Consider the following 72,089-nt stretch of genomic DNA (forward strand, 5'->3'; position numbering starts at 1 on the left):
TACTCTGATGGTGCTGTAGTGTATACTCATTCAGAAACAAACTGTAGCAGGGCACTGAGGTGCCTGCTACTTGTAGAGCAGTAAGTAAGGAGTCCAGCTGCTGGTTACCAGGGGAGCCACAGGGCTGTGGGTTGCCAGGGATCTGGTGAGTCAGCTGACCAGAAGAGGCAGGGCCTGGCTCCCATTTAAACCCAGGCTGAGGCCAGGCAGAGTTCCCTGCCAGCAGCCATAGAGGAAGGAACTCTGCCGGAGCAAGGAAAGGGAAGAGGCCAAGATGCACTGGCACTTGTTACGGGTGAGAGAGGGAGGAACCCTGTTATCAACTTGAATATGGTTATATAAATCAGATGGCTTGAATTTAATGTTGCAGCCAAGGGGCTTGAGTTTGTGTTGATGGTTTACTGTTTACAACCGGAAGACCAGGTGAGGCTATTAGGGGTTGGAGGAGGCCTCATAGGGGCTCCATGGTAGCATGGGGACCCCAGCACCAGAGAGGGCGCAGCATTCGGGGATGCACTGGCCCCAGCCCCGAGAAGTGAAGTGGAGATTTGGAGGCCAGATAAGGCTAAGGCTGCCTGAGCCCTGCGGCGGGGGGGGCTGGGACCCCTAGGAGGACATTTGGGGCCAGGCACGGCTACAGCCACCTGAGCCTCAGAGTGACTGACAAGCGCCCCAGAGCAAAAAGGGGGCGGCGACTGACGAGTGCCCCAGAGCAAAAAGGGGGCGGCGACTGACGAGCGCCTGTGAGGCACACAGTTGTGAGACAAGGGCTGCGGAAAGCCCAAGTGCCAGAGAGGGTTCAGACAGCTAGTCAGACCGAACAATATCTGGGATATCTGCGAGGCTTGGGGTGTGATACAGGGGCGGTTAGAACCACACATAGCCCACAAGGCTGGGGTGCACCGAGTCACACAATACAGAACAGGGGCCAGGATACAACAGAGCACTGTGTCCAAGGAGACAAAAGGCAGCCTCCCTTATAAAAGATCAAGACGTGGCAGGAGAGAACAAGGGTGCTTTAATGCAAACTTGTCACAGTAGGGGGTGCTAGGGGATATCATGGCCACCCTTAAGACCCCACACCGTGACAGAGACCTACAGGCAATCATTGATGCCTTTATCAAAGCATACAAGAAAATGGAACCGACACTTACCATTCAGAAGACAGGTCCTCCACCAAAAAGCTCCTAATGAACAGTCCCCAGCTCTGGTAATCCAGATCCATGGTGAGACTCTGGAGAATGCTGAGCATTTCCCATACCTCAGAAGCCATTTCTTGCAGAAGGGTGCCATTAAGGAAAATATCCAACATCATCTCAAATGTACAAGTGCAGCCTTTGGACACCTGAAGAAACAAGTGTTCAAAGATTGCAACATCAGCTCAAAACCAAACTCATGGTTTATCAACATACAGGAGACATCTAGAAGTTGTTGGAGAAGCACCATCAATGCTGCCTGTGGAAGATCCTCAAAATCCAGTGGGAAAAACAAACGTGCCAAATGTTAGTATCCCCCTGCAGGCAAACACAGCATCAACTTTGTTGGGCTGGCCATGTTATCCAGATGTCCAACTCCAGACTGTCAAAGCATGTTTTATTTTCCCAGCTCAGTTAAGACATATGCTCAAAAGGAGGGCAGAGAAAGCCCTTCACCGATTCCTCCAGGTCAAACTTAAAAAATGCAACATTGATGTCAACTCGTGGGAGACTATCACCTAGGACTGCCCCAAATGGAGGAAGAGTTTGCTGCAGGGATCTCAATACTTTGACATTTCACGACAACAACAGGAGACAAAAGTGGAAGCAGCAGAAACAATGTTGCAGACAAAAAAAAACAAAAACAGAAAACCAGCGCCATTCATCCCACACAGAAACGTATGTCCAAGCTGCAGTAGAGTCTGTCAATTCTAGATAGGCCTCATCAGCCATCTTTGGACACGCAAATAAGGAAATCATGGAAGACAACCATCCTCGACTGCAAGGCATTGCTGAAGAGGAGAAGGGACACAGCAATCATACTGTGGTGCATCACGTTGTATCCATTAGCCCCGAGATAATCCTGGTCAGCAAAGAAAACAACCACAGGCAGAAGCCCATTTTTTCCCCTTTTTTACCTCAAGGACAAATGAATGATTTAAGGAAATGCTCTAACTAAAGTATTCTGGCAAAACCCATTTGTGGCTAACAATCTTGAGCAGTTGTATCAACTAGTTGGCCAGTTCTGCTTACCAATGACAACGCAGTTTCATAAAAAAGCTTATTACTGTACTGTGAGGGAGCTGCGACTAGGGGTGGCCGTGAGCCCCCTAGCGCCCCCTACGGTCACGTTAGGGTGACGTAGCACCCTCAGAATCTCGCCCGGCACGACTTTGATGGTTAATATATATATTGTGGAGGCTGCCGGTTCCCTAGTGGAAGGTATTGGTGTCCTGTCCCTAGTCCAGAATGGGGATTCGATATGCGTCCCGCCTTAAGGGCAATGCGTGTCTCCAAACCTCCCCTTCAGCACGCCCCAAGCCTCGCAGCTGTTCTGGGGGACGTTTGTATGGTCCCTCGCCCCTCGGGTGCCCTTGTTCTCTCTCTCGGGCCCCGGGGCTCCTCGCCCACCTGGCGCCTCCTTGGGTCGGGCCCCAATCTCTAGCCCGTTCTCTGCGCCCTGGGCCTGTCACGCTGGCGCCCAGCTACTCGCTGGCGCCTCCTGGGTCCGACTCGCTAGCGCCGCTTGATACCGGCGCCCCTGGGCTGGGTTCTAGCCGGCGCCTGGCTAATCACTGGCTCCGCCTTGGGTCTGGAGCGCTTTCGCCGCCCTAGTCTCGGCGCCCTTGGGCCGGCACGCTCTCACCGCCCTAGTCTCAGCGCCCTTGGGCCGGCACGCTCCCTCCGCCCTGATCTCGGCTCTCTCGCCGCCCTAGTCTCGGCGCCCTTGGGCCGGCTCGCTCTCGCCGCCCTAGTCTCGGCGCCCTTGGGCCGGCTCGCTCTCGCCGCCCTAGTCTCGGCGCCCTTGGGCCGGCTCGCTCTCGCCGCCCTAGTCTCGGCGCCCTTGGGCCGGCTCGCTCTCGCCGCCCTAGTCTGCCCCGCTCTGGGGCCTTGCCCTCTCAAGGGCCGGGGTCCAGCGCCTCGCGTTCTGTCCCTGCCCCACTCTGGGCCTTGCCCTTTCGAGGGCTGACACCGCACGCCTCGCGCCCTGTCTCTGCCCCGCTCTGGGGCCTTGCCCTCTCTAGGGCTGACAACGCGCCTCTCGCGCCCTGTCTCGGCCCCGCCTTGGGCCTTGCCCTCTCTAGGGCTGACAACGCGCCTCTCGCGCCCTGTCTCGGCCCCGCCTTGGGCCTTGCCCTCTCCCTAGGGCTGACACCGCGCGCCTCACGCTAGGGGCACAGGCGCACGCCGCCGTGCCTGTCCCCTTGACCCTTCGCTGGGTCTGTTTGCCGACTGGGCAAACACCACCCTTATGGGCCGGGGTCTATAACCCCGCACACCGCGCCTCCCTGGCACAATATGGTGCCCTGCAGCACCGACAATAGTGCCCCTGGCACTGTGCCCCAACTGGGCACTGGGAACCCCCAAGCTGTTGGGGAGCTCCCCTTGAGGCCTCCTCGCTCCCCTACAGCCTCACCCAGTCCTCCTGTGTAAACTGTAACATAACTCAAGCCCTCTGGGTCCAACATAAACAGAGGCTCCACACACCCAACAATAACTCCAAGCCCTGCCAGGGCTCTCAGTCCTACCTCCAGTCAGGGTGATCGTGTTCCCTGCATCATCGCAGCCGGTTAGTGGGATAAGGCTGCGACCACCAACTCAGGCCACTCAGCTCGAGCCGCAGAGCTCCTGCTCCTGCGGCAGCCAGAAGGGAACTGTGTGTCAGGCTCCGGCCTATGCTACTTATAAAGGCCTGGCCCTGCCCCCTTCCGGCCATGTGACCCACCTGGTTGCTCCGGCAACCAGGCACCTGAGCTGCCTGAGTGATTGGCAACTCTGCCAATCACCCTCACAATCACGGGGCACCTCTGTGACTCTGTGACATGTACCCAATGGTAAATTCTCGCATATCTAATATTAGCAAAGAAAATGACATTTTTACAGTTATGTAAAATGTAAACATTATATTTTATTTAAAAACTTTACTACTTTGGTTAAGTTTATACTCCTCATCTCTAATATTTACAATAGGTAAAACTGCAATAACTTTGCTATTGATATATCATTATCCTGTAAACTATGTGCATTTCCTCTAGTCTCTTTCCTCTGCTGGAAACTCAGGTTTACTCTAAAGTAGGCCCTTCTAACTTTGGAAGAAAAGAAAGCAAGTTCTGTGATTTTTTTATTTTGTCTTTTGTTTTGAATATCTGAAAATAGGGGTTTACTGAAATTCAGTTCACAAAATGTTTCCTTATGTGCTTACTAGAATCTGAGTCTTTTCTGTCAACTTCATTCTAAACTTTTCATGAGATTTTTAATGCATAATTCCTGCTTGTGGTCAGGTTGGAAGTACTAGAAGACCTTTCTCCCCAGTATTTCAATTATAAGTAGTTTGCTTCCTAATAGGAAACAGTCATTACTGGAGAAACACAAACATTAAAAAAAAAAAGCATAAGGGCAATAAAGTCAATTAGTTCTTTCAAAAATCCACACTCATGGACTTCGTATTGAATGCAAACTCCTTTGCTCATTTCCTCCACAAAGTTAGAAAGGACAACTGTCCATCAGTTACAATGTGGATTCAAACAACAAATTTTCTGAATGAAAACAAGACACTTAAAATATATTTTATTAACAGGAAAGGTAAACATCAGTAACTGATTAAAAAAAAAAAAGGCGGGGGGTGAATGCTTTTATTAGGATGACTGTACTCTCAGCTAGACTTCAGCAAGTCTCTGGGTCAAACTGAAATTTAGTGCCTATCCATGTGGTTTCGTTTTTTTTATTTAGCATCCTTTTATACAATTCTAAAAGGACGGTTCTGCTTTTCTATCCTTTTCCAAACAAGCTTCTCCATGTGTGCTGGCACCCGGTGATCTACATTCAGACTATGATGTACAAGTTTGGTTAGCTAATTTTGGAGATGGCGATCTCCCTACTTGGGATGTTCTCTCTGGAAACCTACACTTAGCACCTGTCTCATCTCCCAATTCCATCTCCAGTCTGGTCTGGCCCTTTTGAGTTTAAATTCAATTTTTTAAGAAGTCAAAAATAATACAGTTGTTTTGTGAGCATATCTGATAATACAGTTCTCACTTTTCTTCAAGTAGTGATGCTTATGTGTCTGTCTTATACATTGCCAAATCCTGCAGTTATCTTGAAAATCTTCATATAGCTCGTATTTTTCTTAAGGACCCAAGTTCTGGTATTATGCGATTCTAGGAGAATACCAGCATTGAGTAAAAGAAGTTTCTAGGCCTCCTGGTTGTGGAAAAGCTTGAAAACATAACCTAAACATACCCTAAAAGTTCAACAGCCAAAAAGCAAAGGCCCAGCCAATTTTGTTTGTTATTGTCTTTGGAACCTAAACTCATGAGTTTTCAATGCATTGATTCAGCAATACTGATGTAAACATTCACTGAATAAATGAAGGGCTCCTCTGCCTTAGAATCCATCATTATTAATGAATTTTACTACCCATAAGCCAGTCAAACCATCCAACTTTACATATTAGAATTCTAAGATATACATGATGTTGCTGGAGAAGATGGTGATTGTCTCTGGAGCTCTAGATTTAAGCTGGCACAATTGAAAGGCATCCCATCACCGCAACCCCAAACATTTTCCTATAAATGTTACAGAGCAGCCACATATAGGGAGACCAATATAAGAAGCCATCTCCTACAGAGGAACTCACAAGAAGAAACTGAAAAGTAGCAGGTAGACCCTGTGGTATAAGAGATGGCAGCTGGAAATTAAGTAGGCAAGACAGCAAAGCAGAAGACCAAAGTAGCTGTTATTACCACAGACAACTTACTTTTGGGGACTTCATATCAGAACAGTGGCAATGTATAGGGGATGCACATGCAGCCCTTGAGAAAACTGGTGCACTCTCTGACAGAATACGTTCCCCAAATCAGGAGATGGGCAGGCAGAAGCATTGGTGCCCTCCCCCCGCCCCCCGCGAGTGCTGGCTGGGGAGTGGGAGTGCCAGATGAAGTGCTGTGGGCTACTTCTAGGAGTGCTGCAGCTGCTTCCCAGTTGGCACAAATCAGCCGGGGAGGGCCCACCCCTCTCTCCAGTTGCTGACTGGTTCCTGGGGGGGCACATGCCTCCCCACTAAGGTGGCACCAGTTGCCCATGTATCAGAACTCGTGTCTCAAATCATTTATAGAAGTAAAAAGTTTGATAAAATTACAGCAGAGATGGCAGAAATTAAAAACAAAGTTTCAGATATTGAGAACTTTCAGTCCAACATAAAACTCCAAAATATAGATAGATAGATAGATAGATAGATAGATAGATAGATAGATAGATAGATAGGGGGGAAAGAATGCACAGAAAGAATAGTTTTGTACATAGAAAAAAAATATAAGTATCAGAAGTCTACCTGAATGGGTGGAGAAAAGGGATTATACTAAATTCTTAAAAGAAGCATTGCAAATGTTTTAAAAGGACTGGGGGGGCGGGGGAACAAAAACAAACACAAACACAAACCCCCCCCCCACACTAACATCCATGGATAGAGTGCATAAAAATCTCTCTATGCTCTCCCTCAGAGAGCATAGATTTAGAGATATAATTCTGAGAATGCAGGGCCCATTATATACATAGGACAAAAAGAACATACACCAGCATTAAGTGCTGATAATGTTATATTATTCATTAAAAATAAATTAACACTGTCTGAACTATAAGAGGAAATCAAATATGGCAAAGTTTCAGGATTTATAATTAACTATGAGAAGTCAGAACTCCTAGAAATCATTATAGAACCAGATAAAGAAAAAAAAGATATGAAAAGACAGCTATAAATAAGAGGATAGCTACTTCATATGTAGGGGTGAATATTACTTTAACAAATGCCTGGACATGTACCGTTCCAATTATAGTCCTTCGACTGAAAGTGTTAAATAGATTTAGAAAATTGGTTGGTCAAAATATGAAATTCCATGGTTAGGCAGAATTGCAGCAGTTGAATATTTTACCTCATATTAATTTTCTGTTCCAAACTACCTATTCTAGTGCCAACAAATCTCTTAGAATAAGTGACAGACTATGATAAATAAACCCATTTGCAGAAAATAAGAAACCTCAATTCAAGAATTCCATTCTAAAAAGACCTCAGCAAGAAGGGGGGCGGGGGGAACTGATTCTTTCTAACATTAAATATTACTATCAAGAGAGTCAACTTAAAAAACACTGGATGTATTGAATAACATCAATTCACAGCAAGCACTGCATAAAGAAAGAGCAAGCTTACTGCTCAGCAGTCAAACCTAATATGTGCCATGATAAATTTAAAGTGTGATCACGCCTTTATAAGAACATTGAAAACCTTGGAGGGCATTTTTTTTTTTTTTTAAAACACATGCTCTGGGAGACGCAGGGGGGCACTTTTAATTAGAAGAGCTTGTGTGTCATGTGCATCAGCATCCCCCACACTGAAAAATGTCAGCAGGGTGCTTTGAATTAAAGCTCAGTCCATTTACCAATACAATCAGTCTGTATCATATCAGCACTGATAAAGGGAAACTTTTGTCTGTGTGCAATGATAAAAGCACTTGTCTGCATTGAATTCCATGAAAATAGAATGGAATCGAAATGCAGACAAGTGCAAGGTGCTGCATCTAGGGAGAAGGAACCTGCAACACACCTATAGGCTGGGGAACTCCCTTCTCAACAACACAGTGGCTGAAAGGGATCTTAGAGTCATTGTTGACTCCAGGATGGACACGAGCCACCAATGCGAGGAAGTGGTCAGTAAGGCTAACCGCACCTTGTCATGCATCTACAGATGCATCACATGCAGGTCCAGGGAGGTGATCCTTCCCCCCTATGTGTTCAATGTAGGTGCTTGAAGGTGCCTGAACCACCTCCGCTGGCAGACTGTTCCAGACCTTGGGGGCTCGGACAGTAAAGAAATTCTTCCTTATGTCCAGCCTGAAACGGTCTTGCAGGAGTTTGTGACCGTTCGACCTCATCATCCCTTGGGGCGCTCTGGTGAACAAACATGCTGGTCAGGCTGCAGTTGGAGTACTGCGTCCAGTTCTGGGTGCCGCACTTCAAGAGGGATGTGGCTAACCTTGCGAGGGTCCAGAGGAGGGCCACTTGCATGGTCAGGGGGCAGCAGGCCAGACCCTACAAAGATAGAGTAAAGGGCCTGAATCTAGTCAGCCTCCACAAGAGAAGACTGGGAAGGGATCTGGTGGCCATCTATAAACTCACCAGGGGGGACCAGTGGAAAATAGGTGAGGCTCTGTTCCCCTGGGCACCACCTGAGATAAGGAATAATGGCCACAAATTGATTGGAAGTAGGCTCAGGCTTGATATCAGGAAGCATTACATTATGGTTAGGGCTGCCAGGCTCTGGAATGGGTTCCCAAGGGAGGTGGTGCTCTCCCCAACCTCCTTCAAGAGGAGGTTGGATAGATATCTGGCTAGGGTATTATGATCCCAGCACTCATTCCTGACCAGGACAGGGGGTCAGACTTGATGATCCGTTCAGGTCCCTTCTGACCCTAGAATCTATGAAGATTGATATTATCAGCAATTGGCTTTTTTTGGCCGATGTGGCCAATAATGTCCCCGATAAATGCCATCCGCGTGCACAGCCACAGCATGCACAAAGCCAGGAGTGCAGCATCCAGCCAATATGTCTGTTGGGGGAAAGAGCCATTGCGGGGTGAGGCAGGGCTTGGGGTGGAGCCTCAAGCAGCTCACCCAGGGGGTGCAGGGAGGCGCAGTGGTGGAAGCCACCACCACACCCCAGGGGGGAGGCATGAGGGTCACGCATTCCCAGATCTTCGCATGGGGCAAGGGTGGGCCACCACTGTGGACTGAAGCTGATGTCTTCCCAGTGGTGGGCTGGGCTGGGGCTGTGCTCAGGGCAGACAGTGGTGTTGCTGGGAGGGGGTTACAGCTACAGCAGAATTTGCTGTAGACCCCTCATAGCCACCCTCCCAGCACTGCCGCTGCCCACCCAGAGTGCACCCTCTGTCCAGCTCCCTCTGCTGGGAGGAGCCCAGTGCCACTCCTGGCCCCAGCCTGCAGTGGCAGCCTGTCTTTGTCGCATGCACAGATCCAGGGAGCGCACGGTCTCCATGCCTCTCCCAAGGTGCGTGCAGTGGCAGGAGCTCCCCTTCCCCCAAGCACCCTGTGAGCAAGCCACTGACAGCTCGGTCCAGCCACCCAACCCCAGCTGGACAACACCTGCCCTTACCCCTGCCCCAGCCCCAGCTCCACTCCCTCCCTCACCACACGGACCTTGATCTGACCCCACCCGCATGCCCCCTGCCTCCCCCCTGCCCCTTCCGCACAACAGGTCTGCCAGCTGGACACCACTCTCCAAGCTGCTAGGCTGCATATTGACAATTAGATTGGTATTGGCCAACATGGTTCATTAGTAAATCAAGCATCAGTATTGGCACCAAATAACCCTTAAATTGGTACACTCCTAATTGCATTTAATCCTAATCATTTGCAATATCTGGGATAATATTGGTATCATAAATTTTAGATAATTATTCAAAGAAAATATTACTAGACTTTGAAGAAATACATTCTGCAGGTGACTTTAATATATTTTTTCAATGCCTGTAATTCAGACACTTTAACACATTCCTAAAGGAAGGTAAGCTCCACTAGAAATTTAAGATTTGGAGAAAATATTGGTCAGGCCTATGAAATCCAGAGGCCTCCTGTCTGTGTTATACGAAACAATTTTAAATAACCATAAAGAAGAAGGAATAAAATATATTGTTTATGACAAGGAGCACTATCAAAATTGGATCGGAAGTTAATCCTGAAGAATAGAAGACCATCTGGAACAGCAGTTCTCACACATCCATCTGCACGATAAAAGAAAAATATTCTAAAATTCTATATCAATGGTCTCTTACCCTACTTAATTAGAAGTATGATACAGGAACATGCAAATATTGGAGGGAGTACGATAAGTTAGGAGGATTCTACCACACATAGTGAACTTGTCCCAGAATCAGTCTGGGACAGAAGAATAGTGAAGACATGGTAAGAGAAATAACAGGATGCCAGCTATCAGATAACCCCTTAAGGCACATTCCCATAAGCAGGAATGTGCATTTCCCTGGGGACTAGCAGCAGCACATGTGTGTCACTGCTAGTTGTCCGCAGGCATGCCTCCGCATAGTTGCCCCAGGTGAGGTAGGGGAGGCTGGAGCCACCACCAAGGAGGCCCCAGTAGCCTTACCTGGAGTCATGGGCCATCCTGGGGTAGAAGCAGTGTCAATCCAGGTGTATAGAGCCTGGCTGTAGCTAGCCAGAGTCCAGTTTTGGGTGGCACGCTGAAGCCACATGCGCTGTACTGCCTTTTTTTTTTTTTTTTACACTGGGATCTTTCAGTGAGAAAAAAAAATCACCATGTGAAGCACATGTACCTTGTGGCACCACAGGCCACAAACCTCATGTCTGCACCTGCAGGGACATACCCCTAGTGTTCTTACTGAACCTTCCTGAGAACTCTGCAACATATACAAGTCATAAGGAATGGATCACTCATCGTCTAGTCCAGGGAGTCCCAAAGGGTGTGTCATAGCACACTATTATGCTGTGAGAGTGACGCAAATGTGCCACAAGACCCTACTGAACAAGGAGATAATGCTCTTCTTCCCCATCAGCACCCTGAACCTGCCACAATTACTCCAGCGCTGCCTACAACTGCTCCTCCAGGGACAGCTGCCAGTGTTGCTGCCGTCCCTGTGCCCGGACATGTGCCAGCCCCCCACTATGCACACTTTGCTGTGAGCAGACAGGCAGGTAGGTGGATACACAGGAGCCACACTTCACAGCACAGGTTATCTCCCCACTCCTCACGTGCTTTTGTAGCCTCAAGGCCCCCCTCCATATCTTTTTTTTGGAATGTAGATCTCAGTGGGCATGTCTACACAAGAGGCTTACTGCACAGTAGCATTGCTGGGCACAAAACGTGATGCAACACTACAGCACAGTAGTAATGAGCTACTGTGCAGTAAGCATTGCTAAACAACTGTGCCAGGACACTATTGCTCAGCAACACTGGTTATTGCATAGTCAATTAGTACTTGGTTATGCAACTACTAAATGATGGTGCAGTAAGAACTGCACAGTGGCTGGCTTATGTAGAAGCTTCCAGTGATTTTCAACTGGGGTATTGCAAAATCCAGTTAAGGAGGGAAGCCTTAATGCTAAAAAGGTTGAGAATCATTGGTGTATAGGAGACTAATCCTTTGTTTAAAGAAAGATGTGCTCGGTGTCATTAACAGGACATTTCAGGACTGTTATATATTCCAGTCCCCTGCCAGAGGAAGTCATGTCTGTATTTTTAAAGTATCTAGATATACAATATATCTATACAATACAGATATTTTATAGATTTCTATACAGCACATTTTGGGGTATACAAGTGAAATGTGCTACCAATTTCAATCCAGAAAAAAAGTGCATCTCAGCTATCAAAAATTTGGGGAACACTGTTCTAGTGACTGCAAGCATTACAGTTTCAAAAGCTTGGAGGAGAAGTGACACCACTAAAAAAAATCACTGACTTATTTCTAAAAATTTGGTAAGTTTTAGTAAAGAAAGGATCACCCTATCAAGTCAGTGTTCTATAGAGGAGAAAGAAAAAGAAACTCATTTAGAAATTTGGTGGAAATTCTTGGAATTTGCTAAAAACAAAGCTTTATCCCCTGCCTCCAAGCAGGAAGTTTGAGAAACTTCTGAATATTGAAGGAAAGAGCAAAGTCTGAGATAACATGAGAACAGATTTGGAATAAATTTTAAGTTTAAAAACAGAGGTCAGTATAAGATAGAGATGTGTATTATGCAGCTTTGAGGAAAAGAGGGGTGAATTTTTATATATGTAACAGGGGGGGCCTTCACAGGGCTAGTTTGCCATTGGCCCACCCACCTATTTCTGGCCCAACTGCCTACCTCCTCACCTGCCGCACTTTGATGATACATAATTATGTTGTTAACTAGGCAGGACGCTGCCCATTCTTGCCCCAATGCCAAGGGGCGCTATGTGCAGCACTGTTCCTCCCCTACACCAGAACCCAAGCCTCACAGATGGCATCCACAGTTCTTAACATCACCAGCCCCACACTGGGCCCCAGAATCCCCCAGTCCAGACCCCAACCAGATCCCTCCAGTCAGGCAGCCTACTGCACCCCCACTCTGGGCTGCCTAGCCCTCTGAACTCTTCCCTCTCAAGCATGGCACCCCCAGGACCTTTGGTCATACAGGCCTGGCCTGACCTCCAAGGCCAGTCAGAGCCACAGGCCCTCAGCTCTGGGTGTCCCTTGTGTTGGGCCCCTGGCCCTTCTGACCCTGGCCCCAGCATTCACCAGTCAAGGGTGTGCCAAGTCAGGCTTCTGAGCCTCTAGCCCACTATCTAACCTGAGCCCACTTTCTTGGCCCTACTATGGGGTAACCCACCCAGTTGTGGGAGCTGGGGTTATGAAGGTACCCCAGCCTGCCTTTCACCAGGGTAGTAACTGGCCTGGTAATTCCTGGGGACTCCCACACCACTGGAAGCCCCACCAGTCTACCCATCCCCAGCAGGGTACTGTTTTAGGTCATGCCCAGGACCCTCCAAACCATTCCCCCGATACCCTTACCTCTAAGATGTTGTACACAACCTTTCAGCCAGGTAGTGCACTGCTCTGTTTATATAGGCAGCCAAAGTTCTAAAATGGCAACTGTAATCAAGCACCTGCTGGCTGTTTGGCTCAGCCCTTAAAGTGGCAGGCACCAACAGTGCCCTGCCACAAAATAGAAATGAAGAACACAAAGCTTGACATCAGCAGAAACAAAGAAACTATTATGCACTGGGTGTCAGGTGATCCTGTGTGCCACCAGGGATCTCTGCCAGCAGTGGGCCATGAGCACCCCAACAGCCCGGTGCTGGCAGAGCCAGGCTACCCAGAGCTGCACTGAGGCAAAATTACAATGGCTGCAGCCCTGGGAGGTCCTCAGGACCCCAGGTAAGGCTTCTAGGGCCAGCTCAGTGCTGGCTTCAGCTCCCCTACCACCCCTGGGGTAACTTGCCACTTGCCAAAGTGCATGTGGCATGGGTGTTCCCCGGAGACAAGTAGTTGCAGCACAAGTTTCACCACAGCTACTTGTCCCCAGGGAACCAAATGTCCCCACACGTCTGGACGCACTTCTTGTGTTACAGATTTGAACCAGTTTCTGATCACTTATACTGGTTTATATGTAATTTCTGTCCATAGCCATAATGTATGTTAAAGTCGTCCTAGTAACTACTCACACATGTGAGTATATGTTGGCAGAATAAGGGCTGTGAGTTTTAACTTTTAAGTCTACACATATATTCTTATAGTGGTTCAAGCTATGTTTTTAATTTTCCAGGTATATGTGGAGTTACAATTTATTTTCTTCTTCAGTTAAAATAAATAATTAAAAAAAAAGTTTTCTTTCTATCTACTCATTACAATTATTAAACTAATTGAGCATAAACTACCTTTTTTCCTTCAACTTTTGAAGTTCCATCCCAATTTTATGTCTCAGGCTATTAAAACAATGATGGTATTTTGCTCCTCACCCATTTTTAATGCTAAGCTTTACGTTTCTACCAATTATGCTTCAGTTGTATTCCATTAATAGTGTGTGACAGATTACTTAAGGAAAAAGCACATTTGCTGTCCAAATCTATATGCCCTCATCATTAAATAACTTAAAATAAATACAGCTGTGTCAAAATATAATTTAAATTTCTTTAAAAATGCACATTGTTTTATTGTTCTTCTGCTAATGGTAATTTCTACAAGAAAAATAAAATATAGAAAATATTGGCCCCATCCTTTGCCATTCAGAAAATAATTTGGGGTCAGTATAGCTCATATTGCAATTGAAATCACAGCTATTCCATCGACAGTCTATTGGCTGCTGAAGTGTTCTTCAAATGACAATAAAAGTTACAGCTTGTTTCTTTGCATTTATAGAGATTGCATAACATTAATACATTTGCCTTGATGTCACAGTGACTTAGGAAGAATCATTATCAATTGAAAGCGTGGGCAAAACTAGAAAAGTGTTCTTATTTGTGGATGTGATTTGAAATTTTAAAACGTTGCAAGGCTGAAAAATTGAAAACCTGTATGTCAAGCAGATTGTTTTGTATTCTTTGTAACTGTTATGATTTATAGAAGTGATCTACTGTGTGAGTGTATACATGTGTCAGAGTGAGAGAGTAAATGGATGTGTGGGAAGGAGTGCTTCAACAATTCAGCTCTCCCATTACCATTTTTTGTATAGCTCCCCAAAATTTTAAAAGACAATTTATGGAGAAAAGTAAATTTATACCAAAAATATCATTAAATATTCTCTGCTATTTAACCTAAAAGTTACTCTGTTGTCCAGACAAGAACAAAATTAAGCTATTTGTTTATTAACTACATTTGTATGACAGCTATTATTTTGAGACAAGGTATATTTGCTGAACTACAAAATGACAGGCTATTAAGGGATGGCTGAAGTAGTTGTTTGAAGTAGTTTTATACAGAATGAAATTGGAGGCCTTTGTATTCTCAAGGTTATGTTGTATCATTTAAGGAAGCTAACCTAAGTAACAAAGAATTTTTTTCCTCTTCATTATACGGAAGCAAGAGTCCATACACTCAGGAACACCTTCTTCAGGCCTGTTACCATACAGGTTTTCTTATGCAGAAGTTCATAGATTCATAGATTCATAGATGTAGGATTGGAAGGGACCTAAGGAGATCATCAAGTCCGACCCTCTGCCCTGGGCAGGAGAGATTACTGGGATCATATGACCCCAGCTAGGTAATTATCAAGCCTCCTCTTAAAGACCCCCAAGGTAGGAGCCAGCACCACTTCCCTTGGAAGTTGGTTATATGTCTTATAAGTCATACTTATGTCTTCTATATGTCTACAGATATCTATATTGCTCTCTTCAGATGTCTTCACTCTTCTTTATGGCAGTGATATTAAAATATTCCAGTCATTTCTAAGAGACTTGCACTTTAAAGCACCCTCCTTCCTCCCCTATGTTCAGCTGTCACTCAGCTCAAATGGTGCTGTTGTTATAGTTGTCAAGGTTTAAGAACTGCAATACCAAAAAAGGTATCTAGTTGGGAAAGTATGTTCTGTGCTCTTGGAACTGTCTGCAATTTGTGACTCCATGTATTTAAATATAAACTCTGAAACTTAAGAATTTATCTAAAGGAATATTCAGATTTCACATGCATGTCATTAACCATCGTCATTTAGAGTGACTTGGGGAGTTTCCTTTATTTTTTTTCCTCTTAGAATCTGGTTCTCACTAAGAAGCTGATAGTAGTTGCCAGTGTTAATCTTAGTGGGAGAGGACAAGGAAATGCCTACACATCACACCAATTAAACTAACTTGATTTGCAGTGCTCATAGTGTTCCAGTCCTGCCTCAGAGCAGTTTTGCTAACGTCACCCTTCTGCCGGGCACTAATCGGCAGCAAGAAGATCGGGGTTCACATTTCAGGGCACCCTATAAATTATACCAGTGGCTCAAGCCCCAACCCAGAAATCTAGGAACACTAAATTTGCTGGGGTGTCCCATATAAACAAACCCCGCTCCGTGTAAGCAGTGTAAACATAAAAACCCATATTTATTACAGAAAATAAAACCAAAAAAACCAAAAAAGTAGGGAGCGGGGGAGGAGGAGGGGGGAGAGGACCATGGTGGACCCCCCCCTCAGGCCCCATCCCCTGCCTGCTCCTGCACTTACTGTCTCCTGCCAGGCCCATTGCCCTGCGCTGTGTGGGGGGCCCTATGAGCCCCCAACCCCTGCCCACTCTCCGAGCCCCATTGATAGCTGCCCCGCCCAGCCCCAGCTCCCTGTTCTTAAAAAAAAAAAAGCCCTGCACTCACTGGATGCTGCACCGGCCATCAGGGCTTCTGGTAGCTCATGGCAGAGCAAGACAGTGCAGGGCAGTGGGGATCGCCACCCTCCACCCCCACCTGGCAGGATCCACTGAATGTGGGGCTTCTTTTTTTTCTTTTTTTTTAGAGCCTGGAGGCTGGGGCCAGGCAGGGCAGCAATTGACAGAGCTGGGAGAGCAGGTAGAGGATGGGGCCTGTTTGAGATTCGGTTGATTTGGCAGCAGCTGAATCTCCAAATCAGATTCATTCAAATCGATTCAGGACAGCGATTCAAATCATCAAATCGAATCACTGTCCCTTGACTTGGCTGAATCCGAATCTGAAGTGAATACTAGCTGCTTCGCATAGGTCTAATAACTAGTATCAATATAGGCTTCTACCTGTACAGGACAGTATGGCCCAGTATGAGGGAAGATCTACATGAATGTTCATTAAGATGCTTCCATTTATTTCCAGTTCAATTACATCATTGTGGCCTCAAACATTATTGTGATCACTTAAATCGACCCTTAATTACAGGGAGCTGAGGTCAGGACATTTTTAATATTGTAACATTTAATATTTTGCAGCCTGAAGGATTCACATAATACTATGCAAGTCACCAGCTCTTTAGTATAAAGGTTATTAATCATGCTTCTTCTCACAATCACTGAAATGTATGGTTTTCAGTTTCAGTAGTTAGAACTTCTTTGTTTGCTGGCTGGACTGTTTTTATTCAACAGGTTACAGATGTTCTGCTATACATATTTATAGCTCAATCCTTTTAAAAATGGTTAATATGAGATCACATGAAATGTAAAATTACTTGTCATTTTTGTTCCCAGTTTGTGGCCTTCCATTAAAACTAGTAATTCCAGTTACATACATACATGCATACACATATATAGATACATATACATTAGAGCTGTGCAAAATTTTGCCAGCTGTTTTGTTTCAACACTGTTTCAACTCATTTTAACTGCCTGAATCTTCAAAGCTCTCCGAATCTTTTCTGAAGCCGTTTCGAAACAAAATGAGGGCAGTCGAAACATTTTGAAAGTTTCAAAACATTTCAAGTGTCAAAGCAGCCAGCCAGGTGGTGGGAGACAGGGAAGAACCAGGGGCTGTGCTCCCAGTGGCTCCATAGCCCCATATGGCTCAGCCTGGCAGAGAGTACAGCCCTGGCTCTCCCCACCTCCCGCGGCCCGCCTAAGCTCAGTGGTGCTGGTGGAACTGATGGGAGCACAGCGCCAGCTCTGCCCATGTCCTGCCTCCAGGCTGCGCTCTGATTGGCTCCACCAGCCCCATGGAGCTCAGCCTGGTGGCAGAAGGCAGGGAGAGTCAGCACTGCACTCTGCCTCCCATCTCTGGGCTGCGTTCCACAGGGCTGCGGGAAGCCAATCGCAGCACTGGGGAACTCAGCTGGGCTGCGATCGGGTTCCCTTCCCCAGCCCAATCACAGTGCTGGGGAGGGAAACTCAGCTGGGCTGAATTCCCCAGTCCGATTGCAGCCCGATCAAGAAGTCGAAACAGCGAAACTGCGGAATGGAACATGCTTTCGAAACAAAACAAAACTCGAAATGAAACACTGTTCCATCGAAACAGATGTTGAAGTGGAACGCTGCTGTTTTGCACAGGCCTAATATACATATGCATACACATATACATACATACATATATACATACATACATATGTATATGTAAAATTCCTGAGCTATTATTTGCTTTTAATGAACAGCTACAACCCTGTGGTAAAAACCAGTGATGCATGTTCAATTCAACAAATCGAATAGCCACTGTCAACTGAGCTGATTCTAATAGCCAGAAGCAGAGTCCCTCCCATCAACTTAATTAACTTTTTTCAGTTTAAAAGAATGTGCACCATTACTGATCTACCATACGCAGCTGATGATTACAGTTCAAAAGTTTCATTAGACCAAGACATTTTGTTCTATTCTCATTCTCTTGGGATAATCACTTGGTCATTCAAGAACTGCTGTGATACGCACTATTCTGTCATATAAAGGGATCTGAGAAAACCTAAAGTACAAGAGACATGAACTATTTCCTTTGAATCATACTACAACAGAGCTGCTAAAAATATCTGAGGAGAAAACAACAATGTTGTAAAAGCCAAAAAAGGAAAATAAATAACAGATAAAATTGGCCCAGGACATAAGATAGAGAAAGAGAATTACAGTGTTGTTTGAGATAAAGGCCAGGTAGTCTTTAGTGCAGAATATTTAAAGAAAACACATGTTTGACCAGCTTCAGAATGGACTGTAGAGGTTTTGATGTATAAATATCACCTATATAGACAGAATTTATTCATAGAAGTGGATTGAAAGAATTTGTCTAGAGTTTAGTTTCTTGTCTATTCCCAATAAAAAACAAGCATTTTGCAAATAATCTACAACAAGCATTCAAAGTTTTTTTTTTTAAAGAACAGGTCAGTCAGATTCTTCTTGATATTGCTGAGCTGGATACATGTCAATATTCTGCTCCTCTTTAGGTCACATTCAGAATCTATCGAATAAATATGCATTGGCCAAGATGAAAGACAGAGTTATATGTGAAGCTGTAACTAATATGGCAAGCATCCATGACTGATGCAAATTTAGGCTGTTATGGGATGCATACTGTTTTTAAAGTATAATATCTATATCTATTTCTAAATGAAAGGAACATCCTGAGTTTCACATGCAGTATAAAACCAAGAGGGAGTGGGCTGGGTGAAACCTTAAAAGGTTTGTACAAAAGGTTTTGATAACTGACTGAAACCTATTTTTAAACAGAAAGTTAGGTTTTTAAGAAAATTAATTGTTTCTCAGAAAGTGTCCACTTTCCATGGAAAAATTTATTTTCACTGAGAAACTGAATTCCTGAAAATCATATGGTATTAGGAAAAACCATTTCTTTCCTTCAGACTTGTTCCTCAATGCCTCATAGAAATGATAGCTTCTCAAGGGGCCTACATCCCCTTGACTTAACATGGCTAAGGACTACCCCTGTTCATGAAGAGATGCAGTCTGACCAGGAAGCCCAGTCTATACAGGACAATTAGATTATTAGGAGACATTCTCTCAGGGCCATTGTGACAGCATGGCCAACTCCAATATTTATCAGGTTTGGGCTGAGATATATCAGTTTCCTTCCTAATGCTAAATTCTCAACATTAACCAAGCAGTTCTAGTTCTGACGCGCTCTTGGAAGTATCCAACTGTTCAAGAGCTCTCTGAAGTAAACTGCAAAACTGGAGATTCACCTAAGGACTCTTGTCCAGCTTCTGTACTTTATGTATCTGCATCAAGAATCAGTGGTGCAGGACTGGTCCATGGTAATAAATGCTGACACTGTGCCCCTGCCATCAGATTTCCAGACATATAGGAAGCCCCATGTGCAATCACTTGGTCACCCCTGACATAGATGAATCTGAAATCCCTAAACCAATGATGGTGGATGACAGGAGGGTCTGAAAGGAAATACACCAAGACTCAAACTCAGTATCAGTGCTGATCAACATTCTGGCCCCATGGAGTGGTGCAGGGCCAGTCTAAAGGCCAGAGACCGCAGGCAGGTCAGGTCACAGGCCAAATCCAGCATGGGGTTTTCACACAGGGTCAGTCTGAGGGTGTGATCCAGTGTGTTGGCCTGGCCCAATGAGCTGGATATGGCTGTGGACCAACCATGCTTTCAGGATCTGGGCTGTGCATCAAATCTGGCCACAGAGCAACCATGTGCCAGCACAATCCAGTGTGTGGGTCCACGTCATCCAGCCCGCAGGGCTCCCTGCTGGTCTGGAAGTCTGGTAGCAGGGAGATGGTGGTGGCATTAATTGCCACAGCTTCCAGAGACAGAAGCACTATATAAAAGAAAGAAAAACCATTCTTTATTACTATAGAGACACTATAATAATATAAAGACTGATCAGTAGGAAATCTTAATTACCAACCATCACTATGCTCTATTTCCTAATCCAACCAAGCAATATTTTGATTAATATTTTATTAAACCAGCAATATCTGTCTTATTGAAGTTAAATAAAATATATATTTTGGGAACCATTTTTATAGCATTGCCAAATATCTTCCACTGGTGCATGTTTGCTTGGAAGTTTAGACGGGCTGAAGAACCCACTGCTAAGAGGTAAAATTTAAAACTCAGTTTCATCAAAAGCTGTAGTAAGCATTTAAATCTTCTCCCCCAAGCCCTGCCCAAAACCTAAAAAATGTTAACATCTTGCACATGTCAAGATGGTTATTTATGAAACTATTTGCTTGTCAACCACTGAAGTACATTCTGTCCTTTCGCTAAGACATTATATATTCATGAATGATGAGTAAAATCTTATATTGGCAGGCATATTTATATGGAAAAGAAAATTATATCTTCTAACTTCAATGCCAAGATATTCTTTCAGTGGCTAGGGTTATGCAATTACACCAATTTTGCTTTCTACTGCCAGGGCACTAATTTGTTGTAAGCTATATATCCCAGATTTGTTTGTTGGTTCAACTGAAGAATTCACATTTCAGATAATTATTTTACCCAGCAGCATGTAATTGTTCATATATTATTCAACTTGCATGTTTTGTGCACATGCTTTCTTTCTGCTCCTTAGATACAACTGCATAATATCACTCCTGCAAGGAGCTGGGCGTTAAAAGTACTGTTTGCCAATCTACTTCTTCGCTTCTGTTTAGCACTGCCCACTACAAGGGAGTGCAGTATTCTTACAAAAACAGCCACCTTGGGCCTTTGTACATGCCACGGGGGCTTACTTCAGTTTAATTCTCCCTAAATTGAAGCAGTGGGTCTTCAAAAACTCAGCTTCAGTTTAGGGTGAAGTAAACTCCTATGGCAGGTACACAAGGGTTGGGGCCAGCCTTTACCTGCCTCTCCGGCAGCAGGGAGGGGAGGGGAGGGCAAGCTGCTGGCAGGCTAAGCGGTCTCTGAGCTGTGGGGAGCGGGGGCAGGGGGGCTGGTGCTTCCATCCGTGGCAGCAGTGGCACCCTAGGATGGCACCTGCCCACAAGCACCTGGCCTGAGCAGTCCCAAAGGGCACTGCAGCTGCGGAAGCGAGCACGAGGCCCCCACACAGCTCAGGCAGGCAGGCAGGCTCCGAGAAGAAAAGAAAAAAAGATCAAGCTCACTGCTTTTCTTTTTCCCTTCAGTGGAGCCTGTCTGCGCAGGCTGCCACTGGGCTGCCTGCATGGGCTGCCTGCACAGCCCCTGAGATGCACAGGGCCCAGTGCTTCCCTCTGCAACAAACTAAACCAGCTCAGAGATGTTTTATTTTGCTGCGTCCCGAAGTAATTTATCACGCATTACACCGCAAACGTGTAAACAGCCTGCCATTAAAACGCATTACACCACTGACATGTGCAAAGAGCTGCACCACTAAAGGGCGTTAAGCCACTTTAAAGGCCAATTTTGTGGTGTGTACAAATGGCCCATGTCCTCATTTTAGATGCCCATCCTAGATTCAAAAACTGGAACTCAGTTTACAGTCATATAGGTTTCATGTAGCAGCCAAACACTCTCTTACCAACTGAGAATAAAGAAAATATTCTGCTTGATGTGGTTTTCTGCATTTTCATTAACAATAATCACAGGTGGTTTTAAAATGGGTCATGCAAATATGGCAAAGAAGCACTTTAGAGTAACAGTAACTAGATGAAGGTTGAAGTGTGAAAGAAGGATACAAATATGAGTGTGTACTATATACTATGGTCACAAACTAACCATTCAGAGAGGATTTCATGGCACTGTAAATGCACTCTGAGTTTTATTCACCTTCTTCAAATCAAAAAAGATGTATTTTATTGTCTGTGAGACTGATGAACTGTAATTCAATGAATTTCTAAGGCCTGTATTATACCAGAGGTCAGACTGGATAATCTAAGTGGTCCCTTCAGACTATAAAATCTATGAATGCAAGAAACTCAAGATGTTTTTCAAAGAAACACAACTAATAAGCCTGGGGTTTGAGAGCAGCCGTGAAAAACACGCATCCTACCTCTCTGAAAAGATCAAACGAATGAAAAGATGATCTCTTAAGACTTTTATGTATCCCAAAAGGTATTTCTGAATGAAAGTCCAGTTCTCCTTCCTTTGAAGCTAATGGCAATTCTCATATTCATTTCAATAGGAGCTGAATTAATCTGTAAGGTAATTTTCAGAGAAACTGAGTGCAACAAAAATGTGACAAGGAAAATTCTGATGCTTCAGTATTTTATTTTGGAGCTTCACTTCAACATGCTTCTGGAAACCAAATTAATCCTGTAGTCTAGAAAAAGACCCAGGAATCATAAAAGAAGAGGTTTTCTCATGACTTTTCTGTAGTCTGTGCTCCAGGAAGAGTCAGAAATACTTTGGTATTCATAGGTATGTCAGAAAAAAAAGTATGGTGTTCATCTCTGAAAGGTATGGTATAGAAGTTAGTATAGGCTAGTGAGAGAAAAAAGTTGGAGTATTTGAAGTGCCATTAGTATAACTATAATCTCTTTGCCCAACTGAACTCTGTGGATGACCATTTTAAAAAATCCCTGTAGTTGCAATCATCAAGTTTTGTTTAAAAAGAAGCCTTTTTGGGGAAAAATAATGAATGCAAGGAATTAGCTCTAAAATGCTGTACAAATCTGAATTCTAAGCAGTCATAGGTTACATTTGGTTCAGGAAACATGAATTTGGTTCACATTACAAAATTCTCAGATACCAGTGATGTGTATTACAAAAACATTAAAAAATGTTCTCCTTGGGATTGATTGCATTTCCAGCAAATTTTAAAGCCTTCTTTTTAATGCAATGTTTGTTTTCATTATTTTTCTTTAGTTCATAACAGAACAGTTATTCTCATGAAAACAAACATTTTTCTCTCACACCCTTCCCCAGGGCATGCCAAACTTTGTTACTGAAATATTTCTTTTTGCTGGTCATCCACCATAACTTGGAAAGGCTAATCACTGAATGACATGAGGGAGCTATAAACTTTAGGACAAGATGATCATGGTTCCAACAAGCTATTTCTGGGATCTATTAACAAGTTAGCTGGACTTCAGAGCATCTGAAAAAAACAAAGACAGAAGAAGTTACAATGCAAATGCAAAAGACATTTTACTGCAGTTGTGATCTCTTGAATATTTAGACAGGAAAATAGCTCCAGATTTTTTTCCAGTCCAGGCTGTTCATTTCCTAATGGCACTAACACACTAAGTGATACCCACAATTTAAAAGAAGCAGCTTTGTATTCTGAACCTAAGCATATTATGGCAATAGCTGCAGTTACAGCTAGAGTTACGCCGAGGTAATGTTGAGACTCAGTGAGGTAGCAGGGAAAGCCAGAAAAGGGGACTTTAGAAAGAAAGCTCTATCCACTGGTCTCAAAATAGGTAGGTAGGAAGAAAATGCTGAAAGCAAAGTTTCCAGAACTGCTGATAAGTTCTTCATCGATACCAGAAGTGTCACCACTACAATTTGAATCCTTGGCATTCTCTCCAGAGACACCAAGACTGAAGCAGGTTTGCAACTAACTGAGTCTTAATCGTTGTGGTGGTCTCTGCAAGTCAAGGATGAGGTGTATCAATAAGTACAAAAGCAGAGGCTGTTTATATTCAGAAACAAAACATCCATCTGGTATATGTCATGGAAATAGAGTCAACTAAAATAAAAAATACAAAATTCCTGAAGTTTTGTATATGAGTTGCAATAAAATTCTTTAAAATTCTAAAACTGTCTTCACTGTATGCAACATATTATAAGACACATTAAAAAGCATAAATGCTTTATAAGCAGCCATTAAACATTAAAATGCAATGGGAACTGAACATCTATTTGGATAGCGAAATAATTTACAATGAATGTTATTCCAGTGATTACTAATGGAAATAATGATTCACCACTTTTTGTTCAAGTAATAACATTCACCCTAAAAAATTCACATAGAGAGAAAAAAAAAACCAAAATGTCTTCCTTCTCTGGCAACAATGACCAAACAGGATGAATACAGAAGAAAATATTTTGCAATATTACTAGAGCTGCTTTTAAGTAAATAGAACTGAAGTTAATCATGCTTTATTATTCACTGAGCACAACTGTATTGTAACAGTGCAAATGCTATAAAGAGTTCATAACTGAATAATTACATAAAAAGTGAGAAATTGAAAGACAGTTGAGTGACAAAGGGTATATCTATATGAGATGTTAATTATGAAGCTGACTAATTAGCTCCACAGTAAATGTCTCAGCATACAGATGCACTCTTACAGGGCACAGGAAACTAATAAACACCATAGGGAGGTAGGGCCTATAAATACAAGTTGTACTCTGCCGCAGTTTTTTGTGTGCAGCCGTGCATGTGTAGATTTGGATTTATCTGGTTGGGGCACAAGAATGCTTTAATACAGGGGCTGCCTGCCGGCTAGCCCTGCAATGGAGCACATTCATGCCACAACCAGCCACTTCACAGCACCCTGAGCCTGGTCAGAGCACCTCAAGCTGGCAGGCTGACCCCCATCCTCCTGCCAGTTGGGGCTGCTCCAAATGGGCTCCATGTGTTGTGTGTGAATAAACTCCAGAGCTGATTGCTATGGAGTTATTTGCTCCCAAGCGCATGTTCAAACAGTGTTCAAGGGAGCAAAAAACTCTGGAGAAATAAGCACTGGAATTTACTCACGTGCACTAATTGCAGGTGTGAAAAAGCCCAAAAAGAATCTTCTAATGACTTTCTTACGTTTTTTTAAGTATCCCTTGTGGAGTATATGTTTTTTAAATTTAAATTGATCCACGTCCAGTTTAGGTCTTCAATTGTAGCAAAACCCCCAGTTTTTCTTTTTTTATTTCTTTTAAAATGCATTCCCTCCCCTTCCCCAACCATTTCTGACTTTTTCTCTCCCTCTCTATTCCCTATAGATAAGTATAAATAAGCTAAGATGTAGGATAAGCTTTAACATTTTATTTTAGGTAGTAAGTTTTATTTTTCTCTCCCCTCTTTGCAAATAAGTTCCCTGCTATTTTGATATCGATACTCACTGTTTCATAAGTCATAATTATTGTTTGTACTGCTTTTATATTGTGTGATTACTGTTTTAGGCCTATATATGTAAGGTGGCATAAGTCATGTTGAGTTTCTATTTTGTATGTCAAGCCTCCATCTTGTGTCCTCTGTCCGGCCATCCCCTGTGTTGCAACTGTATGATTCATTTACCCCTCCCATGTAAACTGGTTCCCAGATGAATGAGAGTGATCACCTCGCATTGATTCATCCAGGAACCACGGACCTCACCCAGAAACAGAGACAAGAACCCAGTATTTGAAAGACAAAAGACCCTGCAGAACCCGCAACTCTACCATTGTACCCCACCATTACAGACACCCGAAACTGCACATCCCTTCATGAAGTACACATGCTCCGTATGCCAGGGGCTGACCCTTGCCTAGGCATGCCTCCTGTCACTACGGTCACACAAGGTCTGCCCCTATAAAAAGGGGCAGTGAAGACAGACCCAGTGAGATGCCCTCTCCATCTGGACCAGCACCATGCCACACCACCTATCCACCCAGAGGCCCTGCTGGCGACCCCCCTCTGGACAACACCTACAGGACAAGGACCCCTTTCCAGCCTGGATAGTAGCTATCACCCCCCACCCCCTCTTCAACCAAGGACTTGGACTCTGCTTCTCTTCCCTACCTGGACTCCAACCCCTCCATTGAGTCTCTTTCTCCTGCTGCCATTGTGAGTGCTTGTGTGTGTGTGTGTGAACCAGTAACTTCATGGGGCTGTGTAGTGTGTTGTCTGTGTAATAAAACTGTTATTTGGACCCCTAAGTTGGGTTTTGCTTTACTATGGTTTGGCCCTGCTCCAATCTTTGCTCCTCGCCGCTCTAACTTCTGTCTGTCTCATTTCTCCCTCTCCTGCTTCTGGTTCACTGCCACCTCCAACACCTGTCCTGAGCTCCTCTCTGCCTCTAAAACCCCAGTTTCTTTGCCACTGTCTTATCCCCACTGCCTCTTCCTTTTCCCCTGAGCAACCAGGTTTCTGCCTCAGGTTCTTTCCTGGCTGTCTCCTCCTTGCCACCACTTATCTGCCCCCCATTCCCCACTATCTCAGCTGTCTGCCTCAGTTTCTAGCCCCAGTCTACCTTAAGTAAATCCAAGCCTCAGTTCCTCAGCCAGCTTCTCTGTAGTCCACTGGTTCTAATCCCAGTTCTGGCAACTTTCACTCCCTACACTTTAACTCTCTCTCTCACCTGAACCTTCCCCCAAGTATCCCAGGTACTCTAAGGACACACATACACGTTGTACCATCCAAGTTAGGAACTTACCTGTGTGTATGTGTAGGTGGGTTATGTGTCTGTGAACTGGTGAGTGTGTGTGTGTGTATATATATATATGTTACTGTGTGCATGATACATAAATTAGTGATCTGTGTCTAACTTTTGGGGTGTGTAGTGTATGTGCTTGAACTGGTGATAGGTATGCATGTGCCTAGGCTGATTTGGATGTGTATGTGTCTGGGCTGGTAGTATGTGTGTGTACACCTCATGAAGGAACACCTTGAGAAGCTGGATACCTTCAAGTCAGCCGGCCCTGACAATCTGCACCCCAGCGTACTCAAGGAGCTGGCAAGCGTCATAGCCCAGCCCCTGGCACGGATCTTTGAAAACTCCTGGCGCTCTGGTGTAGTGCCCAAAGACTGGAAGAAGGCCAGTGTGGTGCCGATCTTCAAGAAAGGGAGCAGAGTGGATCCGGCTAACTACAGGCCCATTAGCCTGACTTCTATCCTGGGGAAGATCTTAGAAAAGTTTATTAAGGAGGTCATCCGTGATGGACTGGCCCAGGCTAACATCCTAAGGGATAGCCAGCACGGGTTTGTTGCAGGTAGGTCTTGTTTGACCAATCTCATTTCTTTCTACGACCAGGTGACCTATCACCTGGACGAGGGAGAAGAGATGGATGTCATATATATTGACTTCAAAAAAGCTTTTGATCTGGTATCCCATGATCACCTCTTGGCCAAACTGGTCAGTTGTGGCCTTGGCTCCACCATGATCCGCTGGCTGGGAAATTGGCTCCGTGGTCAGACCCAGAGGGTTGTAATCGATGGCAGTCACTCATCATGGTGCCCTGTGACCAGTGGGGTCCCTCAAGGCTCTGTCCTGGGACCCATCCTGTTCAACATCTTCATTAATGATGTGGACATTGGAGTCAGGAATGGACTGGCCAAGTTCGCCGATGACACCAAACTTTGGGGCAAAGCATCCATGCCAGAAGATAGGCGGGTGATCCAGGCTGACCTGGACAAGCTCAGCAAATGGGCGGACGAGAACCTGATGGTGTTTAACACCGAAAAATGCAAGGTTCTCCACCTTGGGAGGAAAAACCTGCAGCTTCCTTATAGGCTCAGCAGTGCTACACTGGCTAGCACTACAGAAGAAAGAGACTTGGGGGTCATCATTGACCACAAGATGAACATGAGCCTGCAATGCGATGCTGCGGCTAATAAAGCGACCAAAACGCTGGCTTGCATCCATAGATGCTTCTCGAGCAAATCCCGGGACGTCATTTTCCCCTTGTACTCAGCCTTGGTGAGGCCACAGCTGGAGTACTGCGTCCAGTTTTGGGCTCCACAATTCAAAAAGGATGTGGAGAAGCTTGAGAGAGTCCAGAGGAGAGCCACATGCATGATCAGAGGTCAGGAAAACAGATCTTATGATGATAGGCTGAGAGACATGGGACTCTTTAGCCTGGAAGAGCGTAGGCTCAGGGGTGATCTGATGGCCACCTATAAGTTTATCAAGGGTGACCACCAGGATCTGGGGGAACGTTTGTTCACCAGAGCGCCCCAAGGGATGACGAGGTCAAATGGTCACAAACTCCTGCAAGACTGTTTCAAGCTGGACATAAGGAAGAATTTCTTTACTGTCCGAGCCCCCAAGGTCTGGAACAGTCTGCCAGCGGTGGTGGTTCAAGCACCTACATTGAACACCTTCAAGAGTAAATTGGATGCTTATCTTGCTGAGATCCTATGACCCCAGCTGACTTCCTGCCTTTTGGGCAGGGGGCTGGACTCGATGATCTCCCGAGGTCCCTTCCAGGTTCTCGTCCTCCCATTTGCTGAGCTTGTCCAGGTCAGCCTGGATCACCCGCCTATCTTCTGGCATGGATGCTTTGCCCCAAAGTTTGGTGTCATCGGCAAACTTGGCTAGTCCACTCCTGACTCCAATGTCCACATCATTAATGAAGATGTTGAACAGGATGGGTCCCAGGACAGAGCCTTGAGGGACCCCACTGGTCACAGGGCACCACGATGAGTGACTGCCATCAATTACAACCCTCTGGGTCCAACCATGGAGCCAGTTTCCCAGCCAGTGGATCATGGTGGAGCCAAGGCCACAACTGGCCAGTTTGGCCAAGAGGTGATCGTGGGATACCAGATCAAAGGCTTTTTTGAAGTCAAGATATATGACATCCATCTCTTCTCCCTCGTCCAGGTGATAGGTCACCTGGTCATAGAAGGAAATGAGATTGGTCAAACAAGACCTACCCGCAACAAACCCGTGCTGGCTATCCCTTAGGATGTTAGCCGGGCCAGTCCATCAAGGATGACCTCCTTAACAAACTTTTCTAAGATCTTCCCCAGGATAGAAGTCAGGCTAATGGGCCTGTAGTTAGCCGGATCCACTCTGCTCCCTTTCTTGAAGATCGGCACCACATTGGCCTTCTTCCAGTCTTTGGGCACTACACCAGAGCGCCAGGAGTTTTCAAAGATCCGTGCCAGGGGCTGGGCTATGATGCTTGCCAGCTCCTTGAGTACGCTGGGGTGCAGATTGTCAGGGCCGGCTGACTTGAAGGTGTCCAGCTTCTCAAGGTGTTCCTTCACGAGGACAGCATTTATGGAGGGTAGGGGATCCCCATCACCCGGATCTCCCTGTCCCATAACAGGCATGGGCGTCCCACGGAACTGATGAAAGACTGACGCAAAGTACCTATTTAATAGGTTGGCTTTTTCCTGGGCGTCAGTTGTCAGTTGCCCCATCTGGTTTAGCAGGGGTCCAACATTGCCCTTGCTTTTCCTCCGGCTCCCCACATATCTGAAAAAGGACTTTTTGTTGTCCTTGATGCTTGAAGCTAGTTGGAGTTCAGTTGCAGCCTTGGCTTTCCTGGTTTTCTCCCTGCAGGACCGGACCAGCACAGAATAATTGTCCTTGGAGGTGAATCCCATCCTCCATCCTTTGTAGGCTTTCCTTTTTAGCCGCAGGAGGTCCGCTAGGTCCCTAGAGAGCCAGGAGGGCTGCTGTGCCTTCTTGCTGCCTTTCCTCCATGTTGGAATAGATTTAGCTTGTGCATTTAGGATCGCTTCCTTGAGAAGCAACCACTCTTCTTGAACTCCCATCTCCCTGGGGTCATGGTCCCTGAGGGCCTGACTGACAAGCCTCTTGAGCTTGTCAAAGTTGGCTTTTCTGAAGTCAAGGACTTCTGTGTTGCTGACTGACTTGCCAGCTTTACGGCGGATGGTGAAGGTGATCAGCTCGTGGTCGCTGGCATCCAGCTTCCCATCGATCACTAGGTCGCCGATTAGGTCGTCCCCCATAGCCAGTACCAGGTCGAGCAGCGCTTTGCCTCTCGTTGGCCCATAGACTTCTTGAGTCAGGTGGAGGTCATCCACGCATGAGAGAAAGCTTTGTGACCGCTCGGATTTTGCTGAGTGATCTTCCCAGGAGATGTCCGGGTAATTGAAGTCCCCCATGACAACCAAGGTCCTGGAGCAAGCAGCCTCAGTCAGTTCCCGGGCGAACTCCTGGTCAAGCTCAGGACTTTGAGTGGGAGGTCTGTAGTAGACTCCCACCATTGTGTCCCCTGTGCCGTTTTTCCCACAAATTTTTACCCAGAGGGTCTCTAGCTGTCCATGCCAGTTGCCAACATCAGCTTGCAGGGACATGTAGCTTTCCTTCACATAGAGAGCTACACCCCCGCCCCTTTTGTCAACACGATCCCTCAAAAAGACAACTCCGAACTACCTCCATTTGTCTTGTTGGTAAATTTAACAATAATAGATCTCATCCAGGCTTGTTTAGAAAGCAAACAGGTTTCCAAGGTGAAAACCTGAGAGATTTGTTCTTTGGAAGAAAGTTTATCGGGGCCTAGTGGGAATCTGGAGGTCAAAAGAGGTATGGCCAGAAAACTGAGACACATGCTTTGCTTTTTGGCCTTCTCTTTTGCCTTCTCCATACTTTCTACTTTTCTGTTTCTCCTCCTTGCCTCAGGCTCCTTAGCTTTTACTTTCAGATCTCTCTATCAACCTCTCTTTCTCTGCCCCACTTAACCATTCTTGCCATGACATGGATTCAATCCCTCAACTCCTCATTGCCTTTTTTTGACCCTCCCTACTGCAATCTAGAGGTCTAAGGCTTAACTGCTGCCAACTGCTAGCTACTGTGAGTCAGTAACCCTTTGCATCCGACAGAAGTCCAGCTGAGCAGCGTGCAGAACCATGTATAGCAGTGCCCGTAATCCCCAAGTTCACATAGAATTAATCCATGTAGAAGTCACAGTGGTTTGCATGCTGGTTGTGTATGTGACGGAGCTTGCAGGAAGGATTCATGGATGTGTGGCACCATTATTGTATGGTTGCCCTGGAAATGGTTCTGGGGGTGCCTGTGTGTTCACCATGCATGCTATCAGTGTTGTCAGCTGAACTGGTCAGGAACTCTTTGAACCCTGGCAAAAAATGGTAAAACCTACTCTGTTCAGTAGGAATTTGTTTAACTGGAGTTGGTTTGTAGGAAGATCTCTGGAAAAAGGCCTAGTACTTACTGAATTATCCATGGTTTGTTAGGATTTCCTCTTAAATCTCTCCAGCTTTTAAAATAATTTTCCTTTAGTGGATTGTATCTACTTTTTGGCACTAATGTTCTCTTCTTAACAGTGCTATAATTTCAAAAGAAGTCAAGCAGGAAAGGTTGCCCCTTGCACCGGGTAAATTACACATGTAATTTAGGTGAGGGTGGCTCACAAAATTATGTCCTTTAAAAAAAAACACACCACTATTTAGCCATGTAAGATGTCTTGCTGTAGCTCAATCAGCATGTCCAGCTTTTCCAGTTTTCCCTAATGCTGGGCAACTCATAAGCTACAGAAGTTTTCTTTAAATGTTCCATTCAGCTATACTCCACATGAAAAAGATTCACATTCTTCTCTGAACATTTACTATTGGAAGAGCAGAAGTGAGGCACAAGCTGAGCATGTAAAAACTAAGGTAACTAAAATGAGAGGTTATTTTTGAACACTTTTAATTTAAAATTATGTGAGTAAAACAGTTAAGACTTCGATGAGATGCTTACTGATGCTGAAAACTGCTGAATCTAAAATTAGTACAAACTATAGAGAAGTTGCATCAATCTAGTTCTGTGCATAACCTTAAATTATGGTTGTATATTTTCACAAAGCTTCGGCTGACCTCTCACAAAAAAGGAATAAGAAAAATAGAGTAGGGAATGGTAAATCAGAAGTATTTGTTTGGTAAATTTGACAGTAAATTAGAAGTATATCAAGAAAGCAAACTGGCCTGAATAACTTCAAAATTCTAGAAAATCCAGAAGTTAAATTAAATCAAAAGTATTTCTTCTAAGGTTAAGATCAGCAAACTGAAGGGAGAGGGAGTGGTAGGTTCTAACCAGCTGTACTAATTGTCCTATTATAAAACATACATCTATCAAATGAATACTTGTTCGAGAACCAAGTTGTTAAAAAACCCTAGTTATTAATGCAACCACCAATTGTGACAGGTGTCTTTCCATTCTTGAACAAATGGAGAATAATAGCAAAAAAAGGAAGGCAATGCACCAAAAGCAGACAGCAGTATTAAAAACTAATTGCTGTAGGTGTTATGCAGGGAAAATTAAGTAGACAACATATTATTAACTTACATTGCAGATCTCCTGACAGGAGAGAGAGAATAATGGAAACCAAACTCAGAAACACAAGTAATTTTCATCTTAAAGCTAAATTGTTTTTTTTAGCAAAAAGGTGCAATTCTTCTGTAACTACTTTCCTGCAAAACTATACTTATTTAGTGTCTAAAATTGGATTTAAGGGCCATTCATATATGAATAGATACTCTTCGTTCAAAATATTTTTATATTTAAAATGGACATTTATGCTAAGGAAAAGGTTGGGGGGGAGGTGCCATGTAAGAATTATGTGATGTTTGTTGTTACTGTAAAACAAGTGATAAAAAGAGTTTGAAATATCATTTCCTAGGCAGAAAGGTGAAATGCCAGACTCTAAAATGCACAGCAATCAGTGACCCAACTGCTAAATAAATATATACATAGATGAAGACACAACCATTTCCCTCACCTTTCCTCTCTCCAGTGAATTGTAGTTTTCTGCTGTTTAGGTCCTGGACCCCAGATAGGTCTTTGATAGAGCCTCTCTGTGTTCGCACACATCATGTCCTACATGCCGGACAAAAGTACACATCAACCCCCCAAATCGAGCCTTAAATGAGGAAACATCTTAAAAAGTATAAGGAAGATGTGAAGCTTCTTAAAGTCCTCATCCACTTACAATTTCAGTGGCCAAGAAGTTATACCACAAATGCTGATAACCTGGAAAAAAGGAAAGAAATACTGTAAGAAATTCTTCTCCTTGTTACTGGATGCTAATTCAGATCTTTCTATGGCTCATCTTTCTCGTTTAGATGTATGTATATTAAGAGACAGAGATTGTTTTCAAATCTCTTTCAATGCCATATAAAAGGGGATCCTGGTTTCTTTAAAATGTACTGTTCAGTAAATCATTGATGGTGAGTTTGGGGTGGGGGGAGGGAAACTCTGGCCCCTCCCCCTGCCTTCAGGAAAAGGGCGGTTGGGGCCCAAACCTGAGGAAAATTACATAATATTTCTATATTATTTTATATTGTGAAAGATGGATTCAGTTAAGTTGAGTGTGCTGGATGTAAGGTGACATGCTTAGGAATGATGACTGAAGCCCTGAGCTATTACCAGAGATCTGGGTTTTCTTTCTGTTTGCTGTGGAAAAATGTGGATATTCTCTTTTAACCTAGAAAAATGCAGATTGTCTCCTTTAAAGGATAAAAACATGGGAAATCATGGGTTTCCCCTTGCAGATTGGCCAAGTTCTTCCTGCAAGGATCTGCTTGGGGCAGGAGGCAGCAGGGAGGGCAATGAGAGGTAGGGGGTACCACATGCCTGTGTGTGTGCACATGCACATAGCAGCCAAGCAGTGGTAGGTAAGTCTATGGAGGTGGAGGGGAGGAGGCACAGGGATGCATTGGATGGTGGGGGGGCACAGGCAATGCATCAGGGCATGGGAGAGCACAGGCAACATGGAAGAGAGGGGTGGGGGGGCCTAGGCAATGTAATGGGGGGTTGGGGGGGCAGCAGGTCAGGAGTGAGGGGCACCAGCAGGTCTAAGAAACTTTCCATATGTACATCATCTTAACGTCCCCTGCAGCAAAAATAAAAGTCAGCACCTATGCAGTAAATAATTGTGTGTAATAAACACCTGATTTCCTCCACAGCTGAATCGACACAGTTGGGCTTGCAGAAGCTCTTACCTGCTAGCACATGTTGCAACACCATCCCCTTTGTTTCAAGTTCAGTATATCATTGTTTGTCAGCCCTAATGTCAGTGAAAAGTGGGAACCTTAATATCTAGCCTCAAGAAGAAACTTACAGATCACTATTAAATACTAGCCAATTGCCTGTCATCATGACACAGTGTTTCAGGGAGTGTTTACGTGCCCCACCCCACCCCGCCTCCTAGTCCACTTTTGCCTTCAGCAGGCACCTCCTTTTTTATTTTTTTCAGCAGAACCTACCCTGCTCTCCTGTGGCCAGGAGGTGAGCTGCCAGTAGCCCAAGCAGCCCCTGAGTTGCAGAGGGCCTGCTCCTTCTTTCTGTGGCAGCATCACTCCCTGGGGCCACCGGGGGGATGCTAGTAGACCGGGTGCTGCCCCAGCTCGGGGTCAGGGAAGAGTTGGATTGGGCTGAGTGCTTCCTCTAAGCTGGGGAAGCACCTGGCCCACTAGCAGCCTGCCTGGGTGGCTCCAGGGAGCACCACTGCCGTGGAGGGAAGGACTGCCTGCCCCCCAGCTCAGGGGCCACTAAGTCCACTGGCAGCCTGCTCCCTGGCCACAGACAGGCTCCACCGAAAAACAAAAGGATCGGGCCTCTCACAAAAAAAAAGAAAGAAAGAAAAAGGATTGGGCCCCTCATCATAACAGTGATTAGGGCTGTGCAAGGCTTCGAACTGTGCTTCATATCTGGAGAAGCTTTGGATGCTTTGGCATCTGAAGCAGCATGTCTGGATCAAAGTGCTGGCTTCTTTAGGCTTTCTGAAGTGGTTCAGAGCTTCCGAAGCGCTTTGGAAAAGCTTCGGAGCCGCTTTGGCGATCTGGCCATAGGGTATAATAGGGAATCAATGAAATATCTATAACTTTGTTGTTTTTGTCTGATTTGGATTAAATGTTCAGAAGTGGTAGCCTCTGCTGAGAACATGGAGCCTGATGAGTTTCACGGTTATAGGTGCAAGTGTTTGGGGGAAACTGCACCCCAAATTCCTGAAAGAAAAACTCATGTCATGTCTACATGTTACACTACACAAGGGTAAAAACTGCAGGGATGGTGGCCCCTGGTGAGGCCACAAAGTCTGCAAAGTTTCAAGAAGTTCGGTGTAGGGGTTTGGGGGCAATTGTACCTCAAGTTGCTGACAGGCAAAACTCATGACATAGATGACCCTGTGTGTGTTAAGGCACAGCAGGCTGAAAACTGCAGGGGTAGTGGCCCCTGCTCAGGCCACAAAGCCTGCCAAGTTTCAAGGAGATACATTCAGGGGTTTGTGGGGAACTGCACCTCAAGCTGAGGACAAGCAAAATTTGTGACGTGGGTAACACTGTGTGTGTTAAGGTGCAGCAGGGTGAAAGCTGCAGGGATAGTAGCCCCTGCTGCAACCACAAAACCTCCCAGCTGTCAAAGAGATAGGTGCAGGGTTTCTGGGTTCTGGGGCCCTGCACCTCTCACTGCTGACAGGCAAAACTCGTGACATGGGTGCTTGTGCAGCTGTGTCTGTCTTGGGGCAGGGGTGGGGGGGAACTACTGCAGGCCTGGCTGCTAAGCTACTGTGTTACCAGTTACCAATCAATCATGATTCACTCGGGGACCAGCTCAATACACAGTAACTAGCTAATGTAAACAGTTAATTAGCAACAATTAACACCTACAAAACCAGAGACTAAGGAGAGGAAAGAATCAATACAAACGATCAACTGCCCCAAGACAGAGACAGTCAGTTGCACAAGCACCCGTGTGCCAGATCGAATAGCTGCCTACTCGCACAGGCCTAACAGTAAAGGAAAAATACCCCACCATTTCAATGTAGGGGGCATAGAATACAACCCTAAGGACTAAATCCCAGTCACATGTACAAGTGTCCCCCAAGTCCAATGGGAGAAGACAGACTGTATTAACCAAAAGGCAAATAATTTGTCAAAGAATAGCCTGTAATTCAAAACATTTAAAGAAAAGCTTTGTAATGCAACCCAGCAGTGACTGTGCTCCTGTTATCACATGATTCTGATTATGGACTGATTACTGATTATTTGCACTCAATATTTCTGGGAAAAGCAGTACAATTGTAACATATGGCAGCATTATATTTGGAGTTTAACAAAAAAAATGCAGGAACAATGTTCCACTATTGCCGCATAACAGCCATCCAAACACTGCTGCAGAAATTCATCTGTAATAATGGGGTCACATTAGTAGCATACTGTAGTGGTAAAAATGATCTACTATTTTGCCCTGTTAGCTTATGCTGCTTCATAGTTTCATAAGATTAGGTGCCATGGTATCTACAGACAACAGGATTCAAGTAATTATCTATATGGTGCTTTGCCAATAAACTTTTCCTATGAAATTTTGTATTTCTGTAAACAACTTCTGGCTATACTAAGTAACTGATTTAGACTATTTAGTATAGCCATAGTACATCTGACTCAGAATAGCAAACAGTATATTTTGATACGTTGAAAACTAAACTAATTTTTTTCTGTGGTTCCTCCTCCTCCCCGCCCCCATCAGCTCCCATGACCTTTTCATGATATTCAGAATAATATTTTCCCACAGGTCAGTACATACAAAAATAAATATTTCCATGGACACGAGTTGAAGTCATTTCACTAACTGTACCTCACTTCAGAGGCATATCCACCAAAAGTTTTGTCCAATCATTAAAAAAAATTCTTTCATGTATTGGGGGACAAATGTGAAACCCCACGAGTACAAGCACCTTAGATTCACTATATCAGTAGCTGCGTTAAGACATATTATATCAACAATAAACAATAAACATTTGATTTTGCTAATGACTTTCATATGTGCCCTGAAATGTCTCTAGCAACTACTCCTCTGATATCTTGCTCAAGGCTGAGTAAGGAAAAGGTTAAGACTGCTAACTAATCCCTTTCAAAAATCAGAACTGCCTCAAGCACAGCCTAGTTTTAAAGAGATCCTCTCACAACCCTTGGAATGTTTGCTGGAGAGAAAATATCTTACAAGTGGCAGGTCTGGAAAGTTTCTCTGTAATGACATCTACATTACTTTATCAAGTCAACACATAATTTTCCTGTCTGCTCTATGAGCAGAATAAATCAAATAATAATGCTGGGTAGGTTAAGCCATGAGCCCTCTTTCAACCAAGGGATGGAAAGGTGGAAGGTTTGGACCATCAGTCCATACAGGAAAGCACCAGTAGCAAAGTTTCTGAAGGCACCATGCTATTGTGGAGTTAAAGTAACAGGATGTAGGCAGTCAGCTTCTGCACAAGGTTTAGGAGATCTTCAGGTTTTAGGGGCAGGAAGTCACCCCCCAGTTTCTTCCTTCCCTCCCTGCAGGGAAGAAACAAACCCTAAAGGAAAAGCCTGACATGCTGCCCACAGTTATCTACTTTTGTTGTTGATGTACAGGTCATTGCATTCTCACATTTTGGTCTGAGGGTAATTGACCAGAACTTTGCAAGTTGCAAAACTCATGGCATTTTTTGTCCCCAGCAGAATTTAACTATAACAAGGACAAACTAGATGCATTAAATCAGTTTATTTCCAGGGAGGTCAATAACATGTTACAGCAATGTCCGTCGAGGCTCAGTGACTAGACTCCACTGGAAATCTTTATATGAAAGGCAAGATTGAATGACATTGATACAGTGGAGTAAAGAGGGCTTTGGAAAATATATTTTTTTATTATTATTTCTTTACAAATCTGCAATTGCAGCATGAGCTTAAAGATTTTTTTTTATACTTGGGAGGCAGTTGATAATAGGATGGGCTTCAACGTAGATAAATGCATGGTGTTGCACCTGGGGAGAAGGAATCCACAGCTTACATACAATCCGGGGAGCTACCTAATTCATGGGGGCTGCCTCAGTGATTTCATGATCTGAGAGCAGCCCCAGTCCCTATTTTCATGGCAGAGTATGGTGTGTCCCCTCACACCTTAATTGGCCAAAGGGTCCCAGAAGTCCTTCCCCTCTGCAGAGATTGACAGATGGCTATCTGTCAATCTCCGGGGAGGGACAAGACTTCTGGAGCCCCTTGGCCAATCAGAAATGTGGAGGAGCATGCTGCGCTGCACTGCGACAATCTTTGCACCCCTACATCCCCCATTCTTCAGGATGCTGGGGCTTCCTGCCTCGCTTGCAGTTCCCATCCTCTCCCTCTCCCCCCCCATTTACTGGCCGTTTTCCAGCTTTTGCATGCTCCCCGTGCTTTTTTGCAGGGACTGAACTTTTTCACAAGGGACCTGCCAAATTCACAGTTCCCATAAAAATTGCAAAATCACAGATTTGGTAGGTCCCTAAATAATATGTATACCTTCTTATCCTTTTATATATGGTAATATGCATGATATATAAAGACACCTTCCAGATTTTCAAGAAAGGACAGTCCAGGGTCTATGGCTTGACAAAAAGGAAAGGTAAACAATACATAAATTGACATTACAGTTCAAAATGTGTTTGTCTTATATTTTGCATAATGCACACATAAAGTGTATGCTTAAATGTAGATTCACATGACTCGCCACTCTTTTTATCTAAGGTTTCTGCATATAAAGCTTTCATGTATACATAGGGTTATATCTCCCATATGCCCTATTCCTACACTATGATGGCACAAGGGAACTTTATTTCCTTATTGAGAAACCACACAAAAAAATATTACGTTTTTAAATGTAAGAAAAAACCAAGTACATTTTCAGACACTGTAACAAGGCACTGATAAATACAGCCTAATCTGAACCAGTGAGATATATTGTATATTTAAGTAAAAAGTCCATTTACACTTAGCTGAAGTCTGGAATATTATTAGAAATTCCACTTTCAACTGGAAAATTTGCAAAATCTTCCAAACTCCTCAGAGTCAGAGATTGGCTTCTACTGTGTAGCATGAAGGTTTATACCTTTCCAATCTTTTAATTGCCCAGCATTTACTATTATAACATTATCTACTTCTATGTACTGCTTTTTGCAAACATTAACTGAAGTCTCATTAAGTGCTCCTCTTACATATTTTTAAAGGGCTGTTGGAGATTGTCTGTGGGGAAATTAGTCTCCTGCTTCTACTGCAAGGTTCCTGCAGTAATTACTTCATTACTGTCACTCTGCACCATTAATTTGTTAGGTGTCATCAAGTGCAACTGTACAACCTCTCACAGCCCAAATCTGCTTCTTGGCCTCATAGTACAAACTTTATTATACACTTATATACTTCATAAAAATCAAGCAAACTAAAGGGATGGAGATGACTTTCTTCCAGGCCACAAATCATTTTAATGGTCAGGACTATAACTTTAATCATCCTCTCAACCCCTAGTTCCCTGGGCTAATTACTAGGTTACAGTTAATAGGTCAAGTTATGTATTATAGATTAAAAGAAAAAAACGTTAAAAATGTTTAGTTTGCAAAGTGAATTACTCAAAAGTGACAAGACACCATATTTGTCCATAGTATCTTAAATCTCTTCCTTCCTGCAAATTGACTTAGGCAGGATCCTGTGTTGAAGAGATGATGTGACTGACATAGTAACCAAGTGTTGCCTGCCCCATGGGGGCTATAAGGGTTACTGGAGCAATAAATATCTCCTTCTCCCTTCATTCTTAGGGGAGGGAGAACTTCTACTCCATGTGATGCCCTAAAAGGGGAAGAATGCAATGTTGTCACCATGTTGGGTCCTGGGGACATGGCTGGGATTCAGAGCCCAACTGACTCCAGCTTGGATCTTTTTACCCTCACTGCCCCAGCAGCCTCAAGGAATTCCCAATACAGTATGTACTGCTGCTTCTCCTTTAGGCATGGCATGGATCCAGCTTTTTAGAGTACTCATGTGCTCAGTTATTATTTCAGTCATGTTACCAAAATGTTCCTGGTGAATAAAGTGAAAGAAGGGAGTTCATGATTTTTAAGTTTATACCTAACTAAACAGGAACACAAAAGAAAAGGCACTTTTCTACTGCAAGAATTTCTCCTTTTTTTCTGAACTGAAAGACATCTGCAAACAATGGAGATGTCTGAACTTCTAAAAAAAATGTAGGCAAGAATCTTCTGTAACAGAAAGTGTCAGCCAACTTAAACACAGGGGTCAGCGAGCTCCTCTTACAGACAACAAGTTCTTCTTTATAATTGCCTCAAAAATAATTGCAGAACACAGTAGAGACAAAAACTGAAACCCCATCATCTATAATACCATTCCACTTTCAGTGTGAATATTCACCTGCAACCATAACTTGTATTAGTAGCATTTTCTATAATCCCCAAAATCTTGGGAGCATTTTCACTTTTCCCAGCTATTGTATGAGCATCAACACAGAATGTCAGGACGCTGTAATCATTTATCATTCTTAATTGATCAACAGGGACCCAGGTTTTCTGTTTCCTGAGAGAAAGTGGAGAAAACCACAGATTTTCCCCTTTACAGGAGGAAAATGCAGATTTTTCATTTTAACAGAGAAACCTGTGCATTTTGCACTTTTGCAAAGAGCTCACTGCAGACTGGCATTGTCCAGGGGGGACCAGGAGGACGGCCATCAGGCAGGGGGCACCATGTGTATGTATATGCACATGGCCACCAGGCAGCCTGGAGAGCAGCTTCCATAGGGTAAGTCTGGGGGCAGGGGAGGACGAGATTGAGGCCCCCATAGGGAGAGAGGGAGGCAGGGACAGAGTTGGACAGGGCTGGGGCTGAGGCTGCTGCCCATCTGGGGGGTATGTGGGGCTTGAGGTCTTGGCCCAGAATGTGCGGCTGTAGGGCCCTGGCAGGGAGTGGGGACAGGGCCAAAGGCAGCTCCCTGCCACTGTGTGCACTCCAGGGGGGGCAGGAGGGACCCATGCCCCTCCAGATATGTGTGCAAGGCAGGGGCGGGTGTGGGCATGGGCTACCTATTATAGACTCAGGCTCCCCCCCCCTGCTGCCCTTCCCCAGGGCCTCTGCAGCCCAGCGGGTGTGACTCAGTGGTGCAGGGCAGAACAGGGCCATGTGGGGAAGCTCCCCACTGTTGCGAGCTCCACACTGCCCTGGCAAGGTGTCTGCTGCCCACACAGCAGCAGCAGAGACAGTGGCACAGGGTTGTATATAGCAGGCAGGCAGTGGAGTGGGGGGGAGGGAGGCAGGCTCCACCTTCTGCTCTACTGCAGCATCCACCACCTCCTATGGGCACTAGCTGGGGCTCAGGCACTGCTGTGGGGGGCAGGGGGCTGTGGACCCAGGTCCCTGGCCCCATAGGCCTGGCAGCTGGGGGTCCCCTCCAGCGGGGCTGGGGGCAAGGGACACCAGCAGGGGTGGAGAGGTTGTGTTGGGGAGTGAGGGACACAAACAGGGCCAGGGGGCTGTGGTGGGGGAGTGAGGGGCACCAGAAGGGCTGTGGGTGGAGAGTGAGGGGCCCAGACCTGCATTCTGTGAGCTAAGGGGGCAGGGGAAGCTCTAATTTTCCATGATAAAAAACCTAAAATCAAATACCAAAATATATAGGTATTTGGAATTTATTTTATTATAGTGATTGAGGCACTGGTAGGCTTCCAAATTGCTTTATAATTGTATATATATCAATAAAACATTGTGTTCAACTGATACCTATATATATAGTGGCCTTTCATTTTAATCATGGATTTGGGGTTTCTTTATCAGAGAATTTGTGATTTTTTTTATCAGAGAATTTGCATTCTTTATCAGGGAAAACCAGGATCCCTGTTGATCAACAATGGCTACCACATTGTTGATGGTTCCTCACCATCAACTACAATTTCACACTCTGTTCTCATCATTGTACATTGCACTGTTACTCTTCTAGCCTTATGCCAGAGTTCTGAGAATTAAGTTCCTATTCTAGGTAAAGGGGATTTTCACCATGTCTGTTTAGTAGAAACTAATCATAAATTCTCAGGCTGTCAATGATCCATTTAACTACAAATTGTTAACCAAGTTTATTTTTATCAAAAAGATCATTAAACTGATATTTGATATTTGCTTCTAGTGCAGTCCTAAACATAAGTATGGTTGTTATACAATCCACATGCCACAATTGCTAGAAAGTCATCACGATGACAAACCTTTATATTCATCAGATCCAGGAATATACATAAAAAGCAAAACTATGTATAAGCAAAACTCTAGAGAAATATTATCCAACCCAGGAGTTGCACCCAAAATATACACCTCTATATCCACCTGGACATGAGACAGCAGGTTGACATTGTATACCGTGACTTCCAAAACGCCTTTGATGTAGTATCCCATAATATCCCTGTGAGAAAATTGGAGGATTGTGGGCTTAACTCCAAGACAGTTAGGTGGGTGAGAAACTGGCTGCAGGATAGGACCCAGAGAGTCATAATGAATGGATCTGTCTCATTCTGGCAAGAAGTGGGCAGCGGTGTCCCACAGGGGTCAGTACTCAGTCCAGTACTTTTCAACATCTTTATTAATGATTTGGATGTAGGGGTTGAAGCATTCACTGACCAATTTCACGGACGACATCAAGTTATGGGGAAGACAGTCACCTTGCTGGGTCAACTGACCCCCATTTATCTTTCCTGCTTGGTGCAGGGGGCTGGACCCAATGATCTTCTGAGGTTCTTCCAGCCTTACCATCTATGAATCTTACAATCTATGAATCTATATTCGTTTTACCAGGAGCAGCACCCAGTGGCCTTCCAGTGGGTGGGCTCAGGGAAGAGATGGGTACGGCAAGTTCTGCCTTTGAGCTGGGGCATCCCCTGGCTTACTAGCACCACCCCCCCCCCGGTGGCCTCAGGGGGGTGCCACTATCATGGAGGGAAGGACAGAGCCCCACACAGCTCAGGGGCTGCGTGGCCTGCCAATAGTTCATGCAAGTAGGCTCTGCTGGGGGCGGGGAAGCGGCGAGGGGCCCAGTCCTTTTTTTTTTTGTGCAGAGCCTGCCCACCTCTCCCAGAGCTTTGGGACAAGCTTCTGGCAGGCCCTGAGATACAGGGGGAGCCCTGGTCCTTCCCTCTGCAGTGGCAGCCACCACATCCCATTGGGGCTGCCCAAGCAGGCAGCTAGAGGACAGGTGCTGCACTAGGTCAGAAGCAGCACCCAGCTGGATCCAACTCTTCCCTGAGCCTAAGCTGGGGCAGCATCCAGCCCAGGGAGGCACCACTGCCATGGGAAAAGACTAGGGCCCAACGCAACTCAGGGGGCACTCAGCCCACCAGTGGCTCAGCCCCCATGGCCATGGGAGACACGGGCAGTCTCTGCAAAAACAAAAAAAAGGATAGGGCCCCTCACCACTTCTGCCTTCAGCCCACCTCTCCCGCAGCCTTGCAGGGTGTGGGGGTGAGGTATCAAAAGTCTGCAATATTACAAATAGCTATGTTGCAAACTAAACTTCATGCAGATGTGATTTAGTTTGAAACATAACAAACTTAAATCATAAAAAATGTACGTGTATAGCATGATGTAATTAAACTGCAAATACAGGCAATTTTCATCAAGCTTACAAGCACCCAATGCTTTTAGCAAAAGAAGTGAGAGAGTTATTATAAGTTCACTAGGATCCAGGGGTAAAGAACACCGATGGATGATGTGGTTCATGGGTCTACAACCTACAGCCTGTAAGACAGTCCTGGTCCATGGAGCCAGGGGGACTTCTGTGGTATTTTGGCAATGCAGATTTTTGATGGTGGGGGAAGTGGCAGAGGTGACACTGAAGCGGTGGCTGCTCAAGCAGGGTTGGAAGTGGCCTGCAGTAAGAGTGCCCTCCACCAGAAGCCCCTAGAAGTGTAACCCAGCCCCTTGCTGGGCAACGAATCCCAGGGAATCCCTTGCTGGCAGCTATCCCACAAGTGGTACAGTTCCTGTTGAGCCCCTGGCAAAGCAGGGAAGCAGAGAGCTTCCTACTCCCAATGCTGCTCAGCTCCTAGCTCCTGTTGGTGGCCAGGAGCCATTCTTTTCAGCCCTGGGATGGTTCCACCCCTCTACTCCCTAGCCAGAGCTTGAGCTGGCTGAGATGGAGGCAGAGGACAGAAGAATATGCCAGCCTTTCCCCTGCCCCTCTCCCACAGCAGGGAGCCCAGTGGCACAGACCCCAGTCAGCATCTGGCCATGCCCCACCCCTCATGCTAGGTAATGCTTAGAGGTGTCTGTCTCTTCAATTTCACTAGACCACAGACAAATAGAACAGTGTCCACCTAGGGCTAGAAGCCAGTGGCTTGCACATGCAAATGCACCCTGCAGATAAGAAAACCTTGCAACTAATGAAAGATGTGTTTGTTTTCTTTTGTAGGGCTTGATGGGCTGATAAGCATTGTGTTCTGGGAACCCAGTCAGGCTCAGGGAGTGTCAAAAGATGCACAGGTGCAAGCCTGCTATGTCCCCACTCCCCAAAGCCCAACTAGCAACCCCCACCAGCCATGGAGCCACCCGCCGATCCCCAGCACACCCAGAGGTAAGCGGGGCCTGTGGTGGGCAGGGTCCCAGGCAGCAGAGAGGAGGCAGCTGAGTGGAGCCGAGGAGGGTCTCTTCCCGCCCTGGCTCCTACTTCACCCAGCCCCCCAGGGAGCCACACAACTGGAGCCTCGCAAACAGGCCATGCAAACAGGTGCATTTGTCTGCCCGGTGCATGAGTTAGCATGGACTTTGCACAGGAGGGTGAGCGGGAGGGCCTGAGGCCCTGCCTGTGCACCCTAGGGAAGGCAGTCACAGCCGCAGTCAGCCCCCAGCAGCATCATGAGGATGGGCACATGCCACAACCCGAGGGACCCCTCAGGGTCTGCGGCCTCCCCCACTGGCGCCTCAGAGGCCTCCACCCAGACAGAGCCCATGGTTCCAGGCTCCACGCAGACAGAGCCCCTGGCTCTCGGCTACAGGGGCTGCCTGTCACTTCTTCAGGCTCTGGGGTCCAGGAGCATGGCCACCTCCCCTTGTGAGGTCTGCTCCCTTCTGGGGTCTCTGGCATGCCAACTGGAGGAGCTCCACACCACAGTCCAGAGACTGCATGCCATCAGGGATGGTGAGCGGGAGATAGACTCCTACTGCTAGGCCCTTCTCCCCGTGGAAGTGGAGGGTAGACCAAGATCTCCTTCCAGGACAAGGGAGGACTCAGGGACCTCCAATTCTGTCCAGCCAAGCGAATGGACCAAGGTGGTCAAGGGCCCCGGTGCCTACCACACCAAGGTCCCTGCTCCGCTGGAGCTCTTCAACTGGTATGAACCCCTTGCAGCCCCAGCAGAGCCTGCCAAGCTGCCTGATCCTGTAGGCAACATAGGCTCAACTGTAGCTACCGCCCCTGCTTTCCCTAAGACAAAATGCAAAGTGTTTGTTGTGGGAGGCTCCATTCTGAGGGGCACTGAGGGGGCAATCTGCCACCCTGACCCCTTAGCCCAGAAAGTCTGCTGCTTCCCTGGACCTCATATCTGAGACATCGTGGAAAGGATTCCTGAGCTCCTCCAGACACTGACCACTACCCTGTGCTCCTTATCCATGTGGGCACAAATGATATGGCTTGGAGCAATCCCAGCTGGGTCATGAAACACTACAGGGATTTTGGAGTGGGGCTTAAGGGGTTGGGGGTGCAGGTGGTGTTTTCCTCAATCCTCTTAGTTTTGAGCTACAGGCTGAGGAGGGAGAAGAGATTGAGGTAGTGAACCAAAGACTGTGGTGCTGGTGTCATTGGGAAGGCTTTGGCTTCCATGACCACAGTCCGCTCTTTGGTGAGAAAGGCAGCGAGCTGCTGGGAAGGGACAGCCTCCACCTCTCTCCGCTGGGGAGGAGGCTCTTCTCAGCCAGACTAGCTGACCTGCTCTACTTGGCTTTAAACTAAGTCTGCCAGAGGACAGGGGGACTACCACCACTGCTGGCCCACTGAGCAACCCTTGCAAAGTCAGCAGGCCAAGGCACTTAAGGGAGCCCACCCCTGCCCCAGCCCTGGAATGATCTGTAGGCAAGGCAAGGGCCCCCAAGGGGACACTTGCATGCCTGTACACAAATGCCTGGATCTTGAGGAATAAACAGGAGGAATTTGTCCTCCTGTATAACACACATAATTACAATGTCATAGGGATAACGGAGACCTTGTGGGACTCCAGCCATGACTGAGCCATAGGTGTAGATGGCTATACCCTATACAGGAGAGATCAAGTGGATAAAAGAAGTGGGGATGCAGCTCTCTAGGTCAAGGAAAGCTACGCATCCCTGCAAGCCAACATTGGCACCCAGGGTGGACAATTGGAGACCCTCTGGGTTAAAATCCATGGGGAGCATGGCACAGGGGACACAATGGTGGGAGTCTACTACAGACCTCCCACCCAGAATCAGGAGCTTGAGCAGGAGTTCACCAGGCAATTGGCTGAGGCCGCATGCTCCTGGTGCATGGTTATCATAGGAGACTTCAACTACCCAGACATCTCATGAGATGAGCGCTCGGCCATATCCGAACAGTCGCAAAGTTTCCTCACATGTGTAGATGAGCTGTATCTGACACAAGAAGTCTACAGGCCAATAAGAGGTAAAGCGCTGCTTGACCTGGTACCGGCAACTGCGGATGACCTAATCACTGATCTAACAATCGAAGGGAAGCTGGGTAACAGCAACCATGAGCTGATCACCTTCACCATCCACTGTAAAGCTGGCAAGACAGTCAGCAATACAGAAGTCCTTGACTTCAGGAAAGCTGGTTTTGACAAGCTCAGGATGCTTGTCAGTGGGGCCCTAAGGGACTACAACCCAAAGAGGAGGGGAGTTCAGGAAAAGTGGTTGCTCCTCAAGGGAGCAATCCTGGATGCACAAGCTAAGTCTATTCTGTCTTGGAGGAAAGGCAGCAAAAGGGCACAGCAGCCCCCTTGGCTCTGCAGGGAACTAGCAGACCTCCTGAGTCTAAAAAAAAGGACCTACAAAGGATGGAGGACAGGATCCACCTCCAGGGAGGAATATTCTGCATTGGTCTGGACCTGCAGGGAGCGAAACAGGAAAGCCAAGGCTGCAACTGAACTCCAACTAGCTACAAGTATCAAGGACAATAAAATGTCCTTTTTTAGATATGTGGGGAGCCGGAGGAAAAGCAAGGGCAACATTGGACCCCTGCTAAACCAGATGGGACAACTGACAACTGATGCCCTTGAAAAAGCCAACTTGCTAAATGGGTACTTTGCATTGGTTTTTCACCGGTCCTAAGGGATGCCCCTGCCTATTACAGGATGGGAAGGCCTGGATGAGGGAGATTCCTTACCTTCCTTCAATGAGAGGCTGAATACCTTCAAGTCAGCCGGACCTGACAGCTTATACCCCAGGGTACGCAAGGAGCTGGCAAGCATCATAGCTCAGCCCTTAGCACGGATCTTCAAGAAATCCTGGCACTCTGGTAAAGTGCCCAAAGATTGGAAGAAGGCCAATGTGGTGCCCATCTTCAAGAAAAGGAGGAAAGTGGATCCAGCAAACTACAGGCCCATCAGCCTGACCTCTATCCCAGGGAAGGTCTTAGAAAATATTATCAAAGAGACCATTCTTAACAGACTACCGATGGCAACATCCTGAGGGACAGGCAGCACAGGTTTGTTGTGGGTAGGTCTTGCTTGACCTATCACCTGGACAAGGGAGAGGAAATCAATATTATATATCTTGACTTTAAAAAAGCCTTTGATCTGTGTAGCAGAGCACGAGGGTGCCTGCTACTAGCACGAGTAATAGGGGCTTAGCTGTCTGTCAACAGGGCAGCACAGCTGGCGGTTGCCAGGGCGACGGATTGGGTCAGCTGACCAGGAGGGGGCAGGGCTTGGCCTTTATAACCAGACAGGCCAAGACCAGACTTAGTTCCCCTCTGGCAGTCCAAGGAGCAGGACCTCTGCTGCCATAGAGCAGAGCCGAGCGGACCAGAGTTAAGCAGAGCAGCCAGAGTGCTCCAGCATTCGTATAATGATGAGAGGGGGTGAAGAAAACCCTGGCAGAGAGGTGAGGGAGCACCTAAGTGGCACACAGTTTAGGTTATAGCCGGGTGGCTTCTTTTGGGTTGTAGCTGGTTGCCTCAGGGCTTTATGTTGCTGGTTTGTTATCATTACACCAGAGGACCGGGTGAGGCTGTAGGGGAAGGAGGAGGCCTCATTAGGAGCTCCCCAGTAAGGTGGGGGTGTTCCCAGCGTGGTAAAGAGAGCTGCGTTTGGGGGCATCCTGACCCCCAACCCCAGTAGGGGTGGCTAGCGGGATAATTTCAGGGAAGCTACCCAAGAGTGTGGGGGTTCCTAGGGACCCCAGCCCTGCGGGGCGGTATTTTACGAGGCCCCAGAGAGCGCGAGTAGCACAAGGAGCGTGGGACAGGCCCCAGAGAGGGCGAGTAGCACGAGGAGTGCGGGACACGAGACCCCAATGAAGGGAACTTACTGCGGGAGGCGGGTGATGAAACCCTAGCAGGGTAGCACCCCGTGGGGAAGCGCACGGTGACCGTGGAGAAGCCCAGTCAGGGCAAAAACGCGGGGAGCACGGGGACAAACCCTATGGGGGGGGACCCGTGGTGACCGTGGTGAGACAGACCCTAGAGGGGAACTACCTATCTGGGAGAAGCCCCAGCAGGGGCAAACTTATTGGGACGCCCAGCAGGGCGAGTGTATACACAAGCCCAGAGGGGCAAGCTTAGTGAGGAACTTAAAGAAGCAAGCATAGTGAGCCGGCCTGGGTGGGCTAGTGAATACAAGGGAACCAGTAAGAGGGTGCGAGTTGCGTGACAAGTTCGGGAGCGCCAGTAAGGGCGCTGGTTGCGTGACAAGCCCAGGGGCATTAGCCAGGACGCCGGTTGAGTGACAAGGCCAGAGTGCCTGCGGGAGGCACCAGTTGCGTGGCAAGCCCAATAGTGCCAATCAGGGCGCAGAGAGTAAACTGACCAGTCAACATCCGGTACATCTGCGAGGCTTGGGGCGTGCTAAAGCGGAGGTTGGAGGCAAGCGTAGCCCATAAGGCTGGGGCGCACCAGGTCACCCCTCATAGCATAGGGGCCAGGACGAACAGAGCACCGTATCATAGGGAACAGTAAGGCAGCCTCCCTTAAAAGTTATATAACACCAAGACATGGCGAGCGAGACTGAGGGTGCTAAACAGTTAACTTGGCACGGTAGGGGGTGCTAGGGAGATCACGGCCGCTCGTTGGGCTCACTCCGTGACAAACTGGTATCCCATGATCACCTCTTGGCAAAACTGACCAGCTGCAGCCTCGGGTCCACCATATTCCGCTGGCTCTGGAATTGGCTCCATGGTTAGATCCAGAGGGTGGTAGTTGATGGAAGTCAATTGTCATGGTGCATTGTGACCAGTGGGGTCCCTCAAGGCTTTGTCCTTGGACCCATACTGTTCAACATCTTCATTAATGATGTGGACATTGGAGTCAGAAGCGGACTGGCCAAGTTCAATGACAACACCAAACTTTGGGGTAAAGCATCCACACCTGAGGACAGGAGGGCGATCCAGGCTGACCTTGACAGGCTCAGGAAATGGGTGGACAAGAACCCGATGGTGTTTAACACTGAAAACTGCAAGGCTCTCCACCTTGGGAAGAAAATCCCACAGCATGCTTATAGGCTTGGTAGTGCTACACAGGCTAGCACTACAGACAAGAGGGACTTGGGGGTCAGGATTGACCACAAGATGAACACGAGCCTGCAATGCGATGCTGCGGCTAGTAAAGCGAGCAAAACACTAGCTTGCATGCATAGATGCTTCTCAAGCAAATCCCAGGATGTCATTTTCCTGTTGTACTCAGCCTTGGTGAGGCCGCAGCTGGAGTACTGCATCCAGTTTTGGGCTTCACAATTCAAAAAGTATGTGGAGAAACTTGAGAGAGTGCAGAGGAAAGCCACGTGCATGATCAGAGGTCAGGAAAACAGAACTTATGATGAGAGGCTGAGAGCTATGGGACTCTTCAACCTGGAAAAGTGCAGGCTCATGGGTGATCTTATGGCTGCCTATAAGTTTATAAGGGGTGCTCACCAGAATCTGGGGGAACATTTGTTCACCAGAGCACCCCATGGGATGACAAGGTCAAACAGTCATAAACTCCTCCAAGACCTTTTCAGGCTGGACATAAGGAAGAGCTTCTTTACTGTCTGAGCCCCCAAGGTCTGGAATAGCCTGCCACCAGAGGTGGTTCAAGCACTTACTTTGAACACTTTCAAGAGATATTTAGATATTTATCTTGCTGGGATTCTATGACTCCGTGGGGCCGGGGGCTGGACTCAATGATCTTCTGAGGTCCCTTCCAGCCCTAATGTCTATGAAATCTATGACATCTATAAGCTCCCTGCTGGCTTGCTTGCTTCAAAGTATTGAACAGAATACTTCTGGTGGCTGACAGTATTCAACAGAAGCTAGAGAGAGGTGTGAGAAATGACCTGGTTTGCAATGAATACAACCTGTGAATGCCGTCAGTTTGCTGCAGACAGCATGAAGAAACAGGAAGAGGGAGACTGAAAAGCTCAGTATTATCAACAGATTCACAGAAGTTTAAGGGTGGAAGGGACCTCATGAGATCACTGGGTCCAGCCCTCTGGGCAGGAAAGACTGCTGGGGTCAAATAACCTTAGCAAGGTGTGAATCTAGTCTCCGTTTGAAGATCTTCAAGGTAGGTACCTGCATCACCCATGCTGGGAGTCTATTCCAGAGTCTGGTTACACAAACCATGAAGAAGCTTTTCCTTCTATCCAGTCTGAAACCTTCTTCTAGAAGTTTATGATCATTGTTCCTGGTTTTCCCCCGGGCTGCTTTGGGGAATAGTTGTTCACCTAGCATCTGATGCTCACCTATGATATATTTATAGGTTGCCACCAAATCCCCCCCGAAGTCTTCTCTTTTCTAGGCTGAATAGTCTTGTATCTGTCAGGGTTTCCCCATATGGCTTGCTCTTCGGGCCTCTAATCATGTGAGTGGCTCTTGTCTGGACACTCCCAAGCTTTTCCACATCCTTCTTGAAGTGTGGTGTCCAGAACTTGATGCAGTACTCCAGCTGCAGCCTCATCAATGCCAAGTGGAGCTGGAGAATAACTTCCTTAATTTTGCTTGAGATGCATCACTTGATGTATGCCAGTGTGATGCTAACTGTAGCATCACACTGGTGGCTCATAGTTATTTTAAGCTCATTTTACAGTCCCTTTCAGTCCATTTCAGACATTGTGCTAGCTAGCGTAGCACCACCAAGCCTGTAACTTTGTTGTGGATTTTCCTCCCCAGATAGAGCACTTTACACTTCTCAGTGTTGAACAGCATCTGGTTTTGGTCGGCCCATCCAGCCAATCTGTGTAAGTCTGCCTAGATCATCGACCTACCCTGATGTGTGGCCACACTTCCCCACAGCTTAGTGTCATTGGTGAATTTTGGCAGCATGCCAGATGCATACAGTCCACAGAAGCAGTCCTCCCTCCCTCCCTCCCCATTTGCCTCAGAGTGCTAGCCAGGGGCCAGGGCCTGGCAACACTCCCCACCCCGTGAGCAGCAAAAAAGCTGCTTCTCCCTCCAGGCACAACCAGGCTGGGGTGCAGTATAGGGTGGGGGGTTTAAATCCCTCCCTACTCAGAGCATCCTGCCACGGACTGGCCATGCCCCTGCCCTCAGCACAGCACTGTAGAAGGGAAAGGAGGGCTCACTCTAGCCCCCTTAACTTCTAGCTTAAGCTACTACAGGCATGTGCCTGCATTTCCTGATTCAAAAGTGAATGTCTATTCTCTTGCAAATCAATTCAATCTCTGCAAGTTAAACTAACCTGCAAAGATTGAATCAGTTCAGGCTCAGGCTTTTTGAATGTCTGTCCCTAGCCTGATTGTTCAGCATCTTGCAGGATCAAGCCCTGAATGAATGAAGAAAAACATTGTTACTGTCACTTCCTAGCAGCCTATGAATAGCAACAGTTATAGGGTGCCTTTCACTTAAAACCAGTGAGGGCACGCCTACCATTTGATCTGGTCTTTGTTTTGCTAATGGCACATGGATCACCTTCAAATGCTCCAGTGAGCTGCTACAGTCCACATAGAGAGCTGCTCTTCCTCCCTGCAACATCTGCTCATCATCACTGGAGTAGCCAAAGAGAAATGGTGCTGAACAACAAAAGGCTTTACAAAAGGTTGCTGACCTCTGCTGTAGCAGATCCCTCCTCCCTTTCAATAGTTTACACTCATTAATTGAGTCTGCTGGAGCATGGCACCACACTCCAGCAGCCTCCCATATCTTGTATATTGTCTGATAAGCTTTAGATAAAGCATCCCCACCATCATTTTGAAGCATGGGGACCCTGATACATGAGACACTCCGTGCACTTTAATTAGAGCAGCTGTCAGAGACACTCTAATTAAAGTACCCCACCACTACCTCCTAGAGCACATGTATAAACACACACAGTGGCCTGATATGTGACATGTATACCATTACCAAAGTGCTCATCTGACCAGAGACCTAAAGAAGTTGATTGGTCAGCTCCCTGAAGTGACATCTGTCAGAGCCAAGTAAAGCACATTCAAGGATCACCAGATGCCAAAACTTCCCTCTTATTTTTCACTTTTCTTACGTTTTGGATTTATTTATCAGGTTGCCTATTGCTATAGAATATTTTTATGGGTTTTTTATAGGATTGGGTATTTGACCAGTCAAATAAAGTTTAGTCAAGTGACCAATCAAATATCAGTCAAAAATTGGAAAAAAAATTGCCAATAGGTCCAAATAATACACACAAAAATCACAAGTTTTCCATTAAGAAACATGTCAAAAATTTAAAAATCATATTTCTGTCAAGAAAACTACAAAAAAATAAGGGTTTTTTTTTTTTTGTAAAATTGCTATAATCTTTGACTGGTCAAAATATATAGTCATTTGACAATATTTGAATGGGCAATGAACCAGCTTGCCAACGTCAAGTTTTTTTATAACAGTGTCTTCTCCATGATGTGATCATGCATGATTTTCTTCTCTTGGAGCCTGAAGTGATATGTAAGTAAAGAATATGCTTTCCTCTCAAGTCCCAGATAGATACTGACTTCTTTTTCTGACCCCATTTCTTGATACTGTTCCATTCCTTTCCTTTCTGCAATTCTCATGAGCTTAGTGCTACCCAAGTACCTTTGACTCCCTTGCCTTAAAGATATTCAGATTCAGCAGAGACTAGGGGTAGACAATTATTTGGCTCCATACACCACATACAGAGTTCTGGGGAGCTGAGCAGGCTGGGTCACCACCCCCACTCATGCAACAGCTTACCAAACCTCCCTATGTAAAATGGGGCCATGGGCTGGTGGGGAACTGGCGTGGGCATGGACAGACAGCAGCTTCAGTAAGGGCAGCTCAGCCAGAGCCCCCACCACCAGCAGCACCACTTCCAGGCCACCCTTCTATATTAAGGAGTAACTGGAGCTGCTGCCCAGCTTTGGTGTTGAGGCCCCAGATGCAGAGGTGTCAGCAGCTGGGCAGAAGCTGCTTCTGGGCATCAGGAAAAAGAAGGACCTGGCAATGGGCATGGCCACCTCCCCCTCACTGCTGCAAGGGTCTTCTCACTTCAGCTACCCAGAGCCCATGCCAGGGCTGCCCTGCAACTCCTCCCTGCCACTGCCACCACTGCCATCAGTGCCATTTCTGGGCTGCCCCAGGCCCCCATGCCCAGCAGGGAGGAGCCACAGGGAATCCCCTGCATGGGCTCTGGGTGAGTATAGAGATAAGGTCTTGGCAGTGGCAAGGCAGAGGTGGCTGCTTCCACTGCCAGGTCCTGCTTTTTCCTAGCACATAGCAGTGGCTGTTGCCCAGCCCCAAAGTAAGCACAGAGCCCTAGCCTCAGCCCTGGCCCACCCTATGTCAGGGGTGGTGTCCCTGCAGCATCCACTCTGGACCCACACACCCTGGCTATGATGAGCGGTGGTAGTGGCTGGGAAGAAGCAAGTGCTAGGCATGGGGGAAAAGTGGGACTTGGCAGCCGTCTCCCCCTCAATGCTGTGAGGCCTTCTTGCTCCCACCACCTGGAGACCACACCAAGACTGCCCTACAGCTCCTCCCCACTGCCAGCACCACACCACTAGCAGTGCTGCCTTTGGGCTGCCCCAGGCCCCTGTGCCTGCAGGATAGTGGCAGCACTGGGAAGGAGCTGCAGGACAGCCCTGGCATGTGCTCCAGGCAGCAGCAGTAAGAAGGGCCAGCAGCAGTGAGAGAGATGGCTGTGCTCACCACCAGTTCCCAGTTCTTCCAGATGCCCAGCAGCAGCTTCTGCCTACCTGCCACCGCCACTCATCATGGCCACAGCAGGCAGATCTGGATCAGGCACTGTAGGCACTCTGACCCCCCACATGCGGTGGGGAGGCTTGGACTGGAGCTGTGTGCTCAACACAGGTCCTGGCCAATCTCCACGGGGTCGACACTGGGGCTGGGGCCAATAGCAACAGCTACTGGAAGGAGCCACCACCACTAAGGCCACTGGGAAATGGAGTCCAGCTGCAGAGCCACCCCAGCACTATGGGCAGTGGTGGGGGAGGGGTGGTACACACCCTGGGCCAGACTGCTCTTGGGTCAAGCAGGACCAAGGGACCCACCACGGGCCAGAGAAAGTCCCTCTGCCAGATCTGGACTGTGGGCCATATTTTGCCCAACCCTGAGAGAGACCCTGATGGTGAGTTTACTGAAATCTTATGATTCTGGGGTCCGTGGTCAAATATGCTGATACCACTGTTGAGGAAGTAGAATACTTATAAGCAAGCAGGATTGTGGTTTTAATATACATACAAATCATCAATACTATACTCATTACTATCCCTAGTTTTAAATCTCAAGCCACAATCCAATCAAACAGGGAAAAAACATACAATTTAGACATCTAACTGGATTACACTGGCAGCGCTGATTCTGGGCTTACCTCACTAATATAATTGGCACTGGACCTTAGTGATGAATTGATTCAAACAGAACGAAAGGTTGTACACTTCTTTACTTGTTGCCCCAGGTGGATGAACAGCTTTCCAATTTTATGGGTCTCTTGACCTGAAGCCTCATCTACCAGCCTTTTGTATTTGCTTCTAAGAAAGTATCCCACTGTCTCCCATACAAGCATATTAAAAGGCCATGGGAGATATTGCTGATGTGCAGAGCTAGGCTGTGCTATGAAACCTGTATCACTTTCATACTTTGGGGAAGGTTATTCTTTATCAGCACCTTCTCCCAGTGCCCACCTAGCCTCATCCAATGGCTGCCCTCCACACATACACTTATACTTTACCACATGAAGTGTGGGCACCAGACTTTCCTTTTCATAACTGAAGCTCTTCTGATTCACTCATTCTACCTGATTAAACCTTTCTGACCTCCAACTCTAATCACGGCACCCACTTCCTCTTCCTTCCTCTGGCATCCCCCACAAACTTTCATTACAGACCAGCCCCACTGCCAAATTTTCCCACTTCCAGGTCTGGTCTGCAGGTCTAGCTGGAGCCCCACAAATCTTATTTCACACAATGCTACAGATTAGAAATATTAATGTATTTGCAAAACATCTCTCAGCCCTCTAGCAAGACTTCTGAGTACATCTCTTACCTTTTGCCAGAGCTACCACAGCAGTTATGCACGTCAATTGGCAAGAATCACCAGCTTGATACAAAGTATGCTCAGTGAGATCTTCCTGACATAAGAAGACCACCAGTTGTCACACCAAGCAGTCAGCATGATGCATCTGTATCCTTTGACCTAACTCAAATGTCGCAGAGAGTTTCAGATCTATGCATAGTATTTACATTCCATACCTATTGAACCAAGTAGAACAACAGTACATCTATGGATTAAACAATGTATTCTCATTATTTAAAATTCTCATCCATGAAACAGCTGGCCTAATGATTAACAAGGATAAATATTTTGACGTGAAATCCAAAATATTGCTAATGCTGCATCATATAACATTAATAATATTTTGCATATATTAATTCAAGCCTAGAAGGCAGGACATTTTTTTCCCCAAAGGAATAAGCTGAGAAACAGAGACAAAATAACACAACTGTGTGACAGAGCATAGAATAAAAGTAGACACTCCCATTTTTGTTTTTTAATCATTAATCATTGCATACAGGGTTGAATTAATTCTTGGAAAGTGCTCAAAGGAAGGAAGCTATAAAGCAAAGTATTGTTAATATTCCAATACAAGATGCAATTTTAGCAACACTTTGCAATTCCTGTCATAATATTTATTCTCATTTAGTTTAATCTCATTTCTATGAAACCTGTGAGACCTGGGACACTGATGAGCACTGACAACTTGTGCTACACAGATTTTTATCAAGCCCTGGTTCTGTAGTATGTGACTGCATAACAAGTATTATAGTCACAACACCCTTGCAAAGAAAGAAAATATTATTGTCCCTGTGAAACTAATGTGGATACATTTGGCACAGAGAGATTAGCAGCCAATCTTCAAAAGTGCATCCTGACATTAGTGCCTCTTCTGTTGGGTTCTGACTTTATTTGGTGACTGAGGTTTCCTCTTTAGAAGATGTGAGTCTGATACCTTTTCTCCTACTTTCACAGAATTTTAAATTGTTGGGAACAAACCCCAATATTTAATTAATATTATCCTAGCTAATCAATTATTGTTGCATAAGTGAGTATGAACAACAGAGAAAGAGAAGAAACAGACTTCTACTGACACAGACGACAGCTATAAGAATTTTCATTGGCATGATAGGATTTATTACTGCTTATTTAAAGATACTGCAAGTCACAATTATAGATTTGCTGGAGTTTAGCACCACTCTGCTTATCTAGAACAAAAACAAGATAACATTCCCTTTTTTCCAATAGAAGATAGCAAGCAAAACATTCAGTTTATACCAGTGGCATTTCTCTTTAAAATGTATTTTAAATAAAAGTACATGATTAGTGCATTTCTAATGGCCAGAGAGAGAAGAGTGGTAACCAGAAAAGAAATTAAATTTGTGACAGCATTTCTTAGCTAAAGATATTATACTCAGTAAATGGAATAAAGAATATGACTTTCAACATGCAGGCAGGGTGCAAAAATGATTCAATACTTCAAGAAGGCATAATTTTCTTTTTCATATATGCAAGGACATTCATAGGATTAATTTTTGGCTCCAATGCGATAAAGATCAAAGAGGAATAAGGAAGATTTTTCTCTCCTTTGAAACTAAAGGATTAATCTGATTTGGAAAATGTGTCTGCATTAAAAAAATAAATAAATAAAAACAGACAAATGAACCAGGGCATAGAAGTCAGCCGAATTATAACTGCATAGTAAGATTAAATGGTTGCTGTGCTAAATTCTGAACAGCTATTGGTTATTAACTGCTGACTCCATCACTTCTTTTCATTCAATAAATTAACTCATCAATCCATTAAACTCCCATTTACTTACAGGAACAGTATTTTACCTGACAAACTGGGAGGTTTATTACCCTGCTCTAGTATGTATGGAATCTGGCATTTAGACAAGCCCTCAGAAGAGTAAGGGATACATTTAATCATGAGTCCCCACAATCCAGAGGTTAATGCATGATCAAGCCCTGTCCTAGATCATTATAAATACAGTTGAAACTCTCAAACCGAAAATAAAAGTATATATTTCTATGGAACTGTTACTAAGCTTGCCAGAAATTTAATCCATATCTTGTCATTTATACCACATCATTTCAGGATAGATGTTTAGCTAGCATAAATCAGCAAAGCTGAAGGTTTGGTTCTTGAAGTCAACATGACAGGGGTTAAAGTAAACATCTACAAGTTATCATCTACCTTTTGACTCTTTCCCCAGAAAATGCTGAGTAGTAAATTGTAGCCAGTCAGACTGCAAACTCCAGCATCAACCCCTGCAATTTAAATGTCATACATTTCCCTATGAAAAAAAATGCCACCTGGATTATTTTTCCAAAGCTCTCATTTCTTTTAATTTCACCAGAAAAATATGACCCAAAATAACCAACAAATCAAAATGTTTCTGCCAATTATGTCTGCTCTTTTAGATCTTGCCTTGCCCTGTCTAGTGGAGTTCTGTTACTGACACTAAATAAAATGTTAATATACTTATTAAAGACATATATTTTGTGCATCTTTGTATAATGATGCTGGCAAAGCACTTGAAGATTCTTGAATGGAAAGAGCTCTATAAGTGCAAAAAAGAAGGAGCAGCGTACCATCTTATGTCCTGAAAGTAACATCATGAGGTTCCATATTTATTTGCTCCTAATAATATCATATCAAATTTGTCCTGTGGACAAATAAAGAAAAAACCCCTCTAAGCCAGGCATTAGGCAGTTAAACTGTGTTTCTCTTTCCTACTTCACCATTAGGAGTAAAGAACAAAGGCGGCATTAAGCATTTTGCTATCCTTTATAACTTGCTGAGCATAATGAATGCTTGCCTCCTTGGTACTGCAGGAACTGATGGAGTGTTGTTCTTAGATTTTAAAACAACAAACCAAAACAATGGGTCATAAAATGCCATCACATTTCAAACAGAAAATTTCCCATTGGGACCAATAAGGGTTTCTGTGTGAAACTGGTGTCACAATCTGGCGTGCTGCAAGTACTTTAAAAGTGCACTGACAATTTACTTGGTACGCAAGGCAGAATGGGATGTAAATCATGCTTCCACTGCCAACAACAGTGTCAAGAAATATCCACTACTTTGTCAGTGAAGTAAAATACAGTTGCTACAGCAGCCTAAGAGGGTTCTATTTTTTACTGAGCAATGATTCAAAGTGCAGCTGGGCAAATGCCGCAGCTATTTATTTGACTTTTTCCCCAGGCACTACTTTTCATTTTAAATATTGCTATTTAAACAAGGGTCCCAGAAGAGCTGGGCCCCATTTCTGATAATGATTCCCATTGACTTGAATCCCCATCTCCTGTTTATAGAAAACAAATCAGTTAAGTTTGGGGATGCCCCATTTCCTACCTCCTTCCAATATCTTTTGGTCAATCTTGCCCATGATGGGGTTATCAGTGGGCACGTACTGATTTCACTTAAAGAGAATGGCTCAATTGCCGTGCCTTTTTTTCATCCCAAAAATGACAATTTTACACTTGATCTGGCCACAGAAAGCTCCTTCCGCTGCCTTCCCCCCAGCCTCCCCCAATCTAAAAACAGTCAGCACTGGCAGAGAGCCCTGGCCGTTGCTGTGGGAACCTGGCTGCAGGCTCCCAGCCATCAGCTAGATTCACCTCCTTCCTGGAACCGACTGTGAACTTCTGTCTGGTCCGTGGTGACGCTGTAACCCAGAACTCTGCAGAAAACATTCTGAGTTCGAGCTGGGAGCTGCGCTTCTGTCTGCACCCAACATTTCCTTTCACTTCTCAACTTTTACCTCCTCATCTTCTCCTCCTCTCCCTTTCTCTTTATTTCCATACTGTCTTTTTATTTTTCCACTCAGTGGGCACATGTGCACATGTGTTTCCTCTGGGGTAGGTTTACTCTATGTAGCAGGCTTATTTTTTAGAGCTTGGGTTGAGGCCCAGGCTTGAGAACCTGCTGTTTTGATCGGTGGAGCCCATCCACCAATCAGGAGGCAGCAAGAGGAATAACATCGCACCCCTTTCCTGAGGGGAGGGGGAGAAGAGCTCCCCCAGACCTGATTGAAGACTGTAATCTGTCAGGTCCAGAAGACCTCAGGAGTGGAGCCCTGGAGCGTCTAAAAGGAGCTGCGTGCCCAGCATGAGGGAGATGCGTAGGGGACTGAGAAGAGAGAAGAGGGGGGCTTAGAAGAGCTGAGGAGAGCTGCTCAGCAGGGCGAACCAGTAGCCCAGGAAGAGCCCCTGAAGACTTCTATCAGCAGGGAGTGGGGGACGGCTCCAGCAGTTAGGCTCTTGGTGCACAGCACGGCATCCACACCCTGGGAGCTGCATGAGGCAGCTCGGGTCTGCAACTTCTGGTGTGTGGCCAGAGACACGGTGCACAGGCTGGTGCACAGAGCAGGATCTTTGGAGCCCCTGAAGCGGTGCAGGTCCTTAACCCCCAGAACGAGGCTGGGAGTTCAGTGCAAGAGGGTGAGAGACACTGGGAGCCTCTTGAGGTGGCGCGAGTCTATAGCTGCTGACACAGCAGTAGCTCAGTGCAGGCGATGCTGCCCAGAGGGTCCGGGAACAGACTGAGCCCTGGTGCTGCACAAGGCTGTCCAGGCCTCCAACCCCTAGCACAAGGCAAAGCATCCACTACACACAGTGGTGCATTTGGGCCTAAGTCAGGATGGCGGCAGCAGAGTCAGACAGCAGGAAAACCTGGCAAGGAGCAGAGCTTGACCTGGAGAACAAGAGGCAATCTTCCAGGACTGTGGAGTAGTAGTTACTCTGGAGAGAGGGTCTCCACAGGGGAGGGCCCCCCACCCCCACCCTGAGGGTTGCAAAGGGGCACCATGTGGGCCGCTCCTGGGTGATAGCAGGGGAGCTTAGGAGTCTTTGGGGTCTTCCTCTCCTTTTTCTTTCCCCCCACCTCCTTTGCTGTAATGGTACCTTGGGAGTGGGGCCCCTGCCCTGGAGGGCACCCAGGTAGTCTAAGGACCACTGATTATATTTGTGGACTGTGCCTTACAGTTTATGTGAATAATTTGAAATAATAGTTTGTATATGAATAGGGTTATAAGGTTGCCCTATCAATATCCTTTGGTCTGGTTTGTTCTATTGTATATCTGTATTTTAAATGATAACTGGGGGGGGTGTATAAATAAAATAGGGTTTACTGTTTTGTAAATCTGTACATATATATATATAATCTATGTCCTTCCCCTTTAATGGTTTTGTTGTAATAATAAATCTGTATATAGTTAAGTAATTGATTGACTGGACCTGACTCTACAGGGGACGGAGGCGGCCGCTGGGCTGTTGTGTCCCTCTGCAGCACACTGCCCTGCCAATAATGCCCTCAATTGGAGAGGGAAGTACAAACCCATGTACACCTGGGCTACATCTACAGTAAATAACTCTAGAGTAAACCCACCCTTGGCAGGCATCTGCATATGCAGGGATGCAGAAACAGATCTGCTCCTGGCAGCAGTCTGCTCCCACCCCTTTCGGCCCTGCACTGGCCCCCAGGGACTGGCAGGGAGCACAGGGCCAGGAAACAGTTGTCTCTTGGCAGGGGCTGGCAGACTGCTCCCTGCCCCCAGGGGGCTCCCTGATCAGATGCAGGGGACTTGGAAACAGGTGCAGGGGAGGGGCAGGTCTCAGCCCCCTGCCCTGATCTACCAGTGGGGCAGCTAGCAGCAATCTCCCAGCTGGGCAGAAATTCCCAGCTGAGCTGTTGGCTTGCTGCCCCACTGTTGGTTCAGGGCAGGGGGCTGGGACCTGCCTCTCCCCTGAAGCTCTTTCCAAGCCCTGTGCCTTGATCATCTGATTATACTGAAAAAATCAGTATAAACATAAAAACTGATACCATGGAGAATCCACCATGGTCCTACCAACAGTTAATTATCTTATATTTTTTAAATTTTGTACCTGAGTACTGAAGTTTTATACTCCATGTTGATGCTTATAAAAATCTTAACAAGTCAGTCATCCCTTCACCTTCTCTTTGATTAAGTAAATACAATTGAGCAATTTAGTGTCATAGTTAGTAGGGTCGGAAGGGACCTGAGCAGATCATCAAGTCCGACGCCCTGCCTTAGCAGGAAAGAGTACTGGGGTCAAACGACCCCAGCAAGGTGATTGTCAATCCTTGTCTTAAAGACCCCCAGGGTAGGAGCCAGCACCACTTCTCTTGGAAGTTGGTTCCAGATCCTAGCCGCCCTGACAGTGAAGTAGCACCTCCTGATGTCTAATCTGAATTTACCCTCTGCCAGCTTGTGACCATTATTTCTAGTTCCTCCTGGTAGTTCTCGGGGAAACAGGGACTCCCCCGATGCCTACTGGTCCCCTCTGACTAGATTGTAACAAGCCACTAGATCCCCCCTCAGCCTTCTCTTGTGGAGGCTGAACAGGTTCAGGTTCTGTAGTTCCTCCTCATACAGCCTGCCCTGCTGCCCCCGATCATGCAAGTGAACCTCCTCTGGACCCTCTCCATGTTGTCCACATCCTTCCTGAAGTGCGGCACCCAGAACTGGATGCCGTACTCCAGCTGCGGCCTGACCAGTGCCGCGTAGAGGGGGAGGATCACCTCCCTGGACCTGCTTGAGGTACATCTGTGGATGCATGACAAGGTGCGCTTGCCCTTCCAGACTGCACTCCCACACTGTTGGCCCTTATTCATGTTGGCATCAATGATGACTCCAAGATCCTTTTCTGCCCCTGCCCTGACAAGAAGGGAGTTCCCCAGCCTGTAGGTATGGTGCTGGTTCTTCCTCCCCAGGTACATCACTTTGCACTTGTCAGTGTTGAATCCCATCCTATTCTTGTCTGTCCACCCCTGTAACCTGTCTTGGTCTTATTGTAGCCTATTCCATCCTTCTAACATGCCCACATCCCCCCACTTCTTAGTGTCATCAGCAAATTTGAACAAGGTGCTTTTCACCCCCTCGTCCAAGTCGCTGATGAAGATGTTCAACAGTGTGGGCCCAAGGACCGAGCCCTGGGGGACCCCACTGCCCACATCCCTCCAGGTCAAAAATGGCCCAACCACCACCACTCTCTGGGTGCGGCCCTCCAGCAAGTTGGCGACCCATTTGACTGTGTAGGCGTCGACACCACAGTCCCCCAGTTTCATAATGAGAATGGGGTAAGAGACAGTGTCAAAGGCCTTCTGAAAGTCCAGAAAGACTATCTCCACTGCTACCCCTGCATCTAAGGATTTGGTGACCTGGTTGTAGAAGGCCACCAGGTTGGTCTGACAGGACCTGCCTCTAATGAACCCCTGTTGGTTGCCCTAAGCATAAGCTCCCCTGCTGGCCCCTCATGGACATATGCCAGAATAATTCTCTCAAAAAGCATACCCAGGATCAAGGTAAGACTAACTAGTCTATAGTTTCCTGGGTCCTCCTTCCTCCCTTTTTTGAAGATGGGAACCATGCTGGCCTACTTCCAGTCCTCTGGCACCACACCAGAGCACCACAAGTGCTCATAAAGCCATGCCGGGGTCCCACAATGACCTTCGCTAATTCCCTCAGCACTCTGGGGTGGAGATCGTCCAGATCAGCTGATTTAAATACATCCAGTCCCTCCAGAAGTTCCCTGACTAGATCCTCCCTGACCCATGGCCTACGTGTGCCTCCCCTGGGGCCTGAGCGGGGCCCAGTGCGGGGGCTGATCTGGTCCCTGTTCAGGAAAATGGAGGCAAAGCAGTTATTAAATAGGATAGCTTTGTTGTCTGGTGTGACGACCAGATTTCCTAGTGTGTCTTGCAGGAGTCCCACGTTACCCAGTACCTTCTTTTTGACCCCATGTATTTAAAAAAAGACTTCTTGTTGTTCTTGATCCGGGAAGCTAGTCCCAGTTCCATCTTCATTTGAGTCTCACTGTATGGCTTGATTTCCAATTCTTTAATCATTCTTCTGGGCCTTCCCTGAACCCACTCCCATTAATCAACATCCTTAAATTACTGTGGACACTTCCTTCCAGAGGTAGTTGAATCAGTGACAAATACAGAGATAATATAACCTCCTCAATCTCACTAGAGATTCTGTTGATTTTAAATCCAGGGATTACATTATCTTTTTTTTCAAGATAGAATTGTACTGGGAGCTCATTTCATTTATATACCATGATCTCTAAGGCAATTTCAATCATAGCTTCCAGAGATAGAAACCACCATTCTGTAAGAATAACTTGCTTTTTTATTCCTAAACGTATTATGTTATATTTGACTGTATTAAAACAAACATTGTTTGCTTTGGCCCCGCTCACCAACTAATCCACATTGCACTTTAACAGTGACATGTCCTCTTAATAATTTTACCACCCTGCCAATCTTTATCATCTGCAAACTTAATTCATGGTGATTTTTATATTTTTTCCAGATCACTGATAAAAACATGAATGGAGAGCCAAGATTTGCTCCCTCCACGACTCCACCAGAAACATGGTTGCTTGATGATGATTCCCCACTTACAAGATCATTTCTAGATCTGTCAGATATCCAGCACATAATTATTTTAATGTGTGTGTCATGTTGATTTTTAATTTTCCTTCTCTCCTTTTACCTCTTATCCAGAGATCTTCTTCATTAGATGAGTGTTCCATATGGACTTTTCCTATTATAGTAATCTGATTATTCAAGTATTATAGTTATTCTTAGGTAACATTTTCCAAGGCGCCTAAATGACTTAGAAGCCTAAGTCAGTCTCTATCATTGCCATGTCCTTTAGAACGTTGCCAAGAAGTACACCCTGTTTACCTGCTCCTGCTGTTGGGAAGACAGCCCTGCCACCACTCCGTGCTGCTCTCCATATCTAACATGCTTGAGAGCAGTGGCATGACTGCTAACAGACACCACTAAGGGGTACTGCTTCTTTCAGAGAAAACCTTGAACCCTTGTCCACATTCAGAAAATATTGGCACAGCTTCTTGTTTACTTCTTTGCTTTGCATAAACTTGTGGGATTATGAAAGAAGATGTAAATCAGAGATGAAAAGGAAGTAAAAAAGTATGATGCAAAGCAGATACTGTTTAGATAAAACCAGCCAGACTTTTGCAGCTGCACACTTCATATCCCCTCAAAAGACCCCAAAGCAGGGCCATGCTGGGGATAGGAAGAGGCTCTTCTTTGTCTGTTATAATGTATATAAAAAATGTGACCAGGGCAGAGATTCGAGCAGCCCCCTGCATTCTCTCAGAATTTAAAGTTGTGTTTCATGGAAGTGGGCATTTAAAGGGCAAGAAATAGTCCACTACACACAGCTTATAAGACTAGCAAAATTCCAAGTTCCATTAGCCCTTGTGAACCCACTGAAGAAGAAACTGAAATTAGACACATCTGAGGAAGCTGCCGATCCAAGGTGACAATGGTGATGAAACAAAAGCAGCTATAGAGCAGTGCAGACAGCTGACAACTGCAGACAGATGTGGCGAAGACCAGTTCCGAAGGAATCAGAAAGAGATCCAGTTGTGAGCTGGTCTGAACTCTGAGACTCCAAAGCAGTAATATAGTTGTGACACAAGAAACTAGCAGGAATCACCAGCCTGAATCAAATAGAGCAAAGACTTGAATTTAAGCCACAGTGGGCATGTCTATACGTGCATTAATGTGCCATCGTTATTGCACATTAAGTTTAGTACCTGTAATAACAGGTACTAACTAAATGCACAGTAACTGGTGCTACTGCTCAGTAGAGCTGGCGCACACCTTTTAAGTGACACTAATGCACAGTAGACTAATTCTATTGTGCATTAATGCAACAGTGCGGCTTTTACCATGACTTAATCTACTGCACATTTAGTGTCTCTTGTAGACGTGCCCATTCATATTCAGATTCTCCAGCTTTTTGGTGCCATCTTTCCTTTCCATTTTCTTCATTTCCATTCTTTCATTTGTTTTTTCCAGCCAATGAATACTTTTCTTCATTCCTCATTTAGTTTTACACATTTATATATTGCAAAGGTAGGGTGAACTGTTGTGATCTCTGTCTACAAGCTGAAGGACTTCACTGAATTAATTCATGTTTGAACTAGAGAATACATTTTAGAAAAAAAAACAATATAAAATGTAAAAATTGACAGTGTGGAGAATCCATCCCGGCCCTTGCAACAGATGAGTTACCTGACCACTGGTTACCTGATCACCACTTGTAGCAGGATCTTAGGGTAGTCGAGTGCCTTTTGGTTTCTCCTCTGATTTCAACCATAAATTTTATTCTGGAGCAAAACAATAAGAGATGTTTCCAGTGAAAAGTCCATTTAGATACATCAACATTTCTCCACAAAATTCTGTAAAAAAAAATCACAGGCAGCCCTAGTTGTCGTATCTCTATAAACAGTCCTCTTACTAAATAGTCAGTTTTGTTTTAGAAATGCAGAGTCCTCTCATATTGTTACCCAGAAGCTCTGGATACATGAAGCATGAAACATCTTCAGCTTGGAAGTAACCTTGACTTTTGTGACTGGTCATTAACATTCACCACACAGCTGTTAGTGAGAGTTGTAGCCTAAGCTGCGCCACAGTCAACAGCATTGAGCTCAGAGTGACGTACAAGGCATGCCAAGAGAATTGCCAGCTCGTCTGTTCCGAAAATACTTCTGTTACAGTGAGTGCACATCCTGCTGCACATCAATCCACCAGCAAAAAGCAAAGAGAAAGGCCAGCACTCACCTTCAAGCAGGTGCAATTGTCTAAAACTGAAGGATTTCAGAGCCAGCTGTACAAAATAAATGACAAACCGAGAGCTTCCATAGACACTAAAATTATTTCTTTTTCATAATAACCTCAAGGGAATACCACAGCAGAACTAGGATTTGCCCTGCTTAGTATGCATAAAAGACTACTCAAACTCTGTGAGGGATTCAAGCTAACAGAATCAGTGCTCCGTAAACCATGAAGGTAAAGGCACTATAAATTCTCCCCTGTGGAGTCATGCTTTTTCCTATTGTAATAATAATACTAACGTCTCTGTTGTTTTCCATCCATAGATCTGAAGCTTTTCATAGGATTTAAATATCACAAATCCCATTTTACAGATAGAGAAACTAAGGCACAGAAAGATGATGTGACTTACCTAAATTCATACAGTGATCCGGTGGCAGGGACTGAAAATAGAATCCACTGTGCTATGCACTAGGAAATGCTGCCTCTGTAATGCATTTCCCATTAAGTGGAGGTATATCAAACATTAAATTGATAACAGCAGCTATCTCGCTTGATCTTAGCCAAAAGGCTGAGTAGCTGTGTTGACACGATAAAGTAAAATACTCTTAAAAGTTACCTCTGTATTGAATTGCTGGCCGGAAATATACCCATATAAATCATCTAAGTAAATCATTATAAAGAAGCTCACTCTTAACTAGATAATCCACATGAAAGAAGAATTTCTCTCTGTGGGTCAGCTCAGATGCAATGCAATACAATATCTTTTTAATGACTGCAATTACTGTACAATTCCAGAGCTAAGACATTCTTGCAGTAAATCATATTCCAAGGTACTATTATTTTATTAGCATCATTTTACAGTAATTTTTTGCCTTGAAGATATTTCATCTGATTTTAGATAACTGTCACATACACATTTGGGAAGTGAGAAAGGAGAAAAATAAATACAAATATATTAAGATGACATGCTGACTACAGGTACATCAATACTTATACCTTTACTCTTACTCTCCTGTCTGTTTTCTTATCTTTTTCTTTCCATCACAGCTATCTATAGCTATATCTATGTTTGTTAAAGATATGTGCCTACATATAGGTGTATTGAGAAACAAGTAATGAGATAAATACAGCTTTTTTCTCATTTGTATGTTTTTAAAAATGTTGCAGTTATCTGCAGAACTAAAGCTAACCTAGCTATTTAGTAGTCTCAGTGCCATAGTCTGCTCATAGATTTGTGATAGAAATAAAATATTTGAGTTAACATTATTCATCACTTTAACTTATCCTGCTATTTAATTTGTCCCTCTGAAACTATCCATTGAGCTGGCTCAGGCTATAAATAAAGATCCCTTGGGACTGAATCTTGCCTATTGACCAAAAAGCCTTAGTGACTCATTCTCATACATATTTTCTTCCATTATCTTTATCACGGGTGAATGTTCATGGTTGTTCCAAAAGGTCAGAAAGAAAGAAGTCGTGATCAGCTTTCTTTCAAAAATAGGTCAGATTCTATTTTCTCCCACACTAGGGATATCTTAAGCAAATGTGAGTGTTTTACAGCTGAAGGTTCTTGGAGAAGTAGTTTGCAATTACCCATAAAACTACCCCAAGTCATTTTGGTCTTCCCCCAGACTGTTGTACTGGGTCTTCATCACAAAAATCTAACTTGTTAATCACAAACGAAAATTTGCCAATCAGAAGACGGTTGCATCTTACTGACAGAAGTCTAATGGCTTTATTTGGCATTTCTATCCTGTAAACTAGTCCTGAGAGATACAGAGGGCCCCATCTGTCACCAGGACCCCTCAACATGCAAGGTCTACTGCATGCCTGGAGCAAAGATTCAGTATGTGACAGGGATGATCAAGGCCATGACCCAGCCCACTGATTACTACCCCATGTAGTACCCCACCTTGCACTGGGTGCACCTACATGGTCCTAATCCATGTAGGTACTAATGGTGTGGGCAGGAGAAGCTCTAGTCACCTGATGGAGAACTACCACGCTCTGAGGAACGTGCTGAAGGAGATAGGTGCACAGGTGGTATTCTTTTCTGTCCTACCAGTGAGCGGATGTGGAAGACGACACGAGACCTGCATCACAGAGACCAACTGGCAGCTTCGGGAATGGTGTCTTGAGGCAGGCTTCAGCTTCCAAGACCAGTGGTCTCCAAACTTTTTTGATCGTGCACCCCTATCAGTAAGAAATTTTTGAGCATGCACCCCCAATATATGTATATTTATATAAATAGAAAAAGAAATAGAAGTTCTAATATTTTCTTCCCGCACCCCAATGGATGGTCTTGTACACCCCCTGGGGTTCGCACACCCCACTTTGGAGACCACTGTCCTAGACAACGACTCACACATCATGACGAGAGACATGCTTGGGTGGGATGGGCTTCACTTTCCCCCAAAGGTAAGCTTGTGTTCTCTTCTAGGTTGGCGGATCTCCTCCAGTGGGCTTTAAACTAGGCTCATTGGGGGAAGAGCAAGATGAGGGCGGAGGAAGCTATGGACCACTAAACCAAGCAGTACCCACAAGTACAGCCCAGCCTAGTCCAACGAGCAGAACAAATTCCCAGGTAAGCAACAGAGGCCATGGCAATGCTGAGATTAGGGGGCCAGTGCACACATCTTCAGGAGGTCTCAAATGCCTCTACACAAACGCTCGTAGTATGGGAAACAAGCAGGAGGAACTTACCCTCCTGCTAGCTCACCAAACCCAGATATAGCTGGGCTCACAGAAACGTGATGGGACCCAATGCACAACTGGGCAGTGAATATTAAGGGCTATAGGCTGTACAGGAGGGACAGGACAAGGAGGAAAGGTGGGGGTGTGGCGCTCTACATTAAGAAGGGATACACATCCTCATCAAGTAGCACAGGGTCAGAGGAGGAACACACTGAAGTACTCTGGGTTAGAACACAAGGCAGTTGAGGGGAAAGGGACTTAACGGAGGGGGTCTACTACAGACCACCCAACCAAGGGGAAGAGCTAGACCAGGAATTCTTAAGTCAGCTCACAGAGGTAGTTAGGTCAAAAGACGTAGCCATCATGGGTGACTTGAACTTTCCAGACATCTGCTGAGAAGAGCAGTCAGCCAGGTCTGACCACTCATGTAGGTTCTTAGCCAAAATGCAGGACCTCCATCTAACCCAGGAGGTGCACAGCCCCACCAGGGAGATGCCCTGTTGGACCTGGTGCTGGCCACAGGCAACAACCTGGTGAGGGGGCTGCGGGTGCTTGACCACCTGGGCAACAGCGATTATCGCTTGCTGGAATTCACCACCCAGCGCAAGGTGGCAAAGGCCTACAGCAAGGCAGCAGCCCTAGATTTCAGGAGGGCAGACTTCAATCAGCTAAGGAGAATAGTCAGGGAAGCACTGAGGTCCTGGAAGGGAGGGGAGTCAGGTGTCCAAGAACAGTGGTCGCTCCTTAAGGATACGATCCTCCAAGCCCAAAGGAGGTAATCCAAACACAGATCGAAGGGGGCAGGAGGTCGCAAAAGCCCCCATGGCTCACCAAAAGCATCTAGGAATGTCTCCTAACTAAAAGGGAGACGTACACCCAATGGAAGGGAGCAGCCATCACCAGGGAGGACTATACTGAGGTTGCTTGGGGCTGCAGGGGGGCGGTCAGGAAGGCCGAGGCAAAGATGGGACTGGGACTAGCTTTCCAGATCAAGAACAACAAGAAGTCCTTTTTTAAATACATGGGGTCAAAAAGAAGGTACTGGGTAACGTGGGGCTCCTGCAAGACACACTAGGAAATCTGGTCGTCACACCAGACAACAAAGCTATCCTATTTAATAACTTCTTTGCCTCCATTTTCCTGAACAGGGACCAGATCAGCCCCCGCACTGGGCCCCCCTCAGGCCCCAGGGAAGGCACACCTAGACCATGGGTCAGGGAGGATCTAGTCAGGGAACTTCTGGAGGGACTGGATGTATTTAAATCAGCTGATCCGGACGATCTCCACCTCCGAGTGCTGAGGGAATTAGCAGAGGTCATTGTGGGACCCCTGGCATGGCTTTATGAGCACTCATGGTGCTCTGGTGTGGTGCCAGAGGACTGGAAGTAGGCCAGCATGGTTCCCATCTTCAAAAAAGGGAGGAAGGAGGACCCAGGAAACTATAGACTAGTTAGTCTTACCTTGATCCTGGGTATGTTTTTTGAGAGAATTATTCTGGCATATGTCCACGAGGGGCCAGTGGGGGAGGTTATGCTTAGGAGCAACCAACAGGGGTTCATTAGAGGCAGGTCCTGTCAGACCAACCTGGTGGCCTTCTACGGCCAGGTCACAAAATCTTTAGATGCAGAGTAGCAGTGGAGATAGTCTTTCTGGACTTTCAGAAGGCCTTTGACACTGTCTCTTACCCTGTTCTCATTAAAAAACTGGGGGACTTTGGTGTTGACACCTACACGGTCAAATGGGTCACCAACTGGCTGGAGGGCCGTACTCAGAGAGTGGTGGCAGATGGGTCATTTTTGACCTGGAGTGATGTGGGCAGTGGGTCCCCCAGGGCTCGGTCCTTGGGTCCGCACTGTTCAACACCTTCATCAGCGACTTGGACGAGGGGGTGAAAAGCACCCTGTTCAAATTAACAGATGACACTAAATGTGGGGGGAAGTGGGCACACTAGAAGAGAGGAATAGGTTACAATAAGACCTAGACAGGTTACAGGGGAGGGCAGATGAGAATAGGATGGATTTCAACACTGACAAGTCCAAGGTGATGAACCTGGGGAAGAAGAACCAGCGCCATACCTACAGGCTGGGGAACTCCCTTCTTGTCATTGCAGAGGCAGAAAAGCACCTTGGCATACATCCACAGATGCATCTCAAGCAGGTCCAAGGAGGTGATCCTCCCCCTCTATGCAGCACTGGTCAGGCCGCAGCTGGAGTACTGCGTCCAGTTCTGGGCACTGCACTTCAGGAGGGATGTGGACAACATGGAGAGGGTCCAGAGGAGGCCACTTGCATGATCGGGGCCGCAGGGCAGGCCATATGAGGAGAGGCTACGGGACCTAAACCTGTTCAGCCTCCGCAAGAGAAGGCTGAGGGGGGATCTAGTGGCCTGTTACAAACTAGTCAGAGGGGACCAGCAGGCGCTGGGGGAGTCCCTGTTTCCCCGAGCACTACCAGGAGTGAGTAGAAATAATGGTCACAAGCTGGCAGAGGGCAGATTCAGACTAGACATCAGGAGTCGCTACTTCACTGTCAGGGCGGCTAGGATCTGGACCCAGCTTCCAAGAGAAGTGGCGCTGGCTCCTACCCTGGGGGTCTTTAAGACAAGGTTTGACAATCACCTTGCTGGGGTTGTTTGACCCCAGTACTTTTTCCTGCTAAGGCAGGGGGTTGGACTAGGTGATCTGCTCAGGTCCCTTCTGACCCTACCAACTATGAAACAAACTATGAAATGAGTAAACTAGTAAAAGCCTTTTTAAAATGTTTTTCTTTACAGGGATACATAATGTGGGAGACAAGAGCTGGCCATTCCAAGTTAGACCCAAATTAACCTGACTAATATATCATGTATGTGGGCAAAGTCTCCAGAAACAGTAACCTTCTGAAAGCACTAATGTATGCAACATAAACAGTATTCCCCATGACCATCATCTGATTTATTCAAAATAATCATTTCCAGCTAATCTGAAACCTGGACTGCATAGAACTCAGAGGTAAGGCATCAGGACCAAATTTTTAAAGGTGCCTAAAGGTGCTATGAAATGGCTAGTAGGATTTTAGTGGGAGAGAAGCAGAAAGGCATTTTGAAAATCCTATTAGATGGCAATTGAGATTGTTAGCCACCTACGTACCCTAAAACACCGTCTGCAGATATTCAATTAATGTAGCACTCCACTATCTTTCTTTCATCTCTAACCGACCCTCCAATACAAAGCCAAATATGATTCTCCTGGCCCATTCCATTCTCAACTCTACTTTGTAACTACTATCACCAGAATGCCTTTCCTGCAGCCTAAATAAAAGACTTGTAGCCTTCCCTAAGGTCATAATTTCTCAGGTTTCAGAAGATGCCTTTATTGATTAGGTTGTTTATATGTCAGTGGCTTACAATGTTTACCTCAAATAAAATATTAATAGTTCTGAATCTTATGAGGGACATACAGAGAGCGAGTTACTGAACTATGGAATGTGTTTTAGACATAAAACTGCACAGCTGCCAGAAGACTTTAGGTTAGATTCAAGGCAGTGGTTAGTCTACTAGGTCCTAAATGGCTTGGAGCTTCTAAATCCCAGTGTTTAGCATCCTTTTCTTTCCTGCTGTACAATGGCACATATCACTGGAACGCTTAGGCCAACTGTGTCAATGGTGTGGTTCAAAGGAGCCCAGGACATGCG

This window comes from Crocodylus siamensis, chromosome 10, assembly GCF_052110815.1.
Source record: "Crocodylus siamensis isolate JL-2025a chromosome 10, ASM5211081v1, whole genome shotgun sequence".
Classification (NCBI taxonomy): domain Eukaryota; kingdom Metazoa; phylum Chordata; order Crocodylia; family Crocodylidae; genus Crocodylus; species Crocodylus siamensis.